The sequence below is a fragment of the Panthera uncia genome, chromosome D4 (genome assembly GCF_023721935.1).
Source record: "Panthera uncia isolate 11264 chromosome D4, Puncia_PCG_1.0, whole genome shotgun sequence".
NCBI classification, from domain to species: Eukaryota; Metazoa; Chordata; class Mammalia; order Carnivora; family Felidae; genus Panthera; species Panthera uncia.
This window is the reverse complement of record NC_064807.1, coordinates 1980532-2034044: the sequence shown is the minus strand read 5'-3', so window position 1 is coordinate 2034044 and position 53513 is coordinate 1980532. Positions and strand designations below refer to the sequence as shown.

At 39.6% G+C, this 53513-nt stretch overlaps 1 long non-coding RNA gene across 1 annotated transcript; it reads right to left on the bottom strand.

Moving 5' to 3' along the window:
* Window positions 1-5789: 5789 nt before the first annotated feature.
* Window positions 5790-39178, bottom strand: LOC125928617 (uncharacterized). Its single transcript, XR_007459727.1, has 4 exons — window positions 38745-39178; window positions 38450-38645; window positions 12510-12756; window positions 5790-9347 (listed from the first exon to the last, which is right to left on the bottom strand). It is a non-coding gene; the product is annotated as an uncharacterized LOC125928617 (long non-coding RNA).
* Between the last annotated feature and the right edge of the window lie 14335 nt (window positions 39179-53513).

The window sequence follows — 53513 nt, the reverse complement described above, 5'->3', positions numbered from 1 at the left end:
CTCTTATGCTTTGGCTCTCTTCCACTCTAACCTCTTTTTTTTTTTCCTTCCCCTCCCCCATGGGTTTCTGTTAAGTTTCTCAGGATCCACATAAGAGTGAAACCATATGGTATCTGTCTTTCTCTGTATGGTTATTTCACTTAGCATCACACTCTCCAGTTCCATCCACGTTGCTACAAAAGGCCATATTTCATTCTTTCTCATTGCCACGTAGTATTCCATTGTGTATATAAACCACAATTTCTTTATCCATTCATCAGTTGATGGACATTTAGGCTCTTTCCATAATTTGGCTATTGTTGAGAGTGCTGCTATAAACATTGGGGTACAAGTGCCCCTATGCATCAGTACTCCTGTATCCCTTGGGTAAATTCCTAACAGTGCTATTGCTGGGTCATAGGGTAGGTCTATTTTTAATTTTCTGAGGAACCTCCACACTGCTTTCCAGAGCGGCTGCACCAATTTGCATTCCCACCAACAATGCAAGAGGGTTCCCATTTCTCCACATCCTCTCCAGCATCTATAGTCTCCTGATTTGTTCATTTTGGCCACTCTGACTGGCGTGAGGTGATATCTGAGTGTGGTCCCTGATAAGGAGAGACGTTGAACATCTCTTCATGTGCCTGTTGGCCATCCGGATGTCTTCTTTAGAGAAGTGTCTACTCATGTTTTCTGCCCACTTCTTCACTGGGTTATTTGTTTATCGGGTGTGGAGTTTGGTGAGCTCTTTATAGATTTTGGATACTAGCCCTTTGTCCGATATGTCATTTGCAAATATCTTTTCCCATTCCGTTGGTTGCCTTTTAGTTTTGTTGGTTGTTTCCTTTGCTGTGCAGAAGCTTTTTATCTTCCTTCATAAGGTCTCAGTAATCCATTTTTGCTTTTAATTCCCTTGCCTTTGGGGATGTGTCGAGTAAGAGATTGCTACGGCTGAGGTCAGAGAGGTCTTTTCCTGCTTTCTCCTCTAGGGTTTTGATGGTTTCCTGTCTCACATTCAGGTCCTTTATCCATTTTGAGTTTATATTTGTGAATGGTGTGAGAAAGTGGTCTAGTTTCAACCTTCTGCATGTTGCTGTCCAGTTCTCCGAGCACCATTTGTTAAAGAGACTGTCTTTTTTCCATTGGATGTTCTTTCCTGCTTTGTCAAAGATGAGTTGGCCATACGTTTGTGGGTCTAGTTCTGGGGTTTCTATTCTATTCCATTGGTCTATGTGTCTGTTTTTATGCCAATACCATGCTGTCTTGATGATTACAGCTTTGTAGTAGAGGCTAAAGTCTGGGATTGTGATGCCTCCTGCTTTGGTCTTCTTCTTCAAAATTACTTTGGCTATTCGGGGCCTTTTGTGGTTCCATATGAATTTTAGGATTGCTTGTTCTAGTTTCGAGAAGAATGCTGGTGCAATTTTGATTGGGATTGCATTGAATGTGTAGATAGCTTTGGGTGTTCTCTGTATTTAAGAGTCTCCTATGGTTTACTTCCCTCTCTGTTTGAAACTATTTTCCCCTTTCCCTTCCCCCATGGTCTTCTAAGTTTCTCAAATTCCATGTATGAGTGAAAATATATGATATGTCTCTCTGACTGACTTATTTCACTTACCATAATACCCTCCAGTTCCATCCATGTTGTTGCTAATGGCAAGACTGCATTCTTTCTCATTGTCAAGTAGTATTCCGTTGTACATATAAATCACATCTTCTTAGCCATTCTTCAGTTGATGGACATTTGGGCTCTTTCCATACTTTGATTATCGTTGATAGTGCTGCTATAAACAATGGAGTACATGTGCCCCTATGAATCAGCACTCCTGCATCCTTTGAATAAATTCCTAGTAGTGCTATTGCTGGGTCATAGGATAATTCTATTGTTAATTTTTGAAGAACCTCCATACTGTTTCCAGAGTGGCTGCACCAGTTTGCATTCCCACCAACAGTGCAAGAGGGTTCCCATTTCTCCACATCCTCGCATCTGTTCATTCCTGAGTTGTTAATTTTAGCCATTCTGACAGATATGAGGTGGTATCTCATGCTGGTTTTGATTTGTATTTCCCTGATGATGTGATGTTGAGCATCTTTTCGTGGCCATCTGGATGTCTTCTTTGGAAAAGTGTCTATTCATGTCTTCTGCCCATTTCTTCACTGCATTATTTGTTTTTCAGGTGTTGAATTTGGTAAGTTCTCTATAGATTTTGATGTCATTTGCAAGTATCTTTTCCCATTCTGTCAGTTGCCTTTTAGTTTTGTTGATTGTTTCCTTTGCTGTGCAGAAGATTTTTGTCTTGATGATGTCCCAATAGTTCATTTTTGCTTTTAATTCCCTTGCCTTTGGAGATGTGTCAAGCAAGAAATTGCTGTGGCTGAGGTCAAAGAGGTTGTTTCCTGGGGTTTTGATGGCTTCCTGGCTCACATTTAGGTCTTTCATCCATTTTGAGTTTTTGTGTACGGTGTAAGAAAGTGGTCCAGTATCATTATTCTGTATGTTGCTATCCAGTTCTCCCAGCACCATTTGCTAAAGAGACTATTTTCCAATGGATACTCTTTCCTGCTTTGTGAAAGATTAGTTGGCCAGACATTTGTGGGTCCAATTCTTGGTTCTCTATTCTATTCCATTGGTCTATGTGTCTGTTTTTGTGCCAATATCATACTATCTTGATGATTACAGTTTGTAGTAGAGGCTAGTCTGGGATTGTGATGCCTCCCACTTTGGTTTTCTCTTTCAATATTACTCTGGCTATTTGGGGTCTTTTGTGTTTCCATACAAATTTTAAGATTGTTTGTTCTAGCTTTGAGAAGATAGCTGGTGCAATTGGCATTGCAGTGAATGTGTAGAGTGCTTTGGTTAGTATTGACATTTTAACAATATTTGTTCTTCCAATCCATGAGCATGGAATGTTTTTCCATTTCTTTGTGTCTTCTTCAATTTTCTCGCAAGTTTTCTATAGTTTTCAGCATACAGATCTTTTACATCTTTCGTTAGGTTTATTATTTGGCTGGTTAGGTTTGCTTTCTCTTTCTGTTGCTTCATTATGGGTGCATAGAAACACAACCGGTATCTGTACATTGATTTTGTATGCTAGGGTTTTGCTGAATTCATGGATCAGTTCTAGCAGCTTTTTGGTGGAGTCAGGTTTTCCATGTATTTTGTCATCTGCGAAAAGTTAAAGTTTGACTTCTTTGTTGATTTTGATACCTTTGATTTCATTTTGTTGTCTGAATGCTAATGCTAGGACTTCTAACACTGTTAAACAACACTGGTGAGAGTGGACATGCCGGTCGTGTTCCTGATCTCAGGAGGAAAGCTCTTAGTTTTTCTCCATTGAGGAGATAATAGCTGTGGACTTTTCATATATGGCTTTTTTGATGTTAAGGTATGTTCCTTCTATACTGACTTTCTTGAGGGCTTTTATTAAGAAATGATGCTGTATTTTATCAAATGATTTTTCTGCATCTATTGACAGGTTCATATGTTTCTTATCCTTTCTTCTATTAACGTGATATATCACACTGATTGACTTGCAAATGTTGAACCAGCTCTGCAGCCCAGGAATGAATCTCACTTGATCATGGTTAGTAATTCTTTTTATATGCTGTTGAATTCGATTTGCTAGTATGTCACTGGGAATTTTCACATCCATGTTCATCAGGGATATTGGCCTGCAATTCTCCTTTTTAGTGCTGTCTCTGGTTTGGGAATTAAAGTAACGCTGGCTTCATAGAATCCAGAAGCTTTCCTTCCATTTCTATTTTTTGGAACAGCTTGAGAAGGATAGGTATTAACTCTGCAGTAAATGTCTGGTAGAATTCCCCAGGGAAGCCATCTGGTCCTGGACTCTTATTTGTTGGGAGATTTTTGAGAACTGATTTAATTTCTTCACTGGCAATGGTCTGTTCAAATTTTCTATTTCTTCCCATTTGAGTTTTAGTAGTGTGTGAGTGTCTAGGAATTTTTCCATTTCTTCCAAGTTGTCCAGTTGGTTGGCATATAATTTTTCATAGTATTCTCTGACAATTGTTTGTATTTCTCACGGGTTCATTGTGATATGTCCAATTTCATTCATCATTTTATCTATTTGGTTCCTCTTTCTTTTTTTTTTTTTTTTTGAGAAGTTTGGTTAGGGGGTCATCAATTTTATTTTTTTAAAAAACTGAGCTCTTGGTTTCATTGATGTGTTCTACTGGTTTTTTTAATTCTATATTATTTCTGCTCTAATCTTTATTATTTCTCTCCTTCTCTGGCCTTTGGGTTTCTTTGCTGTTCTGCTTCTTACACAGGTTAATGATTACTATCTGTTTTCTTCACATTCACGCAGTAAGATCTTGAGAGATCAGTAAATATGGGGGTGAAACCCCTGTTTGGGGCTCTTGTCTCCTCCCAGACATTAGCTTCTCTTGTATTCAATTCTGCATCCTCTGGGTCCTCTGGGACCTCTGCCTATGGGAGAGGCCATACAGCCTCTACAAAATGCCCTTCTAGCATGGGAACTGCTCCCCATGTGGCTTGTGGACCCCTCAGACCTCGCTGCCTGCTCCTGGAGGATTCATCCTTCCCACCAGAGCACCGCCAGGTATTGAGCTGCAGAATTTCTGACTCTGCCTTCCCCTGTTTATAGAGTCCTAATGGTATTGAAACCCTCTCCTATCTCCCTTTCTTGTTCACTTGTGGGTGTTTCCACTCTTTCTCTCCACCTACTTTCCCTGGGAATGCTTTTCCTGTACTCTACCCCTTTTCTCTGTCCTCTCTCTGCAAAAACACGTCCCTACCCTCTGTGGCTTCTTTCTCCTCCACTTCACCTCTGTTCCATGTACCTGTCAAGTTATGCAGATAATCCTCAGACCAATTTTATAGGTGTGCACAATGGTTTGGTGCTGACCTAGTTGTATTTCAGAGACAAGAGAGGCAGAGAACTTCCATGCTGTTCTGCCTTCCTAGCCTCCCAAGATTTTTGTTTCTTGAGGTAGGCCTGTATCACTCTAAACTTTCCTCTTATAACTACTTTTGCTATGTGCCAAAGATTTTGGACCATCGTGTTTTGATTTTCAAGTGTTTCCATGTATATTGAAATTTGCTCTTTGGTTTCTTCACTGACCCATTAGTTGTTTGGTAGCATGTTGTTTAGTCTCCATGTGTTTGTGTTTTTCCTATTTTTTTTTCCTTATGATTGAATTGCAGTTTCATATCATTGTGGTCTGAAAAGATGCTTCCTGATACAATGCTAACCTTAAATTTGAGACTTGTTTTGAGGCTTAACATGATCTATCCTGGATAAGGTTTCATATGCACTTGAATGTATATTTTGTTTTGGGGGGATGGAATGTGTATATGTATTATCTGTTAAGCCCCTCTGTTCTAATATGTAACTTGTGGCCACTGTTTCCTTATTTTCTGTCTGATCTATCCATTCGTGTTAAATTTTCCTACTATTATTTTACTGTCAATTTCTCTATGTCTGTTAGTATTTTATGTATTTAGATGCTCCTATTTTGGGTGGATAAGTATTTATAATTGTTGTATCATTTAGTTTGACCTCTATCATTACGTGGTTAATTCCCTTCTCTGTTTCTTGCTACCATCTTTGTTATAAAGTCTACCTTGTCTGATAAATAAGCATTGCTACCATGGGTTTTTCCCCCACTTCCATGGAATCTTTTTTCCATCCTTTTGCTTTCGGTATGTGTCTTTACATCTGTAGTGACTCTTTTAGGTAGCATGTAGATGAGTCTTTTCTATCCATTTAGTCACTGTAAGTCTTTTTTTTTTTTTAACGTTTATTTTTGAGACAGAGAGAGGCAGAGCATGAACAGGGGAGGATCAGAGAGAGGGAGACACAGAATCCGAAACAGGCTCCAGGCTCTGAGCTGTCAGCACAGAGCCCAACGCGGGGCTCGAACTCACGGACCGTGAGATCATGACCTGAGCTGAAGTCGGCCGCTTAACCCACTGAGCCACCCAGGCGCCCCTAGTCACTTTAAGTCTTGATTGGAGCATGTGGCATGTAATCCATTTCCATTTAATTATTGATAGGTATGTACTTACTGCCATCGGAATTGTGTGTGTGTGTGTTGTAGTTCTCTGTTCCTTTCTTCTGCTTTCCTGCTTTTAGCATTATGCTTGGATTTGTCTTTATTGGGCATCTAGTATAGATTTAGATTTGTGGTTACCATGGGGTTCATATATATCCTATATGATTAGCAGTCTAGATTAAGTTGATGATCACTTAAGCTTAAATACATTTTAAAAGCACTGAAGTTTTACTCCCTGTTTTATGTGTATGTTTTATATCTTTTTAATGTATCCTTTGACTAGTTTTTGTAGATGTTAATTGATTTTTTTTACTACATTTTTACTACTTTTGTTTTAATCTCCATACCAGCTGTTATAATGTAAACCAATGATTTTTTGATTTTATGATTCTATTTCACATTTGGCAGAAAACAGCCTTAGACTGATGTTTTAGTCCACTTACAGTAATTGTAACTACTCACAACATAGGATTTCTGCCATATTTCTGTGTTTCCTCCATATTCTATTGCCTTTTTATCTATCTTTTAAGTATTTTGAAATACATATTTTAATTATCTCATGCTGTAGACTCTAAGTCTAAAGTTCTCTCTTGGCCAGCAAGAAAGCAGATGCAGGATTAAAAGCGAGAGACGGCTAATGTCTGGGAAAAGACAAGACCCCCAAGTAAGGGTCCTTACCCCATATTTATTAAAATCAGAAGGCTTACAAATGTGATGGGAGTGCACAAAGAGACAATGAATTGGTAAACATGAACTCATGGGCATGAGGGAAAGGGGGTTTTGAGGATATACGGTTGGGGTTTGGGTCAATATAAAACAATCCTGGCACCAGGCAGATGGTTGTTAACAGCAGACAGGAGGTGCCGTGTCTGTTTATCTTAGCTAGCCTAGGGGATAAGATAGAGCAAGTAACCTCAGGGTTAACAACACACCTTTTCTTTTGCTAATCAGCTCTGCTCTGCAGTTTCATCTGCAGTGCAGTGGTCTACAGCCCTATTTACCTGTTTGCCTAATTTGGTCCGTCCTTCCTGTGAAAGCAGCTTTCTGCTATAGTACTAAATTGGGGGGCACTTTTGCCCTGAATACCTAAGCTTGCTTACCTCATATACCTTTGTATTGGGGGCCTTTGCGCCCCCTCCTCTATTCTGGGGGCAATCCTGTTTCCCAAGCGTGGATGTGAGCATCCTATGGCTTTGTAATTCTTTATGCCTTGTTAACCCATCAGTGCAGACTCAGGGAATTCCTAAGCTTATTCTCCACAGTGCCCCCTTTTTGTTTTTCTTGGTTCTTTTAGTTTTGTGTTTGAGGACCATCATGACAAGCTCCTGGTCCTTCTTTTGCTTTTGGATGGCTTGGAGGGTGATTCTGCAAAGACATAAAAAGAGACACGGTAAAAGCATTCCACTTTCCAGAGTTATCCAGAATTTGAGATGGGTGCTAGCTGTGAGAAAGGATTTACATTGTGCCACATTTCCCAGGAATCAGCCCATTTTTAAGCTGATCTTCTACATATTGTAGCTGTTGGCACAATGTCATATCTAAATTTTCTGTATTGTCAGAGAGTTAGGAAGAAAAGACACTGCAAAGGTGTGCCTGGACAGCATCCCAAGCCTAGGGGTGATTATAAGGAATGCCAGTCATGCAGATATGCTGGTAGTTAGGGTCACAGGGCAGTTTAGAGTGGAGGAACAAGCCTTCCTGTTGCTTTCCAATAAATTCCACTGCAGCCTCAAGAGCTTCAAGGCAGGCTGAAACATGTTTATCAATGGAAGTCTGGCTTATAAATTCTTTGGTAGTGTTGACCATATTTATTAAGGACATGGGCTGTCTGGATAGTATGATGCAGGCTGACTCCAGCTACAGTGGCAGAGGCGATAACACCTACTGCTGCTAGGATGCCCATGATCAGCAGGCCAGCAAATCTTTTTTGCCTTACAGCAGAATGCCAGTGTTAAACAGGCTTGGAAAGCGCACCTAACTCCTGATAGATGTATATAGGGTTCTAGAGCTATTAACAGGAACCCAGGCTGAGACATGCTAACTACTAAGAAGGAGGAGATATTTAATTGGGTGATGTTATCAGTACTTAAGCAGGATATAAACCAACTCTGGGAGGTAGAGATATGATAATTACTTCCTAGTTGTTGGATCTGTAAAGTGGAGGTAGCAAAGAAAACATAGGGAGAAGGGACACAACTAGTGGTCCATGCAAATTGATTGTTGTGCAGGGAGGCCCAAGTTAGGTTAGTATGCTGATTTACATAAATTTCACCGTGGCTAATGGTACGAATGAAGAAGGGAAGACCTAGCTTCCAAAGGTTAACAAGACAACGTCCTTTTAATTTCCCTTTATGTGCAGAAATTATAGGTCCAGACAAACCTCCATCTTTCCAAAAAATACTCTCCCTACTAAACTGGTCAAAGGATATGGTCTTTTTTGAATATTTTGTTTCAAGATGTCCTCTAGGACCCCTGTCAATAATAGTCCAATTACCCCAGTGAAGGTTATGCTCAGTCTCTCCATTACAGGTTGTCCAAGGAATATTATTCCAGGGGTTGTCTGAATATTTGAGACTAGAGCAAGCTATAACAGGAATGTGAGATATGCCTTTTTTTTTTTTTTTTAAGTATATTGAAGCTTATGGCTGAGAAAAAAAGTAAAATTGGCCTTGTAGAGGGTTTGGGCTGTACATGCAAAAGCCAGTTGATTTTTAAGACAAGCAGATAAATTGCTGAACTTAGTAACACACATAGGAGGCGCTGAAGTAAGCCATCACTGCGGTTTTGGCATATAAAGCTAATGTTTTTGTTCCGTTTGGAAGGGCGGGTTAAGACTGGCTCCTTCCATGAACTCTGTCATTATTGCTAATAGGAATATCTCAGGCTAGGAGTGTTAAGGTATCAAATATAGATGGCTTAAGGAGATGAGCCCAATATGAATATTGAGCTTGGCCTGGACAAATGAGGGCAAGGAGAAGAATCAGGGTTACACAAATCGAATTTTTGTTAACGACAGAAATCATGGCCATCAAATGTGAATCAGGGGTATATATATAATATCACTGTGTTATAAGAGGATGCCGGCCTGGTTAGACAGGCATTTAAGGCTTCCCCATGTTATATGAGGGGCAAAGACTTGCATTTGTAGACTGGCTTCAGGATGAGGAGTCCGTGAAGAGGCTTCCTCCATCTTGAAAAAGAGGGGCGGTGGCCGCTCACTCAGTCATTCTCCGGAAGTCTTGATTCATTGGAAGATATCCTACGGGTCTCCACCATGCCATGGTAAGGCTTCACCTTACCCCGAGAGGGGATCCACAGAGGTCCAGAATCTGAAAGAACACGAGTATATCCTCGACCCCAGGTGAGAAGTTTAGTGAGCCCAGTTCGTGTGGGCCCCTTTCAGGGGTTTTGCATAGCACCTTAGGGTGACAGGGTTTATATTATTTTGAAGAATGTCACTCAGCTACAGTTAGTCCTTGAGGATTAAGATTTAAAAAGCTAAGAGTAATCATAGTATGATTAAGAAGGAGCTGAGGTTGTAATGCAGACAACCAGGGGTATCTCCCCCTTTTTGTTTTTTTTTAACATGTTTTTGAGAGTAATATATGTTTATTTTACAACTGTTTCACCTGTGGATTATAAGGAATGGGTAATTCCAACCAAGGCTTAAGTAAAACAACTTAAAAGGGTGTGTTGTCCTGTTGTTTTACCCTTTTTTGTTAAAATTATTTATTTACTTATTACCATTAACAAAAATATATCTTTCTGTGGTTGTCGTAGGATGCACTAATTTTATTTTGGCTCAGCAGTAACTTATATATTGATCATCCATCGGCCATTGGGGGAGGGGGCTAAATGACCAAAGTCAGGGTCTGTTCCCCTGCCTTTTTTAGCAATGCCCATATAAATATGTTTCAGCCATGTGGATACCCATTTGTGGCATACAATGGGCTATGTTTAGTAAAATGGCTTCCACGTATCTTAGTAAAAGCCCTTCATATATTATCCATTCTTCATACGGTAGAGGCATCCATTCCTCTGCTAAACAGGAACAACACAAATGTGGAGGATTTGGAGGCTGGCACCAAGAGTATTGCCATCATTTTCCCAGACTTTGGATCAAAGGAGGGGGAATCTTAATCTTAACCCTGTGTGTTTTTAAAATGCATTTATTTTAACCTTAGTCTGTTCTGAGCACATGTAAAATTTCTTTTTAAAGATTTTTCTTCACAAAACTTCTACAACTTTTTTTGCATTTAGATTTTGTCCCAAGGCATTTCTTTTCAAATAACCAGTCTTATTTAGGACAAAATTACTTTCTTTTACCTTCAACAAAATTATATTTCCATTTCTTATGTCTTTTTTTCATATCTACTTTTCTACATACAGAGTTGCTTTTCTTATTTTTATCAGTTTTAACTACATTTAGTAGATAAATTTTAATTCTTAGAAACTTCAATCTCCAGTGAAAACTAAGTAGTAACCAACTGTGAATTGTCTATGAGAAAATTCTTTAGGTGGTAGACTTATGAATCCATTAAGCATAAAGCATGTTTTTTTAATGGATTTATCTTTTTTTTGTTTTTTTTTTTTTTTTTTTTTTTTGACTTAAGTCAGAAACATAAACCTATGTTAAGTACAAAATGCTTCAACATTCCATTTGATTTAGAAGAGGCCTAAATGTCTGAAGAACTTAATTTATCATTTAAGCAAAACGTTCAAGTCTTAGGTTACCAAAGACCCTGAAAGCTATCTTAACAATTACCCATGAAAACAGCAAAAAGGCAAAAAAAGTTAACCATTAAGTCATCCTTTATGTTAACAAATTGGAACAGAGATAACATGAGCTTATTTGACCTTTAATAGACCTTAATAGAATAAGGATCTATAATTTAAAAGATATGCCTATCTTAACATTTCATCTGTGTCCCCTTAAAAGTTTACCATTGTTAATTTTTTTCCTGTGGAACCAGTGAGGAAATCTGAAGTTTAAGGGGGTGTTTTTTCCTTTTTGACAGTGTGGGGAAGAGGAGCTGATGCTACATGAGACACTGAAGAGCCAGATTTGAAGGCTGCACCCAAGGTAATGCAGAAACAGGAGGAATGGGAAGGGAAGGCAGAAAAAGTGAGGTGCCTCCAAGAGGCCTGAAGGCAGACAAAGGCACAGAGGGCAGAGAAAAGAGTTCACGTGGTCCTAAAGCCTGTCAGCTCAGATAGGTGAGCAGATATCAATTTTTGTTTTGTTTTGTATTATTTGTTTTGTTTTCCACTAGTGGAATTAGGCAGTCTATGTCAGGCCAGAAAAGACAGGGAAGTTCCCCGAAACAAAAGGAGTTTCGGCAGCTGCTTGGGAATATTCCTTAAAATCTCTATCCAGAGATAGACTAGCCAGAGACAATTAGCTCTAGTAATCATACTCATTAATCCAGGAAATGAATGAGGAAGAAGCCCTCACATGTAGTTAAAAGTAACTAGCGTGTATAGGGAGAAACAGTAAGAGAGTTAGAGTCTCCTATATTAGGGATAACCTGTGTAAAATACACTGCACTATTTTAGTGGACTGTTTTACTGACAATGATAGGAAGCTGGGCTTGCTGCCTTGGATGGGAATATTGCCCTGTGCCAGACAGTTGTTAAAAAGACCCCAGAACAACAGCAGCAAAGTTCTGCATAGCACGAGTCATGCAAGCACATGAAACTCTGGGGCACAGATAGCATACCGGGCTAGGGTCAGAATGATGTCCATAGGAGAGCCCCAGTCCCAGACACACATGGAATAAGCACCACAAATATTTTCTAAAATGCCAATTGTAAAAGGGCTGTGATGGTCATACAGCTGAACTGATTTTTGCAATTCTTTTACTATTGGAAAGAGCAGGCCTTCATGGATGTAGTGCCCATTTTTCCTGATAATGGGAAACAGCTGGAATTTACTGGCCTCATGGGCTTTTTAAATGTACTTTTTCATTGGGCTAAGGACTTTATCAGAGCCGGCTGGTGAGGTTTTTAGAGGCTCGATATCGCCCCACCCTTTTGGGGGAGGAGGTGTATCTTTTGGCTGTACAGGCACCAGAGGCACAGCCTGATTATAGGGGGACGGAGGTTTTTCCTCCCTTTTAGATAACTCTGTGTCTTCATATACATTGTCCAAGCTCAAGGGGAGAAAAGCAGTGTGGATGATGGACCAGGTGAGGATTACCTCAGGGGGGACATTAGCCTTTTCAGAATGCAGGCCTTCAGTGTTTTCTTTATTTGTTCCCATACTTCAAGATCTTAAGTTCCTTGTTCTGGGGACCAAGGGCAATTTTGTTGGACAGTCAGCAATAATCTAAGGAGAGCCTTATAATTTAGAGTAGTCCATGCTGTGTCTCCTAGGGACTGATGAATTCGAATATAGCACTTTTCTTTAGGGGCTAGGGAGCCTCCCATGGTAGAGCTCTCAAAACATCCTGTGGCAGCAAATCCTAATATAGTTCCACTTTATCCCTTACCTCGTCAGATAGAGACTGTATCCGGTGCGATTGTTTTCTTGGAGCCCCTTAATTGTTCTGCAGCATCATGCAGTCCTCATGTCGCACCACCTCTTGGCCATGTTGGCTCCTTGCCCACGTTGGTCCATAGTACCCCTTTCCTTCTTTCACCTCAGGGTCACCATCTGTTGTAGACTCTAAAGTCTAAAGTTCTCTCTTGGCCAGCAAGACAGCAGATGCAGGATTAAAAGTGAGAGATGGCTAATGTCTGGGGAAAGACAAGAGCCCCAAATAAGGGTCCTTACCCCGTATTTATTAAGATCAGAAGGCTTACAAACGTGATAGGAGTGCACAAAGAGACAATGAATCGGTGAACATGAACTCATGGGCATGAGGGAAAGGGGGTTTTGAAGATATACGGTGCTTGGGGTTTGGGTCAATATGAAACATGGGGTGCCTGGGTGGCTCAGTCGGTTAAGTGTCCAGCTTCAGCTCAGGTCATGATCTCACGGTCCGTGAGTTCAAGCCCCGCGTCAGGCTCTGTGCTGACAGCTCAGAGCCTGGAGCCTGTTTCAGATTCTGTGTCTCCCTCTCTCTCTGCCCCTCCCCTGTTCATGCTGTTAAAAATACAATAAAAAATAAAAATAAAATAAATAAACGTTAAAAAAATTATGAAACAAAATCCTGGCTCTGGGCAGATGGTTGTTAACAGCAGACAGGAGGTGCCCTATCTGTTTATCTTAGCCAGCCTAGGGGATAAGACACAGCAAGTAACCTCAGGGTTAACAATGCACCTTTTCTTTTGCTAATCAGCTCTGCTCTGGACAGTTTCATCTACAGTGCAGTGGTCTATAGCCCTATTTACTTGTTTGCCTAATTTGATCCTTCCTTCCTGTGAAAGTAGCTTTCTACTACAGTACTAAATTGGGGGGGGGGCACTTTTGTCCTGAATACCTAATCTTGTTTACCTCATATACCTTTGTATTGGGGGCCTTTGCCCCCCCCCCACCACCATTCTGGGGGCACTCTTGTTTCCCAAGCATGGATGTGAGCATCCTATGGCTTTGTAATTCTTTATCCCTTGTTAACCCATCAGTGCAGGCTCAGGGAATTCCTAAGCTTATTCCCCACAATCTTGTCATTTATTTCACTCTACATCTCTTAGTTGTTTTCTTTTTGGTTTCCCAGGGAATTACTAATAATATAACAACCTAGCTTGCATTAACACCAAATTCTTTTAATAGTATCCAAAATACTTGTTCATATACGGTTTTTGTTGTTGTGCCTTCCTTTGTGCTGTTACGTCACACAAAATCTCTTGTATATTTTGTGCCAACAACACAGATTGGTGCTTTATGCAGTTCTTTTAAATCAAGTAGGTTAAAAACAACAAATACATTTGTAGTGTCTTTTATATTTACCTCTCTGTAGTTAATACTTGCTGATGCTCTTTATTTCATCCATGTGAGTCAAGTTTTCTCCATGTTTTTTCATTTAGTATTAATGACCTATATTTTTTTTTAATTTGAATTTTTTTAAATTCTGTATTAAAAAAATTTTTTTGATGTTTATTTTTAGAGAGAAAGAAGAAAGAGAGAAGTGAGAAAGAGAGAAAGAAGAGAGAGAAGTGAGTGGAGGAGGGGCAGAGAGAGAGGGAGACACAGAATCTGAAGCAGGCTCCAGGCTCTGAGCTGTCAGCACAGAGCCCGACATGGGGCTCAAACCCAAGAACTGTGAGATCACGACCCGAGCTGAAGTTGGACGCCCAACCGACTGCGCCACCCAGGCGCCCCTTAAATTCTGTATTTTTGAGAGAGAACACATGCAAGCAGGGGAGGGGCACAGAGAGAGGGACATGAAGTGGGCTCTGCACAGACAGCAGCTTCAGTTCAGCGAGCCTGATGTGGGGTCTGAACTCATGAACCGTGAGATGATGACCAGAGACAAAGTCAGATGCTCAACCAACTGAGCCACTCAGGCACCCCAAGCATCCGACTCTTGATTTTGGCTCAGATCATGATCCCAGGTTTGTGGGATCAAGCCCCATGTCGGGCTCCGCACTGAGTGTGAAACCTGCTTAATATTCTCTCTCCCTCTGCCTCTCTCCTCTGCTTGTGTGAACTCTCAAAAAATAAAAGATTTAAAATATTTTTATTCAAGGGTACCTGGGTGGCTCAGTCAGTAGAGCATCCAACATTGGCTCAGGTTATGATCTCAGGTTTGTGAGTTTTTGTTTTTAATTATTTTTAATTTGCATCCAAGTTAGCATACAGTGCAACAATTATTTCAGGAGTGTATTCCTTAACTCCCCTTACCCTCCCACAACTCCTCCAGCAACCCTCTGTTTTTTCTGTATATTTAAGAGTCTCTTATGTTTTGTCCCCCTCCATGTTTTTATATTATTTTTGCTTCCCTTCCCTTATAGTCATCTGTTTTGTATCTTAAATTCCTCATGAGTGAATTCATGTGGTATTTGTCTTTCTCTAATTTTGCTTAGCATAATACCCTCTAGTTTCATCCACGTAGTTGCAAATGGCAAGATTTCATTCTTTTTGATTGCCGAGTAATACTCCATTGTGTATATGTACCACATCTTCTTTATCCATTCATCCGTTGATGGAAGTTTGGGCTCTTTCCATACTTTGGCTATTGTCAATAGCACTGCTATAAACACTGGGGTGCATGTGCCCCTTCAAAACAGCACACCTATATCCACTGGATAAATACCTAGTAGTGCAATTGCTGGGTAGTAGGGCAGTTCTATTTTTAAACTTTGAGGAACCACCATACTATTTTCCAGAGTGGCTGCACCAGTTTGCATTCCCATCAGCAGTGCAAAAGAGATCCTCTTTCTCTGCATGCTTGCCAACATCTGTTGTTGCCTGAGTTGTTAATGTTAGCCATTCTTACAGATGTGAGGTGGTATCTCATTGTGGTTTTGATTTGTATTTCACTGATGATGAGTGATGTTGAGCATTTTTTCATGTATCAGTTGGCCATCTGGATGTCTTCTTTGGAGAAGTATCCACTCATGTATTTTCCCCATTTCTTCATTGGATTATTTGTTTTTTGGGTGTTTGAGTTTGATAAATTCTTTATAGATTTTGGATACTAACCCATTTGCAAATATCTTCTTCCATTCCATCAGTTGCCTTTTAGTTTTACTGATTGTTTCTTTCACTGTGCAGAAGCTTTTTATTTTGATGAGGTCCCAATAGTTCATTTTTGCTTTTAATTCCCTTGCCTCTGGAGACATGTTGAGTAAGAAGTTGCTGCGGCCAAGGTCAAAAAGGTTTTTGCCTGCTTTCTCCTCTAGGATTTTGATGGCTTCCTGTCTTACACTGAGGTCTTTCATCCATTTTGAGTTTATTGTCTTTGATGTAAGAATGTGGTGGAGGTTCATTTTGCTGCATGTCGCTGTCCCGTTTCCCCAGCACCATTTGCTGAAGATACTGTCTTTATTCCATTGGATATTCTTTCCTGCTTTGTCAAAGATTAGTTGGCCATACGTTTGTGAGTCTATTTCTGGGTTCTCTATTCTGTTCCATTGATCTGAGTGTCTGTTTTTGTGCTAGTACCATACTGTCTTGATGACTACAGCTTTGTAATACATCTTGAAGTATGGGATTGTGATGCCTCCAGCTTTGGTTTTCTTCTTCAAGATTGCTTTGGCTACTCAAGGTCTTTTCTGATTCCATACAAATTTTAGGATTGTTTATTCTAGCTCTGTGAAGAATGCTGGTGTTATTTTGGTAGGGATTGCATTGAATATGTAGATTGGTTTTGGTAGTATCGACATTTAACAATATTTGCTCTTCCAATCCAGGAGCATCAAATAGTTTTCTTTTCTGTTTATCTTCAATTTATTTCATAAGTTTTCTATAGTTTTCAGTATATAGGTTTTTCACCTCTTTAGTTAGATTTATTCCTAGATATTTTATGGGTTTTGGTTCAATTGTAAATGGGATCAATTCCTCGATTTCTTTTTCTGTTGCTTCATCATTGGTGTATAGGAATGCAACAATTTTCTGTGCATTGATTTTATATCCTGCAACTTTGCTGATTTCATGGATCAGTTCCTGCAGTTTTTTGGTGGAATCATTGGGTTTTCCATATAGAGTATCAGGTCGTCTGCAGAGAGTGAAAGTTTGACTTCCTCCTGGCCTATTTGTATGCCTTTTTTCCTTAGTGCTTCCTGACTGCTGAGGCTAAAACTTCCAATACTATGATGAATAACAGTGGTGAGAGTGGACATCCCTGTCGTGTTCCTGACCTCAGGGGGAAAGCTCTCAGTTTTTCCCCATTGAGGATATTAGTGGTGGGTCTTTCATACATAGCTTTTATGATCTCGAGGTATGATCCTTCTATCCCTACTTTCTAAAGCGTTTTTACCAAGAAAGGATGCTGTATTTGTCAAATGTTTTCTCTGAATCTATTGAGAGGATGATGTAGTTCTTGTCCTTTCTTTTACTGATATGATGTATCACATTGATTGTTTTGCAGATATTGAACCAGCCCTGCATCTCAGGTGTAAGTCCCACTTGGTCATGGTGAAGAATTCTTTTAATGTATGGTTGGATCCAGCAGGCTAGTGTCTTGTTGAGGATTCTTGCATCCATGTTCATCAGGGTAATTGGTCTGTAGTTCTCCTTTTTGGTGGGGTCTTTGGTTTTGGAATCAAGGTAATGCTGGCTTCATACAATGAGTTTGGAAGTTTTCTTTCCATTTCTATTTTTTGGAACAGCTTCAAAAGAACAGCTGTTAACTTCTCTTTAAATGTTTGGTAGAATTCCCCTGGAAATCCATCCAGCCCTGGACTCTTGTTTTGGGGGAGATTTTTTATTACTAATTTCTTTACTGGTTATGGGCCTGTTCAAATTTTCTATTTCTTCCTGTTTCAGTTTCAGTAGTTTATATGTTTCTAGGAATTTCCCATTTCTTCCAGATTGCCCATTTTATTGGTGTACAGTTGCTCATAATATTCTATTATTGTATTTCTGCTGTGTGGTTGTGATCTCTCCTCCTTCATTCTTGATTTTATTTATTTTGGTTCTTTCCTTTTTCTTTTTGATCAAACGGTCTAGGGAGTTTATCAGTTTTGTTAATTCTTTCAAAGAACCAGCTCCTGGTTTCATTCATCTGGTCTACTGTTCTTTTGTTGTTGCTGTTTGTGGTTTTGCTTTTTGTTTCCAGAACACTGATTTCTGCTCTAATATTTATTATTTCCTGTCTTCTGCTGATTTGGGTTTTATTTACTGTTCTTTTTCCAGCTCTTTAAGGTGTAAGGTTAGATTGTATATCTGAGATCTTTCTTCCTTCTTTAGGAAGGCCTGGATTGCTATTTACTTCCCTCTTATGATCACCTTTGCTGTTTCCCAGAGGTTTTGGGTTGTGGTATTATCATTTTCATTGGCTTCTATGTACTTTTTAATTTCCTCTTTAACTTCTTGGTTAGCCCATTCATTCTTTAGCAGGATGCTCTTTAATCTCCAAGTATTTATCTTTCCAAAGTTTTTCTTGTGGTTTATTTTGAGTTTGATAGCATTGTGGTCTGAAAATATGTGGTATGATCATGATCTTTTATGTACCTGTTGAGGGATGATTTGTGTTCCAGTATGTGATCTATTCTGGAGAATGTTCCATGTGCACTGGAGAAGAACGTGTACTCCGCTGCTTTAGAATGAAATGTTCTGTATATATGTTAAGTCCATACGGTCCAGTGTGTCATTCAAAGCCATTGTTTCCTTGATGATTTTCTGTTTAGATGATCTGTCCATTGCTGTAAGTGGGGTGTTGAAGTCCCCTACTATCATGGTATTATCAATGAGTTTATGTTTGTGATTGATTTATATATTTGAATGCTTCCACATTTGGAGCATAAATGTTTACAACTGTTAAAACTTCTTGGTGGATAGACCCCCTTAATTATGATATAATGCCCTTCTTCATCTCTGGTTACAGTCTGTATTTTAAAATCTAGACTGTCTGATATAAATATGGCTACTCTGGCTTTCTTTTGGCAACCATTAGCATGATAGATGGTTCCCCATCCCTTTACTTTCCATCTAAAGGTGTCTTCAGGTCTAAAATGGGTTTCTTATAAACAGCATATAGATGAATGTTGTTTTCTTATCCATTCTGTTACCATATATCTTTTGATTGGTACATTTACTCCATTCACATTTAGAGTGAGTACTGGAAGATACGAATTTAGTGCCATTATGTTTCTTGTAGAGTTGGAGTTTCTGGTGGTCTCTGGTCCTTGCTATTCTTTGTTTCTTTTTGTCTTTTTAGTGTTTTGTTTGTTTTCGACTTTTCTCCCCTCAGTACACCTTAAAATTTCCTGCAGGGCTGGTTTAGTGGTCACAAACTCGTTTAATTTTTGTTTGGGAGACTTTTAATCTCTCCTTCTATTTTGAATGACAGCCTTGCTGTATAAAGAATTCTTGGCTGCATATTTTTCCAATTCACCACATTGAATGTATCCTGCTACTCCTTTCTGGTCTGCCAAGTTTCTGTGGATAGTTCTGCTGCAAACCTGATCTGTCTTCTCTTGTAGGTTAAGGACTTTTTTTTCCCCTGCTGCTTTCATGACTCTTTCCTTGCCTGAGTATTTTGTGAATTTGACTATGATATGCCTTGTTGATGGTCAGCTTTTGTTGAATCTAATGGGAGTTCTCTGTGTTTCTTGGATTTTGATATCTGTGTCATTCCCCAGGTTAGGAAAGTTTTCCAGTATGATTTGTTCACATAAACCTTCTACTCCTTTCTCTCTCTCTCCATCTTCTGGGACCCCTATGATTCTGATGTTATTCCTTTTTAATGAGTCACTGAGTTCTCTAATTCTTACACCATACTCTTTTGCCTTTTTTTTCTGCTTCATTATTCTCTGTAAGTTTGTCCTCTATATCGCTGATTCACTGCTCTTGCTTCATCCATCCTTGCTGCCGTGGCATCCTTCAAGATCGCAGCTCAGTTGTAGCATTTTTTATTTCATCCTGACTAGCTTTTACTTATCTCTGCAGAAAGGGATTCTAATCTTTTTTCAACTCCAGATAGTATTATTATCTTGACTCTAAATTCTGGTTCAGACCTCTTGCCTGTATGTGTGTTGATTCTTACTCTTGTTCCATTCTGGTGATCATTACATGCAGTCAGTTTCAAAACTCTTATTGCACTTTTCATTTTGGCCTGATTTATTTTTAGGTCTTTTATCTCTCTGGTAAGGGTCTCTCTGATGTGTTCTATGGTTTCTCAAGTGTAAGGGTCTCTCTGCTGTGTTCTATGGTTTCTCAAGCCCAGCTAGTATCCTTATGATTGTTGCCTTAAATTCTGGATCAGCCATATTACTTTTATTTGTTTTTATTAGATGCCTGGCTGTGACCTTTTGTTGTTCTTTCTTTTGGGATGAATTCCCCCATCTTGGCATTTTGTCTAGGTCTGTCTGCTTCTGTGTTAAGAAAGCCTGTTAATTTCCAGCTTCTGAGAGTAATGGCTTTACAAAGAAGAGGTCATAAAATGTCCAGAGCCTTGTGCTCCAGGAAGTGTCCTGCATACACTCTGCTGCTGTGTTTTGGTGCTGTATCCCTCAGGTAAGTTGCCCACAGAGTTTCTTCTTACCTGAAGTGGGCAGTATTTGGACCTTGGCCAGAGTGTGGCAAGTTTTAACTAGGTGTGCTCTGCTCTGCTCGTTAAGAGAGACCTGATGCTACTTACACTAGAATTGAAGCTTTGAAGGACTATGGTCTGTAAACATGTACAGGGGTGTGTGCTGGTATTCTGGGGGAGGGGTCTGCTACACTGTTCTTTAGGCACACTTGCCTGAGAAAGTACCAGAAGAGTGCAGGGGGGGTGGGACTTGGTGTAAGCAGGTCAGGCAGCCAGTATTGGTGCTGTGCTCTTTGCTGAAGTTGGTTTATGCTTAGGGATGTGGGAGGGAAATGGCACCAGCCAGCTTCTCTCTGGAGAGAGGAGTACATGCTGGCTGCTCTCAGGGAGGCAGTTTCAGAGGAATTAATAAATTCCCCTTGTACATTTTTCAGATCCCTAATTTCAGTCTCTGGGCTGCTTGCCTTCCTGGAGCAGCTCAGTGCACCGTGGGCTCTATCCCAGCCAGGCCAGCTGACTTTTAAAATTCCAGATTTCCAGGACCTAGTATGGTGGGTATCTATACTGATCCTCTGGTAAAGGGTCTCACCATGCTGGGACTGATGCAGGTTTGACCCAGAAGGGCAACTGTGCCAGAGCACAGTGGCATGCAATATGGAGCAGAGCAAGTGTCTGGGTTGGCTGCCCTCAGCAGGTGTCTGTGCACCTATGCTGAGGGCCAGGGTAGGGAAATGGCACCCACCAGTTCTTTTGTCCCCAGAGAGGTAATGCTACCTCTCATAGCTGTGCTCTAAAGAGAATGAACAGGCTCTCCCTCTGCCACTTAGGTGTTCCTTAGATTGCACAGTGTGCCCTGGAGGTGTTTACCTGCCTCTGTCTCTTGAGTAAGGCAATGTCCTCAGGGTTCTATCCCAGCCAAGCTAGGGAAACTCTGATACTCTAATCTTTGAGCCCTGCTGCTTGCAAAAACTCATGAAAATCAGCCCTTGTCATTTTCCCAGCCAATGGCTTTAGGGGAAGTGCTCTCCTTGTGCTTATCCTTGTGCTCTCTACTCTCTCTCGCCTTTCTCTGTGACCAGAGCTCCCTCCTCTCTGCAGCACCATGATCCATTTCTTCCCCAAACCATGTCTCTGCATTTCCTGTCTTCCTCAAAGCGGCCTCTTCTCTCCCTTTAGTTGTGAAGTTTGTTCTATCCAACTCAGGTTGATTTGTTGAGTAGTCAAAATGATTTGATAGTTATCTAGCTGTGTTTGAGGGATGAGGCAAGCCTAGGGTCCTCCTGTTATGCTGCCATCTTAGCTTCCTTCTGATTATAGTGATTTTTTATTTATCTGTGTAGTTATCTTTATCAGTGTTATTTCTTCATATGGCTTTGAGTTACTGTCTAGTGTCCTTTCATGTAAACCTGAAGGACACCCTTAAGAATTTATTTTGAGGGAGAGAGGGTTTGAGTGGAAGAGGGGCACAGTGGGAGAGAGAATCCTAAGAAGGCTCTGCTCAGTGCTACCCCAGCTGATGCAGGGCTCAACTCTATGAACTTTGAGATCATGACCTGAGCCAAAATCAAGAGTCAGATACTTAACCAATGGAGCCACACAGGTGCCCCTAAACATTTCTTACAGGGCATATCCAACAGCCACACTCTCCCTTAGTTTTTGTTTATCTTGTGATGCCTTAATTTTTCCTTTACTTTTGAGACAGTTTCACCAGATACAAAATTATTTGTTGACAGGTTTTTTTTTTCTTTCAGCAATTATTAAATATATTATCATCCTACCTCTTGCTAAAGCAATCTTCTGAGAAAATGGCTTAATTTTATTGAAGATCCCTTTTATATGATGTTACTCTGACTGCTTTCAATATTCTTTTTGTTTTTAGCTTTTGATGCTTTATGTTTTGGTGCAGGACCCTGAGGTTTACACACTTGGGAGTTAACTGAGCTTTTTAGATTTAAAGATGCATGATTTTTTTTTTTTATCACTTTGGGGAAGTTTTGGCCATGATTTATTCATAGATTCTTCCTGCCCCTTTCTTGCTCTTATTTCTGGGAGTCCTATGATGCATATGTTTGTATTCCTTTTTTTAAAGTTTATTTTATATTTTATTTTAAACTTTATTTGAGAGGGGGAGAGAGAAAATCCCAAGTAGGCTCCATGCTGTTGGCGTGGAGCCCAAACTAGGGCTTGATCCCATGAACCACGAGGTCATGAACTGGGCCAAAATCAAGAATCGGCCACTTAACTGGCCACCAAGGCACCCCCATATGTTTGTATTCTTGATGGTATTCTACAGGTCTCTTCTCTGTTCACTTTTCTTTTTTCTTTCTGCTCCTCAGACTTGATCATTTCAGTTGTCTTACCAAGTTTATTGACTCTTCTGTTCAAATCATCTTTAAAAACTCTAGCGAATTTTTCATTTGTTATTGTATTTTTCAGTTCTAGAATGTTATAATTTCTTTATATAATCCTTTATGTTGAGAAACTTTTTCCTGGTTTTGTTTAGCTCTTTTGAGCATATTAAAGATAGCTGATTTAAAGTTTTTGTATAGCAAGCTCAATTTCTGTGCTTCTGGAGCTCAGTTTCTCTTAATTTTTCCTCTTTGTGAGCTATATTTTCTTGTTCCTTTGCATGCTTTGTCATTTTTCTTGTTGAGAACTGTATGTTTTAAATACTATAATTTGGTAACTCTGGACCCCAGATTCTTCCCCCTCTTTAAAGTTTGCTTTTGTTACTTAGTGTTGGTTGTAGTAGTTTGTTTAGTGACTTGGGTAAAGTTTCCATTTGTGGGATAGTCTCTAAAGTCTCTGTTTCTTTAATGTATGGTCAGTTGAATTCCTAAGGAAGGAAGCAAAGGAAAGGAGGAACGAAGGAAGGAGGGGCAAACACAAAAGGAAAGGAGGAGGGAAAGGAAATGAAGGAAGGAAACAAAGAGGAAAGGAAGGAATAAAAGAGGAAAAAAATACTTCTTCAGTCTTTTACAGATTGGCTCTGTGTTGGAGCACTCACTCATCGTTTATTAGGCTTTTATAACACAGAACATGGAACAAGAATTTAAGGAAACCAGGAGAATAGTGTCCTAACAAATATACAGTATCAATAAAGAGAAATTATGAAAAAGAATGTAAATTCTAGATTTTAAAAATATAACTGAAGTGAAAAATTCTATGCAGAAGTTCAATAATAAGCTTAAGCTGGCAGAAGAATGAATCAAAAAATTTGAAGATATGTCAACTGAGATTATTCAGTTTGAGAAACTGATTGAAAAAAAAAACTAACAAGAACATAGCCTGAGCTACCTGTGGAATGCCATCAAGCATGCCAAAATGTACATAAATAGATATACAGAAGGACAGGACAGATATAAAGAGGCAGAAACAGCATTTGAAGAAATAGTGATTGCAAACTTCTCAAATTTGATTAAAAACATTAAAAAGTGGGGGAGAAAGGGAAATGGCAGAGTAGTAAGGTCCTGAGCTTACTTCATCCCACGGACACACCGAGGGAACAACAAAGATGTATTGTATTTCACTCTGAAAATGACCTGAAAACTGACAGATCTTCCACAGCGACTCACAGAGGGAAGGCGACATCAGAAATGGCAGGAGGGGCAGAGAAGTGGTTGGGAACCAGGTCCCCAGGGTGAATGACTGCAACAAAAGGGACATCACAAGCTTGGAGTGAGGGAATCAGATCCCACAATGGGCACCACTACCCTTAGGACATGAACTGGGAAGATGAGTCCTCATATGTCTAGTTTTGAAAATCAGTCTGGCTTAACTCTAAAAGTGTCTGAAAACTACAGGAAATCTAGCTTCCACCATGTTTAGCCAGCATGCTAAACAACTATGCCAAGACAACCACAGAAGCAGCAGTTTCAAAAGTGCCTCAAGTACATGGGGTAGAAGGGAAGGGATCTCCAGACTTCTCCAGGAACAAAAGTATTGGCAGGTACCATTTTTCTTACCCTTCCCCAGCCTAGATAACTGGACCTTGTAGGAGCTAGTTCTAACATTCTCCATCTACATTGCTAGCACCACATGCCCTGCCCATGTGTTCCTCTGATGACCAACCCCACCCAACTCATCCCAGCACATGCCCCTCCAAAGCAGTTACTATCCTGCCACATCCAGCAGGCAACCCCACTGGTACCAACACCCCTGCAAAACAACTCTTGCCCTGAGTATGTAGGTAGCTAACCCCATACACTAACATGGCTGTAGCTCCTGCAGGTAGGGCTCTTACCTGGGTGTGCAGTGAGCCAGCCCTGCCTTTTGTTGCCCCTGGTGTCATAGCAGGTAACTGCAGACAACCAGACTAAGCGCTGGTCATGCCCAAGAGCAAGCTTATGGTGGATGCAGCCAGTCCTCTCAGAAGCACAGGGAGAAACTCTTCCCACCAGTGAGCCTGCAGCAGCTGCACTGGACCTCTCAGCCACTAGTGTATGGAGTAAAACCTGTCCACAATGCACCTTCAGCATCCAGAGGAGATCATTACAGCCAGTTCTTCCCACCAGTATGCCCACAGCAATTAACAATTAAGGCTCAATGTCAGCAAAATATTAGCAACCCAAATTCAACACTACAGAAAAGGATCGTTCACCATAATCAAGTGGAATGTATTCCAGGAATGCAAAGATAGTTCAATATTCACAAATCAATCCGTGCAATACATCACATTAACAAGAGGAAGGATAAAAACCGTACAGTCATCTCAATAGATGGGAGAAAGAGCATTTGACAAAATACAACACTGGTTCATGCTAATAACTCTCAACAAAGTGCATTCAGAGGGAGCATATCACAACATAATAAAGCCCATATACAAAAATCCCACAGCTAACATCAGACTCAATAGTGAAAAACTGAAAGCTTTTTCTCTAAGATCAGGAATAAGATAAAGTGTCTACTTACCACTTTTACTCAATACATTACTAGAAGTTCTAGCTATAGCAATCAGACAAGAAAAAGAAGGAAATGGCATCTGAATTGGTAAAGAAGAAATTAAATTGTCAGTATTTGCATATGACATGATACTACAACTTGAAAGGCTCCACAAACATTATTAGCACTAACAAACTCATTAATGTTGCAGGATACATAGTTAATATACAGAAATTTTGTGTTCCTATATGCTATGAATAGTGTAGGAGAAAGAAATTAAAACTGCCATTTGTAAATGCACCAAGAAGAATAAAATTCCCTAGAATAAATTTAACCAAGGAGGTGAAAGACCTACACTCTACAGGACACTGATGAAAGAAACTGAATATAAACAAATGGAAAGATATACCACGCTCAAGGACTGGGAAAATTAATATTGTTAAAATGTGCATACTACCCAAAGCAATCTTCAGATTGAATGCACTTCCTATCAAAATACAAATGGTGTTTTTTTAGAACTAGAAAATAAGCCTAAAATTTATACAGAGACACAAAAGACCCCAAACAGCCAAAGCAATCTTGAGAAAGAACAAAGAAGGTATCACAATACCAGATTTCAAGAGATACTACAAATCTGTAGTAATCAAAAACAGTGTGGTACTGGCACACAAAGAGACATATACTTCAGTAAAATATACAGAACAGAAATAACAAGTTTATATGGTCAATTAATCTCCAACAAAGGAGGCAAAAACACACAACGGTTAACAGGCACTCTCCTCAGTACATGGTGCTGAGAAAATCAGCTGATGCAGAAGAGTAAAATTGGATCACTTTCTTACACTATACACAAAAATAAATTAAAAATGGCTGACTTCTGGGGAAAATGGTAGAGTAGGAGGATACTAGGATCACCTTATCCCATGGATACACCTAGAGAACACCTGGCAGAACAGACTCCCTAAAGCTAAATGTAGAGAAGAAGCCACATCAAAGAGGGTTGGAAGGGTAGAAACAGAGTCCAGAGTTAAATAGACCCATGGGACTATCCCTAGTAGGGAGGAACACCTTATACATGAAGAGGGAAGAGAAACAGACTCTCACACCAAGCACCCCAGGCATGGGGGGACCTGCATAAGACGAGTCTGTGTAATATTTGGCTGTGAAAACCAGAGGAGCCTAATATTTTGAGTTTGTATAATTTGTGGGGCTTAACACTGGAAGTTTAAAAATCAGTGGGCTCCACTCTGGAAGAGTGGCTATCTGATGGGCAATAGGAAAATGAGTCCCTGCCCTTAAAGAGACAGAAAAAATGGCACCATGGTGATACAGCATAGAAGCAGCAATTTGAAAACCATTAGGGGTGTACAGGAGGGACATTTGTTTACTAATCTCATGTGTGTGCTGGAGGGGCAGGGATCTCTGGGGGGCTTCTCCAGGAACAAAGAAGCTGCCAGATGCCATTTCCCTCCCCTGCCCCCCCCCAAGCCTTGACACACGGACCCCCTCTGGGAACCAGTGCAGTGCAAACACTTTTGGCCTAGCGTGTTAACAGCACCCACACCCTGTGTTCTCTTGTGGACCCAGCCCTCCAATATACCCTAGGCCCAAGCCCATGCAAAGTGGTGCCACAAACCTGGCAGTGTGCAAGCAGCCTTGACAGGAGGCAGCACCACTCCAAAGTGTCTCCTGTCCACGGTAGAGGGGGAAGATGACCACACACAACAGTCCAAATGTGAACCCAGCTGTGCACTAGGGTCAGACATCTGTGGGAATGGCCAGGCCCACCAACAAAAGCTTCTCAGGGGACAACACAGAGAAATCACCCTGCAGTTTGGTGCTACTGTATCTCTGGCAAATACCTGGTCTGACTCAACTCAAGCTCACAGTGGCCCAACACTGGCCCACTAACAACAACAGGGACCAAACCCTGCCCGTGACAAAGAAAGCCACTGCAGATGACTGAAGACAAAAGTGGCTCAGCCATAACAAGAGGGCTCACACAACACATATAGACACCCCTGAAGCACCAGTCTCTGGTGAGTGGGAGACTTTGCACAGGAAGATCCAACAGAGCCTATTCTTCATAAGGCCACAACTTTCAAGAGTGGGAGATATAGCTGACCTTTCTAATACATAGAAACAGATACAGAGAAGTAGACAAAATGAGGATACAGAGGAATATGTCCCAAAGAAAGAACAAGACAAAATCACAGCAAGAGAGCTAAACAAAATGGTCATAAGTAATATGCCCGCTAGAGAATTTAAAGTAATGATCATAAAGGTATTCACTGGATTTGAAAAAAAGAGTACAGGACCTCAGTGAGACTCTTAATAGACTGAAAACATAAAGAACCTATCAGAGATGAAAAACTGAAATTTAAAATACAGTAAAGAAAATAAATAGACCAAAGGAAGCAGAAGAATTGGTTGAGTGATCTGGAGGAGACAGGAATGAAAGCAAGCTGAACAGAAGAGTGAAAAATAATAACAAATGAGAGTTAGGGAACTCAGAAATACTATAAAGAGTAATAACAGCTGCATTATAGGGATCCCAGAACAAGAAAAGAGAGGAAGGAGGCAGAAAATGCACTTGAAGAAATAATAGCTGAAAACTTCCAGAATTTGGGGAAGGAAACCAATCAGGATCCAGGAGACACTGAAAGCCTCCAACAAAAATCAACCCAAGGAGGTCTACACCAAGACACCTGGTAATTAAAATAACAAAAAATACTGATAGACACAGAAATGTAAAGGTTGCAAGAGACAAAGATTACATACAAAGGAAACCCCAAAAGGCTATCAGGTGATTTTTCAACAGAAACTCTGTAAGGCAGAAGGGAGTGGCACGATGTATTTATTCCAAGTGCTGAAAGGGAAAAATCTCCAGCCAAGAATATTATATCTAGCAAGGCTATATCATTCAGAATAGGAGAGATCCAAAGTTTCCAAGACAAAAGTTAAAAGAATTTGTGACCACCAAACTAGCCCTACAAGAAATTTTAAGGGGGACTCTGAGTGTAAAACAAAAACCATGAGTAAGAAAAGTAGGAAGCACAAAAGCAAAATAAATAAATTATATCTGTAAAAATCAGTCAAGAAAAGCACAAAATAAAGACATAAAATATGATACTGAATATCTGAATAGTGGTGGGGAATAAAGAATGAGTTCAAAATTAAGCAACCATCAGTTTAATATAAACTGCTACATGCAGATGTTACATATACATCTAATGGTAATCATAAATAAAAAGATACGCAAAATATAAGAGTAAGAAATCCTTCACTAAAGAAAACCTGAAAACCATGAAAGATTGAAAGTATCAGAGAAAAATTACAAAACCCACAGGGCCAGTAACAAAATAGTAGTAAGTGCATAATTATCAATAACTACTTTGAATGTAAATAAAGTTCCAGGTTTTTTTTTTCACAGACTGAAAAAAAAATACATAGATTGACAGAATGGATTAAAAAAAAATAAAAACCAAGATCCATCTATATGCTGCCTACAAGAAAATCATATCAGACCTAAAGACACATGCAGGTTGAGAGTGAGAGGATGGAAATGGGGAGCCAAGGAGGCTCAGTCAGTTAAGCATCTGACTTTGGCTCAAACCATGATCTCATGATTTGTGAGTTCAAGTCCTGCATCAGGTTCTGTGCTGACAGCTCAGAGCCTGGAGCCTGCTTCAGATTCTGTGTCTCCTCCTCTCTCTGCTCCTCGTCCACCCCCCCTCAAAAATAAACAAATATTTAAAAAAATTAGAAAGTAAAGTAAGGGGATGGAGAAACATTTACCACAGAAATGGATGTCAAAAGAAAGCAAGGGCGGCAAAACTGATATCAAAATAGATTTTAAAATAATGACTGTAAAAAGAAACACACTATATAAAAATAAAGGGGACAAACAATGAGATACAGCAAGTATAAAAATACATGTACCCAACATGGAAGCACCCAAATAAAAGCAGCTAATAATAAATATAAAGGAAGTATCTGACAATAATACAATAATAATAGAGAACATTAATGTCCCACTTACATCAATGGACAGGTTATCTAAACAGAAAATAAATAAGGAAACGGTGGCTTTGAATGACACACTGGAGCAGATGGATGTAACAGATATATTCAGAACATTCCATTCTAAAACAGAATATGCATTGTTTTCAAGTGCACATGGAACTTTCTCCAGAATAAATCACTTGTTAGGTCACAAAACAAGTCTCAACAAATTAAAAAAGATCGAAGTCATACCATGCATCTTTTCTGACTACAACACTATGAAATTAGAAATCAACCACAAGAAAAAATCTGGGAAGAATGCAAATCATGGAGGTTAAATAACATGCTACTAAACAATAAGTGGGTCAACCAAGAAATCAAAGAAATAAAAAAGTACATGGAAACAAATGAAAATGAAAACCTACCTACCTCAAGAAGAAAATCTCAAAAAAACCTAACTTTACACCTAAAGGAGCTAGAAAAAAGAGCAACAAGCAAAACCCAAAACCAACATAAGGAAGGAAATAATAAAGATTCGAGCATATATATATGTATGCATATATATAGAAACAAAATGCATGTATATGTATATATGCATAATATAGAAACAAAAATAAACATCAATAGATCAAGAAAACCAGTTGATTCTTTGAAAAGATCAACAAAGTTGATAACCTCTATCCAGACTCATCAAAAAGGAAGGAAGGAAGGAAGAAAAAGGACCCAAACCAAATCACCAGTAAAAGAGGAGAAATAACAAACACCACCACAGAAATACAAACTATAAGAAAATATGAAAAACTATATGCCAACAAATTTGACAACCTGGAAAAAATGCATAAATCTCTGGAAACATATATATTAACCAAAATTTAAACATGACAAAATAGAAAACTTGAACAGACCAATAAGCAGCTCAGAAATTTAATCAGTAATCAACAAGTAATCAACTCCCAACAAATAAAAGTCCAAGATCAGATGGCTTCAACAGGCAAATTCTACCAAACATTTAAGGAGTTAATACCTATTCTTCTCAAACTATTCCAAAAAATAAAAAAGGAAGGAAGACTTTCAAATTAATTTTCTGAGGCCAGCATTACCCTGTGATACCAAAACCAGATAAAGACTCCACTAAAAAAGAAAACTGAGTCAACATCCCTGATGAACATGGATGCAAAAATTCTCAATAAAATATTGGGAAATCGAATTCAATACATTTAAAAAATCATCACCACTATCAAATGGGATTTATTCCTCCTAGGCTGTGGGGGTGGTTCAATATTCACAAATCAAGTGATACACATTAAAATAGAACCATATGATCGTTTCAATAGACACAGAAAAAGCATTTGAAAAGTACACCATCCATTCATGATAGAATCCTCAACAAAGTAGGGAGAGAGGGAACATACCTTGACCTAATAAAGGCCATATATGAAGACCCTACAACAAACATTATATTCATTTGGGGAAAACTGTAAGCTTTCCTCCTAAGGTCAGGAACAAGACAACATGTCCACTCTATTATTCAACATAGTACTGGAAGTCCTAGCTACTGCAATCATATAAGAAAAAAAAAGGTATCCAAACTGGTAAAGAAGTAAATCTTTTAACTATTTGCAGATGATATAATACTACATAGATAAAACCCTAAAAACTCCACCAAAAAAAAAAACTACTAAAAGTGATAAACTCCAGAATGTCACAGGATATAAATTCAATGTACAGAAGTCTGTTGCATTTCTATACATGAAAAATGAACTAGAAGAAAGAGAGATTAAGAAAATTCCATTTACAACTGCTCAGAAAATAATAAAATTAGGAATAAAATTAACCAAGGAGGTGAAAAATCTGTACTCTGAACACTGTCAAAAACTGATGAACAAACTGAAAATGACACAAAGAAATGGAAAGACATTCCATGCTCACGGATTAGAAAAACAAATACTGTTAGTATATCTATACTACTCAAATCCATCTACAGATTTAATGCAATGCCTATCAAAATACCAATAGCATTTTTCACAGAGCTAGAACAAACAATCCTAAAATTTGTATGGAACCACAAAAGATCCCGAATAGCCAAAGCAACTTTGAAAAAGAAAAGAAAAGCTGGAGGCATCACAATTCCAGACTTCAAATTATATTATAAAACTGTAGTAATCAAAACAGTATGGTACTGGCACAGAAAGAGACACACAGATCAATGGAATAGAATAGAGAACCCAGAAATGGACCTACAAATATATGGCCAAAGCAGGAAAGAATATCTAACAAATGGTGTTGGGAAAACTGGACAGCAACATGCAAAATGAAACTGGACCACTTTCTTACACCATACACAAAAATAAATTCAAAATTCATGAAAGATCTAAATGCAAGACAGGAAACCATCAAAGTCATAGAGGAGAACACAGGCAGGAACTTCCTTGACATCAGTCATAACAATTTCTTTCTAGATATTTCTCCTGAAGCAAGGGAAACAAAAGCAAAAATAAACTACTATGGCTACATCAAAATAAAAAGCTTCTTTCTGTCACAGTGAAAGAAATAATCAACAAGACTGAAAAGGCAACCTACTGAATAGGAGAAGACATTTGCAAATAACATATCTGATAAAGGGTTAGTATCCAAAATATATAAAGAACCGATATAACTCTACATTCAAAAAATAAATAACCCAATTTAAAAAATGGGCAGAAGACATGAACAGACATTTCCCCAGAGGACATCCATATGGCCAACAGACACATAAAACGATGCTCAACATCACTCATTACCAGAAAAATGCATATAAAAACTACAATAAGATATCATCTCACACTTTCCAGAATGGCTAAAATCAACAACATAAGAAGGGATCAAGTGTTGGCAAGGATGTAGAAAAAAAGGAACCTTTTGGATTGTGGGTGGGAATGCAAACTGGTGCAGCCACTGTGGAAAACAGTAGGGAGGTTCCTCAAAAACATAAAAATAGCACTACTCTACAATCCAATAATTGCACTACTGGGTATTTACCAAAACACACACACACACACACACACCCCAATTCAAAGGGATACATGCACCCCTATGTTTATAGCAGCATTATTTACAATATCCAAAGTATGGAAGCACCCCTACCATCCATCAATAGATAAATGGATAAAGAAGATGTGGTACACACACACACACACACACACACACACACACACACCACACACACACACTGGGTTATTATTCATCTATAAAAAAGAACAAAATTTTGCCATTTACAACAACATGAATGGAGCTAGAGAGCATAATCCTAAGTGAAATAAGAGAAAGAGAAACACCATATGATTTAAGAAACAAACAAACAAAAATGAACAGAAAAACCAAGAAAGAGACTCTTTTTTTTTTTTTTTAATTTTTTTTCAACATTTTTTATTTATTTTTGGGACAGAGAGAGACAGAGCATGAATGGGGGAGGGGCAGAGAGAGAGGGAGACACAGAATCGGAAACAGGCTCCAGGCTCCGAGCCATCAGCCCAGAGCCTGACGCGGGGCTCGAACTCACGGACCGCGAGATCGTGACCTGGCTGAAGTCGGACGCTTAACCGACTGCGCCACCCAGGCGCCCCAAGAGACTCTTAACTATAGAGAACAAGCTGATGGTTACCAGAGGGGAGGTGGGTGAGGGTATGGGAGAAAGAGGTGATGGGGATTAAGGAATGCACTTGTCTGATAAGCACAGGGTGATATATGGAACACCTGAAGCTAACATAACACTGTATGTTAACTATATTGGAATTTAAAATTAAATTAGGAGCACCTGGGTGGCTCAGCTGGCTAAGCACTGACTTCAGCTCAGGTCATGATCTCACAATTCATGAGTTCAAGCCCCACATCGGGCTCTGTGCTGATGGCTCAGAGCCTGGAGCCTGCTTTGGATTCTGTCTTCCTCTCTCTCTGACCCTCCCCCACTAATGTTCTCTCTCCCTCAAAAATAAATATAATAAAAATGTTTAAGGGGCACCCGGGTGGCTCAGTTGGTTGAGTGTCTGACTTCAGCTCAGGTCATGATCTCATGGTTCATGAGTTCAAGCTCCACGTCAGGCTCTGTGCTGACAGCTCAGAGACTGGAGCCTGCTTTGGATTCTGTCTCCCTCTCTCTCTGACCCTCCCCCACTAATGTTCTCTCTACCTCTCAAAAATAAACATAATAAAAATTTTTAAGGGGCACCCGGGTGGCTCAGTTGGTTCAGGTCATGATCTCATGGTTTGTGAGTTTGAGCCTGGCATTGGGCTTTGTGCTGACAGCTCAGAGCCTGGAGCCTGCTTCGGATTCTGTGTCTCCCTCTCTCTCTGCCCCTACCCCCTTCGTTTGTTCTCTCTCTCTCTCTCTCTCTCTCTCTCTCAAAAATAAACATTAAAAACAATTTAAAAAAATTTTTAAAGAAACTAAAGACACAAATAAATTGAAAGAAATTCCATGCTCCTAGCTAAGAATTACTATGTTTAAATATTCACACTACAAGCAATCTACAGATTAAGTGCCACCTATATCAAAATTCCAATGGCCTTTTCACAGAAATAGAACAAACAATCCTAAAATTTATATGGAACCACAAAATACCCCAAATAACCAAAGCACTTTTGAGAAAGAACAACAAATGATTTCAAATGATCTTACAAAGCTGTAGTAATTAAAACAGTATGGTATTGGTATAAAAACAGACACATAGATCAATGGAGCAGAACAAAGGGCCCAGAAATAAACTCATGCACATACTGTCAATTAATTTATGACAAGAGAACCAAGAATATTCAACAGGGAAAGGACACTCTCTTCAATAAATGGTTTTGGGAAAACTGGATAACTATTCCATACACAAAAATTAACTTAAAATGGATTAAAGATATAAGACCTGAAATCCTAAAAAGTCCTACAAGAAAACATAGGGTGTAAGCTCCCCGACATCAATCTTTGTGATGCTTTTTTGGATTTGAACCAAAAACAAAGACAACAAAAGCAAAAATAACCAAATGGAACTGCATAAAACTAAAAAGCTTATGAACAGTAAAGGAAATCATCAAGAAGATGAAAAGGCAACTACAGAATGAGAGAAGATATTTGCAAATCATATATCTGATGAGGGGCTAACATCCAAAGTTTATAAAAACTCATAACTCAATAGCAAAACCAAACAATCCAATGGAAAAATGGGCAGAGGATCTGAATAGACATGTTTCCAAAGAAGACATACAGATGGCCAACAGATACATGAAAAGAAGCTCAACATTATTAATCAGCAGGAATTGTAGATCAAAACTATAATGAGACATCACCTCACAGCAGTTAGAATGGCTATTACCAGGAAGACTAAGTAAGTGGTGGCAAAGGGTATGCTTGCATCCTCTTGATAGGAATGTACATTGGTGCAGTCACTATGGAAAACAGTATGGAGATTGCTCAAAAAATTAGAAATATAACTACCATATAATTCAGCAATCCCATTTCTTGTTATTTATCTGAAGGAAATGAACTCACTATCTCAAATAGATATAAGCACTACCACGTTCATTACAGCACTATTTACAACAGTCAAGATATGGAAACAACCTAAGGATGCATTGTTAATATAAATGGATAACTATGTTGTCAGATATATATAGATACATGCATACATATACACATAATGGAATATTATGCACCCATAAAAAGAAGAAAGTTCAGGTATTTGTGACAACATGGAACAGACTCTTAACTATAGAGAACAGATAGTTACTATACGGGAGGTGGGTGGAGGGATGGGTGAGTTAGGTGAAGGGGGATTAAGAGTACACATATCTTGGGGCGCCTGGGTGGCTCAGTCGGTTAAGCGTCCGACTTCGGCTCAGGTCATGATCTCATGGTCCGTGAGTTTGAGCCCCGCGTCGGGCTCTGTGCTGACAGCTCAGAGCCTGGAGCCTGTTTCAGATTCTGTGTCTCCCTCTCTCTGACCCTCCCCCGTTCATGCTCTGTCTCTCTCTGTCTCAAAAATAAATAAACGTTAAAAAAAAAAAATTTAAAAAAAAGAGTACACATATCTTAATGAGCACTGAGTAACACATGGAATTGTTGAACCACTGTATTGTACACCTGAAACTAATATAACACTGCATGTTAACTATGTTAGAATTATTTTTTTAAGGCACAAACTTCCAGTTATAAGATAAATAAGTTCTGGGAACGTAACGTGTGGCATGGTGACTACAGGTAACAATAGTGTACATTTGAAAGTTACTAAGAAAGTAGATCTTAAAAATTCTCATCTCAAGAAAAAAGAATAAAATCGTACCTGTGAGATGATGGATGTTAACTAAACTTATTTTGGTAATCATTTTACAATATATACATATATTAAATCATTATGCTGTTTACCTAAAGCTAATATTACATGTCAATTATATCTCAATTATAAAAACCGTACATATCCCACCTTACAGAAGATAGAAACAATAATGAAAAAACAGCAAGGAAGATAAGCTGGGAGGAAATTTCTTGGTGTGATCACACCACCACTTCCCAAGGTACCACCCCTGAAGCTACAAAAGCTGTACAAACATCTGCCCTAGATGGAGACAAGTGGAGCATGTGGTCCTACAGTGAAACACAGCAACATTCTCATAAATGGGCAAAAATGGGATGAATGTGTATACAACTGATGTCTATTTTTGAAATAACTTGGCCCACCTGTGAGGATCCCATGTGTGAGTACCCCATGATGAGGCTCTAATTTGGTACACAGCTAAAGTAACCTTTTTTCAAACCACCAAGAGCACCTGTGAAACTCATTCCACACTCATGGAAGCACACTGATGCTCCTTACTACTGACAATCAGGGGGAAGCTCAATCCCTAAGGCACAATAATCTGAGCAAAAAGGAATATACAACCGCTCACCAAACCAAACCTGTGTACAGCCTTAGCCACAGCAATATATACCTAAACAGACCTACTCGCATGCTGGACTTCATTCTGACAACTTGATTTTGGTGCACATAGGAATAACAGCTCTCCCATTGCCAAAGTCTCCTTTAAACTTCACTCATCAACGTGAACCTACTCCCCTCAACGAGAGCATTGAAATCCAATGAATCTGCGTGAGGCTAGCCACAGAAATGTGTGGGCAATGGTGGGCTAAGCACAAAACCCATTTAGTTGACCCGGGTGCTGAGTGTGAAGTTAACATCCATGACCATTAGACCATAATTATATGCTCCTATTCACACCACTTGGAATCTCACTGAGCCACACAAACTCACCCCTCTCAGGAACATATAGCATACAGGGAGCAGAGGGAGTCTGGTGGACCTAAAAGAGTCAAACAGCCTCCCCATCATAAGCTTTCCCCCATCCAACACTGCAAAGTACTTTCTGTACTTGGATATGGCTTAAAATCCCATTAGATTTTTACTCAGCAAGGGAACCCCAAGTACTTGTGTTTACAAACCATGCCAGCCAAAATTCTCCAATGCCACAAATGAGTTCTCCCACCAGTCCCCTGGTGCTAACCACTCTAGAATCACCAATTCTGGGCACCAATTCTGAGGACACCAGGCGTGCAGGGCACCTCACAACAGGTAAAAGAAACAAACAGCTGTGTCCAAGGAATTATCCACAGAAACTAAATGGCCCAGGGACAGGAACTCTTGGCTGAATGTCCATGTACTTTAGGACCATAGTGTTACACAACTGCAAAGGCTTAGTTAGATTTCTTACAAGCTATTAAAGAGGGGTGGGATCGTGCACTTGCTCACACATCTTGCTGTATGTGGGTTGGTAATATTCATCAAGCTTTACAGATAGCCAGGGACATGTATCAATGGGACTAGAATGTCACTCTACTGACTAAACAGATCAAACAAGTCAAACTCTTCATTTCTGATCTATTCTCTGGGCTTTCCCTGCAGCTGGCTGTAAATGGGCTTTGAAATCTTGCTTTTGTAGGATAGGGGGTCCTTAGAATGCTTTGTCACTGGCTCCAAACTTGGGCATTATAAAATAACACACAATTTCAACTGTAAAACGAACACGGAGCCAACAGATGGAGTGTTAAGTGAACCAAAGACGCCCCATATATTGGCTCCTATGCTGTTTATTTCTTCACAGCAGGCTGAGACCTCCAGTTCATAACATACTATTATCAAACTCAAATTTTTACATTTATGCTTTAAATATAGTCCAAATAAGCCCATTTACAGCCCACCTGCTTTGCATACCTTGTGAAACCGCACCTAACATCTGCTAGCTACAGATAAAGCAAACCTTGGGGCCAAGAAAGACCCTACTATGCGGCTGCTCTTCAGAACATACGAATGTACCCAAATTCATATGCTGTCATCTTAACCCCCAGTACCACAGAATGGGATTTTATTAGCAGATAGGATCCTTAAGAACTAATTAAAGTAAAATAAAGTCATCAGGGTGGGCCCTAATCCGACCTGTGTCCTTATAAGAAGAGGAGATCAGGACACAGACACACACGTGGACGACCCTGTGAGGACTCCCTAGAAGATAGTCACCTGCAAGCCAAGGAGAGACCTCCAGAAAAACTTTCACTGCCGATACCTTGACCCCAGATCTCCAGCCTCCAGAAATGAGAATAAATTTGTGTGTAAGCCATTTAATTTGTGGCACCTTGCTACAGCAGCCCAAGCAAACCAATGCACTTCCCATCCTGTTGCTGAAGAACACTGCCTAGACACCTAAGTCCCCGTCCAATACCCCTCTTTCCCAGGAGTTCCTTTGCCTTGTTCCCCCTTCTGGGCGGTAGTCCTGAGCCACTGCCTCTGGAAGGTTTTCTGTGAGGGACTCTGCCTCTCATGTAACCTATGAAAGCACCACCCTAATAAAGCTTACTGTGTGCTACTGCTGTCTGTGGTCATGTCTTTTCCTTGATCAGCCTTGGAATCCTCAAACTCACTACATTCTACCTTTAGATCTTTCTCATCTTTTTTGAATACACATATACACATTTCTGTTGCGTGTGCCTGTGATCTAGCTAAGCAGGTCATCTTATCTGAGCTTCAAGAGTAATGATACAGTCCATAATGTCATTTCTTAGCTCAGAAGCTCCAGTTGTTGCCTATTCCTAGAAATTCCATGTATTGAAAGCCTACGATGCGTTAGACGTTGTGCTAACATCTATCTATATATACAGTATCACAGGAAGACATCACAACTATCTTCCAACTGAAGTATGGTTATTCCCATTGTACAGTTGAAAACCGAGACAACTTAAGGTACACAGAGGGTATTCAAGTGTTAGCTAATTTACCTAGTATCAAATAGCAATATCTGGCAGAATCCATGTCTGTTTGACTGCAGAGGCTAAACAGGTAATAAAGACATGCAACTCAATCCCAAAGGCTTTCAAGAAGTAGGTTGCATTTGCTCGGCAGTCACCCAGAAAATACATCACAAGAGGCTGCTAAGAATATACATACTTGAATAACATTTACCTTTAAACGTGTGAGGGGCACCTGGGTGGCTCAGTTGGGTAAGAGTCCAACTTCAGCTCAGGTCATGATCTACAGTTCATGAGTTCGAGCCCTGCATCAGGCTCTGTGCTGACAGCTTGGCGCCTGGAGCCTGCTTTGGATTCTGTGTCTCCGTCTCTCTCTGTCCCTCCTCTGCTCATGCTCTGTCTCTGTCTCTCTAAAAAAAAAAAAAAAGATAAACATTGAAAAAAAATTTAAAACATGTGATTGGTAAGTCATGGATGAACAGAAAATGTATCCAAGCCTCTAAAGTCACCTAGGTATGCATTCTGATTGCTGGATCCTTTCTCTGTGCTGTAGACACCTTCTGAAGTAGTGCTAAGTAGCTGACAGGTGGAAGAGGCTTTGGAGATGGTCCAGTCCAGTTCTCACATTACAACCTTGCAAAACCTAAGGCCTGAGGATGGAAACAGACTTGCCTAGAAACCTAGGATGTTAGTAAAAGAACTAGGAATAAAACCAGAGCTCTATTACACAGGAATAATTAAAACAGAATCAATTACAATACTAGCTATTACTATGTTGAGGGTGTCTGCAATATGCCCTGTATATACAGTATCTTATTTAACCCTTAAAGCAATCTTTTAATGGAGGTGTTATTTCCATCTTGAATGAGAGAAAGGAGTTTCTAAGTCCAGAATCACACAATACATGGCAAAGAAATTTGAATCAAGTTCTTTTATAGATTCAAGATTTTATGCTTTTCCTAATTTTTGCCTCAACTTTTATTCATGCTATTAAACTACAGGAAAATAATTAACAGTTGTATCAATGAGAAAAGAACAAAAGGCAAATATATGATGCATTCCACAATCAATATAAGAAAGATCTCTACAATAGCTAAGCTTTATTCTTGTCTCAAGGAAAGTTTGAATGGAAACAGCATATGCACTGCATGTTACCACTTCCAGTTGTAAAGTTATGGGAATTGTAGGATCATCTAGAAACAAGAAGGCCTTATTCTCTTTTTTGTAGGTGATATCTGTTGACTCCCTTATAGACATTCCACTTGGATCTTCCACTGTATAGTCTTTTTTCTCCACCTTGTCTCAGTGGTTCCTTGTACTGCTTTCTTGGGTCACACAGAGATAACATGGGACACAGATGTGTTTTGTATTGAGCCTTTTCCATAAGCTTTTCACCTATAGTGGCACTGGTCACCAGAAGGGCAGTCAAGGAAAATAGCCAGTTGTCTTGTGAAGCTTTCCCAAAAACTTCCTCAGGGCTGCTTTTTCTTTATCAATCTCCCTGAACCGGATATTTAAAGCCTTTTGGAGTTTCTGAATGTGGAGTCTAGTCCTCTTCTCCTCTCCAAGGTTGTTCACAAGGGCCTTCCTCAGGTACATGGGATCTCCTATTTTCAAGGTGCTCTTCTTTACTGGGTAGCCCATTCCACCCATTGTGAAACTTTGGCAGAGGAAGGTCAAGACAGGAGAGTGAGGCTTCCTGTAAATGTCTCAGTAAAATGAGTCTCCTACAGTTTGGAATATTAGAACCATGACACCATGGGAACAAGAGTCACAGAATCTTGGCGATGAGTGGCATCAGAGATCCATCTGCTTAACCTGAACTTTTGTGTCTGCCTATCAGAGGAAGTTTCTAAGTTTACATACACTCTTAGTTTAGAAACAGAGATGAGTGTTTCAACACACCAGAGTGGCATCAGGATGGCTACTGCTGTTTTGTGGTTACACGTAGGTTGAATGGTAAGTGCCTTTGGGCACCCATATGCAGGACAAGAATGTTTACAGATAAAGAAAAATAGAAAGTAGAGTCCATAATTCAGATTAGTTTTAGAAGCTTCATTCCTTATGTGTTCCCCCGAAGGTGCTAAATGTTTAGATTCTCTCATTTGTCTAGGTATTGGATTAGACTTAAAAGGCAAAAACTTCCTCATGAAGTATCTACTTTTCATACAAGAAGGAATAGGAAACAAGAAAATATACATGTTATCTATCACATGTGCAAAAAAAAACCCTAAAGAAAATACAAACTAAAAACGAATGAGATGATAGAGCTGGGAAGGGACACGGGGTTAAGACGAGGAAATGGAAATAGGGTTGAAGGAACAGAGAGAGGAGCACTTGGGTATATCTTTTGTCAGTTAAGTGTCTGACTCTCCATTTCAGCTCAGGTCATGATCTCGCTGTTCATGAGATCGAACCCCGCGTTGGGCTCTGTGCTAACAGTGCAGAGGCTGCTTGGGATTCTCTCTCTCTCTCTCTCTCTCTCTCTCTCTTTCTCTCTCCTGCTCTCTCTCTCTCTCTCCGCCTCTCCCCACACATGTGCTTGCACTGTCAAAACAAACAAACAAACAAACAAACAAACAAACATTAAAAAAAGAAACTACAAACAAAGCAAAGGAGGAAGGCTATAATGTACTCTGCTGCTGGAGTGGAATTGAAGATATCAGTAGGACATGGTTCTAGGAGTCCATGTGGATTCATGGTTCTATGAATCAGTACAAATTCATAGTTATATGAATCAGATTAATCTACAGTTCTATAAATCAGTATGAATTCTTGTGAAGAGTGGACCATTAGAAACTCTGGTCTTCAAAGATGACTTAAAGACTTTGTAACTCTCCCCAACATGGTTTGGGCTCCATTTATTCCTGAACTCAAAATTCCTTCTGGAAAGGACAGATAACAGGTTTTATGGCTCTGTTTTTAGATTTTAGCTAGGACTTTATTAATTTATTTTAAAGTTAGCTAACATACAGCATACCTGGCATCAGGAGTAGAACCCAGGATTCATCTCTCACATATGACACCCAATGCTCAACCCGAAAAGTGCCCTCCTTAATGCCATTGTCCATTTAATCCACCCTCCCGTTAAGTTTCTTAGATTCCACATGAGTGAAGTCATATGGTATCTGTCTTTCTCTGACTTATTTCACTTAGCATAATATCCTCCAGTTCCATCCACGTTGTTGCAAATTAAAAGATTTCATTCTTTTTTCAGCGCCAAGTAGTATTCCATTGTATATATAAACCACATCTTCTTTATCCATTCATCAGTTGATGGACATTTGGGCTTTATTTCCATAATTTGGCTATTGTTGACAGAGCTGCTATAAACAAAATCTTTGATGATATTACTTTATTCCTTTTAGCCTCATTAAGAGCAGATACATGTATATTTGTTCTAGTCCTCTTTAATAACGGGCAGGAAAACTGAGCAATGTGGAATGCTTCTAATTAACAGGAAAGCACGTTTTTCTTCTAACAAGAGAACTTTACTAATTTTCAACTTTCAACTGTAGCCTTTGGAAATCATCAAAAGGTTTAGCAGAACTTGTTTGTATTATCAACTAACTACTAATGAGTACAAATACTGATAGCCCAATCAGACCACACTTTAAGGGAGTCTGATGGGCCCACACTTTTGGAAGCAAGGAGCAAAGGGATCTTTACAAACATGACATACCAGAAGAGATTATCAGATTGGCAAGAAGCGTAGAAGTGATCTTTTGGTGGAGAAGATTTGGACAAGACACTGCTTTCCAATAACTCAAGGACTATCATAAAAACTGCATGTATGCTGACAGGAAAACTAGTGTTAGCTGGTAGAGATGGACGATTACAGCTCAGGATAATGAGCAACTCTCCCAGCATCTGGAGGTGACCATTAATAACATATTTGCCACTAGAGATGTTCAGGAAAAATCATTATAAGGGTGTCATACACAGCAATCACTCACATTGTATTTTGGAATATATCTCTAAGATGTCTTCTATATCTGAAATAAGGATGATAATGATCAGCACAGCATCATTTACAACAACCCAGCATCAGGAAAGGATTACTGTTGCTATTTTACATGTGAGGAAACTGAAGCTCAGAGAGTTGAACTCTGTCCAAAATGGACCTCTAACCCTACGTGACTCCCTGCAGCCATTATCCCATCTGCAGAGCCAGCAGCATACATAGAGATGTGAACTCAAGAAGGCACTTCTGGGTACACAGATGCAAGCAGCACATGAACCAATGCATACATTCATGAACTAGGACACGTAAAAACACATGGGTGCACAAACACACAGTCTAGGGCAGGGCTGTCCTGTAGAAGTTTCTGTAATAACGAAAATGTTCTATATCTGTGCTGTCCAATACAGCAGCCACTACCATATATGGATTGAACACTTTGAAATGTGGCTGGTGTGACCGAGGAACTAAATTTTAAATTTTAATTTTAATTAAACTTAAATTCAAATAGCCCCATGTGACTTGTGGTTATCGTACTGGACAACACAGGTCCAGACTTACAGGTGATGAAACGTGCATGTCCTTAGGTCTGTGACATGCTGGAGACAAGCATTTATACAGAGTCCCTTGTGCCTTCATGCAGTCACAACCAAACAGACATACTGCACTCTTCCACCCCTCAATCCCTCAGGTGTGCATGCACAGAAACACGCGTGCACCCATGTAACACATGGGCAGACAGCAGCATCATTCCTTCACTGGAAGCCACCCCCTCCACTCCACTGAGGGTGGAGGATGCAGGCCATCCTAGGACATGCATTCCTGCAGGACTGTCTTGGACTAGAAGAGAGGCGTGAAAGTGCTTACAGAGCGAACGTGTGCTTTAGAAGCTGTTCCGTGCAAGTTAAAGGGAGAGGATGGCTAATGCTTTAACAACTGTGTGCTGTCACTTGTGTCGAGCTGGCATTTTCTGTAGTCCTCACAGGCTCCTCAAACCCAGTAATATCTCCCTTGTAATGTGTGTTCATTAAGCAGGACCTAAACTATACAGGTTTTACTACCGCCAACAGTGAATGGGTACTGTACCCCCAGCATGTCCCAGTGCCTCTCTGGACTGTGCATGGTCCTGCATCTCTTCTGACCACTAAACCCTTCTGTGTCTGCTTGTGCTCACCCTACCCCTACTCATCCCACATTCCACAGTCCCTGCAGCCTGACCACCAAGCCCTCTGTCAGTCAAAGCTGCTATGATAGAGGTCAAAGTCCAGCTTTTGGAGAATGGGGGGAGTTCATACAAAGTTTCAGAAGTCGCCATAAGGTCTGGTAAGAAGGAACATCAGAAGTGTGTGTATGATCCCAGCCTGTCCTTGACCAGGGCTAAACAGACCTCACATGATTCTTGCTGGAGGCAGGCCAGGGTGATCAGACACCACCTGGGGGATGGTGGAGGATGAGGAATCTAACCAGATACCAAGGGTGGGGACTCCAGCTGAACTGACTTAGCAGGACTCTTGCTAAAACTGAACAGTGCAGAGAACTCAGAAGAAGCTGGTTGGAAAAGTTCATAAAAGCCTGAGTAGAATCTTCCCAGGACAGAATCTCTGTCAAGGGGAAGGAGCACTTCATTCTCATCCCCTCAAGATACCTGAGGACGTTTCTCAGCTGACTTAAGATCACAAATCTCCTGGTCAATGTGTCTGGGCACTCCTAAATGCCAGAGCCCATTAGCATACTATGAGTCTGCTCAAAAGCCCCTCAAAAGCACTGTTGCAAAATCAGGATGCTGCCATCACTGTTCTCCTGGATGCTGACCCCAGCCCACCTGACGCTGACTGCAATGCCTGAGAAAGGGTGGTTAGCACTCAGAGCAGGGGCCACTCAGGAGCTAATAGGTGAACACCCAAAGAAAGAAAAAGCGGGGGTGGGGGGGACAATTGGGGACAGACAGGTAAAAATGAAAGAAAAACAAAAGAAAAATCCTACACACCTAAAGTTATAAGTCATTCTAAAAGATTTTGTTTATAAAAATAAAAATGAATGTTAGAAAAACCTACCACATGCCTATGCTCAGCTGGGTCCCTCTGGGGTTTGGACTTGAATCCGTGAATGATATGGCAGGGCATCACTGCACGGTCAGTCTCAGGAGTGACTGAGATAATTAAGGCACCCAAGGCATAGCTCTGCCAGAAGTCCTAAGACCTCTTGGATCTGAAAGGCTCTCTGGTCCATCAGTTATGAGAGAGGATTTTTACATTAAAATGGCATTCTGTTTATGCTGAGGCTATTCATACAATGTTACAATTCTCTATTCTCTAAAACTACTCAATTGGCAGATAAGTGGAAAAACCAAAACTGATTATTTTCTTTGTCCAAAATTGTCTTCAAGTTTTAAATCTGTATAATTTTCAGAACACTTATAATTATTCTACAGAACATGAAACAAGAAAACTAATTTTTTTATTGCCTTGATATTTGTATTATCAGGTATCTAAGACCCAAACAAAAATGTAGGCCAGATATACAAATCTGTGAAATTTTAAGTGATATTTAGGGAGCTGCAGTTAGAAATGCACATTCCACTTCATAAAGTCTAGCTGATCTAATGAACCTTTCTTGGGTCTCAGGGATGTACAGGCCTATATTTTTATGATAGTTAGGCCTGCTGTATTATTTTATAAGATTTCTCTCTTGCCACTTTTAAATGTTTACAAAGTATGATCACGTTTCCCAGGTGGGATCCTTGCAACTTTCCTGTAGGTGAGTTACAAGACATGTTCACATTATCCCCATGCCACCTGCCAGCAGCTGAGTGGTGGTGAGAGTGGGAGTGTGCCACCTCCGTACTGCTTTCCACAGTGGCTTCACGAATTTACAATCCTACTAACAGTGCATAAGGGTCCTCTCTTCTCCGCATCCTTACCAGCACTTGTTATTTCTCAGACAAAATAGAGTTTAAATAAACAGTTACAAGAGATAGTGAAGAACATAATACATTAATAAACAGTTCAACACAGCAAAATAAAACAATTGTAAACATCTATGCACCTAATAAGAGACCATCAGAGTATATGAAGCAAAAACTGACAGAACTGAAGGGAGAAATAGTCCTACAATAATAGTTGGAGACATCAACATCCCTCTGACAATAATGCATGAAACCACCAGATGGAACATAAGGAATCAGAAGACTTAAACAACATAATAAACCAACTGAATCTAACATATACAGAGCACTCTACCCAACAACAAATGCATACACATTTTTCCTCAAGTGTTCACGGGGCATATTCTAGGATAGGCCCTATGTTAGGAACAAAACTAAGTCTTGAGATTTAAAGAAATAGACATCATACAATGTATCTACTCTAACCACAGTGGGAAGAAGACAGAAATCAGTAACATAAAAAATGAAAACTTCACAAAATTGTGTAAATTAAACAGTTTTCAACAACCAGTGGATAAAGAAGAAATCACAAGAGAAATTAGATAATACTTAGCTGTGAATGAAAATGAAGATACAACACACCAAAACTTACGGCATACAATGAAAACAGTGCTTAAGGGGTAAATCTCTAACTATGAACACATTAAAAAACAAAAGAGATCTCAAACCAACAACCTAAATTTACAACTTAAGGAACTAGAAAAAGAAAAGAGGGGTGCCAAGATGGCTCAGTCAATTAAGCATCTGACTCTTGGTTTTGGCTAAAGTCATGATCTCACGGTTCATGAATTCAAGCCCCACGTTGTACTCTGTGCTCACAGCGCACAGCCTGCTTGGGATTCTCTCTCTCCCTCACTCTCTACCCTCCTAAGTACATAAACAAACATCAAAAAAAAGAACAAACTAAACCCAAGCTATCAGAAGGAAGGAAATGATAAAGAAAAGAGATAAATGAAATAGAGAATAAAAAAATAATGAAACTGAAAACTAGTTCTTTGAAAAAATCAACAAAATTGACAAACATTTAGCTAGGTGGACTAAGAAAAAAAGAGAACACTCAAATAATCAGAAATAATATTCAGAAATGAAAGTGGGGACAATAATACCGACCTTACAGAAATAAAAAGGATTGTAAGAGAATAAAAGGAACAATTGTACACAAAAAATTTGGATAAGTCATGTGAAATGCACAAATTCTTAGAAACACAAGACATATCAAAACAAAATCATGAAGAAACAATCTGAATAGATCTATAACTAGTAAGGATATTTAATTACTAATAAAAAAATACCCAATAAAGGAAACCCTGGACCTGATGGCTTCAATTGTGAATTTCACTAGACATTTAAAGAATAATCAATCCTTCTCAAACTTTTCCAAATAATTGAAGAGGAGGGAATACTTCCTAACTCATTCTGTAAGGTCAACATAACCCTGATACCAAAGCCAGAAAAGCCACCAGAAGAAAATTGAGACTAATATCTTTCATAAACACTTAATAATCTCAACATAATAGCAAACAGAATTCAACAGGGTATTGAAAGGATTATACAGCATGACTAAGTGGGATTTATTCCTGTAATGCAAGGATGGTTCAACATAGAAAATTCAATCAACACACCACATTAACAAAATGAAGAAACCAACATGATCATCTGAATTGATGCAGGAAACACATTTTACCAAATTCAACACTTTTTCATGATATAAACACTTAACAAGATAGGAATAGAAGGAAATTATCTCTACATAATAAAAGCCATAAAGGAAAAACCCAAAGCAAACATAATCCTCAAATGTGAGAGACTGAAAACTTTTCCTTTAAGATCAGAAACAACGCAAAGATGCTTTTCACAACTTCTATTCAACATGGCACTGGAAGTCCTTGCCAGAGAAATCAGGCAATAAAAAGAAATAAAATTATCTCTGTTTGCAGAGAACATATTATATGTAGAAAACCTTAAAGAAAGATACCACAAAAATCGTTAGAATAAATGAATTCAGCAATGTATCAGGATATAGAGTCAACACACAAAAACCAGTTGCATTTCTGCATGCAAAAATGAACAATCTGAAAAGGAAATTACAAAAACAAGTGCATTTACAATAGCACCAGAAAAGAATACTTAGGGATTGACTTAATCAAGGAGACAATGAAAGCTAATGAAAATTCCAAGATGTTGCTGAAAGAAATTAAGAAGATATAAATAGAAACACATCCCATGCTCATGGATTAGAAGATTAAGTGTTGTTAAAATGTCAATATTACCCAAAGTAATCTACAGATTCAATGCAATACCTACCAAAGTATCAATGATATCTTTTCTGAAATAGGAAAACCTATCCTAAAATTCATATGGAATCTCAAGAGACCCTGAATAGCCAAAACAATCTCAAGAACAAAACTCACACTTCCTGATTTCAAAATCTACTACAAAGCTACAGGAGTCAAAACAGTGTGGTACTGGCATAAAGAAACCACAATATGGACCAATGGAATCAAATATAGAGCCCAGAAGTAAACCCTTGCATATGAAGTCAAATGATTTTTGACAAGAGTGCCCAGACTATTCAATGGAGAAAGGACAGCCTTTTCAACAAAACTGGATATTCACATGCAAAATAATGAAGCTGGACTCTTACCTAACACAATATACTAAAATTAACTCAAAATGGATAAAGAGCTCAAATGTAAGACCTAAAATAATAAAGCTCTTAGAAGAAAACATATGACTAAAGCTTCATGACACTGGCTTTGGCAGTGATTTTTTGGATAGGATAACCAAAGGCATAGGGAACAACAAAAAATAGACGAACTTGGGGCACTAAGAAAATTTAAACATTTTGACATCAAGAGGCACTATCCACAAAATAAAAACACAACATATAGAATGGGAGAAAACATGTAAATCATGCATCTGATAAGGTATCACTATCCAAAATATGTAGAAATTTCCTAAAACTTGATAGAAAACAAAACTGATTCAACAATGGGCAAACAACTTGAATAGAATTTCTCTAAAAAAGATAAACAAATGACCAATAAGCATGTGAAAAGATGCTCAACATCACTTATCATTAGGGAAATGCTAATCAAAACTCCAATGAGATACTACCTTACACCTATCAGGATGGCTACTGGAAAAAAACGAGAGGATTTGGCAAGGATTTGGAGAAATTGGAACTCTTTTGCACTATTGGGAATATAAAATGATATGGTCACTGTGGAAAACAGTAAGAAGGTTCCTCAATAAATTAAAAATAAAAGTATGATAGGACCCAGCAACTGCATTTCTGGGAATACACCCAAAAGAAACGAAAGCAAGGTTTTCAAGAGATATTTATACATTCATGTTCAGAGCAGAATTAGTCACATTATGTGGGATGTAACCCATTGTCCAACCAATAAACACATAGGCAAATGTGCTATATACATAAAACAAAATGTTATTTAGCATTTAAAAGCAATGAAATTCTCTAATGTATTACAACATGGATAAAACTTGAGGACCTTAGGCTAAATTCAATAAGCCACTCACAAAAATACAAATACTTTAAGATTCCATTTATATGATGTATATAGAGTAGTCAAATTCACAAAGAGAAAAAATAATGGTTGCCAGGTGTGGGGTAGAGAGGAGAATGGAAAGTTAATAGGTATAGATTTTCAGATTTAAACTGTGAAAAGATCTTCAATAAATGGTGTTTGGAAAACTGGACAGCTACATGTAAAAGAATGAAACCAGACCATTTTCTTATAACATGCACAGAATAAACTCAAAATGGACTAAAAACCTAAATGTGAGACCTGAAACCATAAAAATCCTAGAGAAGATCATAGGTAGTAATGTCTCTGATATTGGCTATAACAACTTCTTTCTAGATATATCTCCTGAGGCAAAGGAAACAAAAGAAAATTAACTATTAGGAGTATATCAAAATAAAAATCTTCAACATAGCAAAGGAAACAAAAATAAAAGACAATCTACAAATGGCATCTCTGATAACATACAAACCCAACACCAAAAATACAAATAATCCAATTTAAAAATGGGCAAAAGACATGAACAGACATTTCTCCAAAGTCATACAGATGGCTGACACATGAAAATGTGCTCAACATCACTCATTATCAAATACAAATCAAAACCACAATGAATTATCAACTCAAACCTGTCAGAATGGCTAAAATCAAAAACACAAGTGTTGGTAAGGTTGTGGAGATAAAGGAACCTTCATGCACTGTTGGAGGGAAAGCAAACTGGTGTAGCCACTGTGGAAGACAGTAGGGAGGTTCCTTAAACAATTAAAAATAGAACTACCCTAGATTTCTACTGTGTCTATTCTCACTCCAGCAGAAGTCTGGGATTTTATTCTCTGGAGAGGTTTCTGTACTGCATGCACATACCCTAATCCTAAACCCAACCCTAACCATCTGGAGAGGTCTGAGCGGCAAAATACAAGACATATACCCTAACCCTAACCCTAATCCCTAAAAGCTAACTCTAACCATAACCGACTCTGATTTCAGCTCAAGTCATGATGCCAGGCATGGAGCCTGCTTGGGATTCTCTCTCTCTCTCTCTCTCTCTCTCTCTCTCTCTCTCCCTCTCTCCCTCTCTCCCTCTCTCCCTCTCTCCCTCTCTCCCTCTCTCCCTCCCTTTGCCCCTCTCCCCCATGCTCTCTCTCTCTCTCTCTTGCTCTTGCTTCACACTCATGCTCTCTCTCTTTCTTGCTTCGCACGCACCACACCCCCATACACCAGTGGTTAAATTCTGGTAAATGTTTAATAAAATGATCTTTAGGGGTAGGTGGTAAAGCGTTAATCTGTGGCATTTAACAATTTGCCTGGTGTTCATATTCTCAGCATGACTAATTCCACCTGATGTCACAGAACTGGGAAGAGATATGCACCATTAACTATTCCAAGCTAGTACAAGCCAGTTCCAGTGCACCCTATCCTCATTCGCAAAAACATGTGCACATAATTCACTTGTATCCCAAGTAATACCCTAAACTTTTACCCAAATATACAAAATAAAAATGTTGCATATCTCCAAAATATACAACCTTTCATATACCTAAATACATACATACAATTTCTACCTGCACCCTGAATATACTACAAACCACCCCTTACTAACCAGATTTTTACAGACAAAACCTGATTCACCTCAAATACTCACATGCCACACCTACAAGTATATACACACACACAACTGGTGCCCAAATACAAACATGAACAATGAACACGCTACCCAAAAGTTTACAGTGAATACCCTGAAAAGACACATAGGCTCTCAAAAACTACCAAGTACCCAGTTGTTTCATGAACCACCCCAAAATATTCCCATAATATCACAGCTCTAAAATGCACATACTCTACCATTCCGGAACACAAACACAACCTACTCAGACTGTTTCAAAATATATACACTGAACCTCCCACATCTTGTAGCATACACACCCCATAAGCTACCATGAACCCAAATACACACACAGCCACAAAAAAAAAAAAACCTAATTTACCAAATCCATAGAAGACTACCCCATAAATGCTGAAACCATGCATATAAGCCAACTAGCCAAATTCTGCAACCATTACATTCCAGAAGTGACACAAGCAAATCCCTGAACCCATGAACACACATACTCACAAACTAGCCATGAATATAAATATACATAGAACCCTCACAGATACACACAAAACACCAACAATCATTGCACTCTACATTCACACTTCCACACATGAACACAAAACACACACCCACACACACACACTCCAAATCTCTAAATACATCACCCAAAACGCTATGCATCATCTTCACATTTCCAGAATACAACATTACCACCACACTTCCCAAACAATCCCCAAAATGTATAAAAACCCTAGCATTCTCCAAAGGAGATAACTTTGACTATTCCAGACAACCCCAAACCCTATGAATAAACTTACAAAATTCACATGTGTGCTGGTAAATGTACATACAAACTAGTATACACTCCTACAACAAGGAAACACCTCTGGCACATCATATATAAAACACACATAAAACCCTTTGAAGTCCCCAATGAAAGATCTCAAATTGCCACATTCCTAAGTACTCACAAAGCCATATTATGCACCCTCAGTACATACAAATACAATTCTCCAACTCCCCTGTATAAACACATAACTCCATTACTCTGTCAATACAAAAATATTCCCAGATACATACTAATAAGCCCCTAATGAAAAATGCAAACACTCACCATAAAAAATATTCATCCAATCTGCCATGCTCCTTGAATACAAAGACAACACACATTTCTCACAAGCCCCAAATATATCCCAAATTACCCAGCACACTACAAATGTGAAAACAAACCACCTTATACCTCCCAATACACATAAAGCTTCACATAACCCACATACACATAATCAGACTCTCATATACTCAATAACTCCACCATCTTCCAGAATACAGATTAAGCCCACACCATACAATCCATTCATCTGCACATATCTGACACACCGCCAGTTATACCTATGAAATAGTCACATACTGTCCTCACCCCCCAGATATGTGCTCACAACTCCTGGAAATCACAAAAGAAACACATGTAACAATACAGCATGTCCTGAGCGCACAAAGGACCCATCCACTTTTCAAAACGTCCACCTTAAAAATAGCCAGCCATTTTACCAGCAAAATTACTTTATTCAGGAATAGCAGAGGAAATGCAATTTGGAACACGCAAACTATGGCAAACCATAGGCAAGCCTAGAGAACAAAAAGAGATGCTTGTTTTTATAAAAGGAGTAAGTTGGGAGGAGTGGTTTTGAATCAAAGTTCGTTGGAGAAGGTCAAGAGTTTGATGTGGTGGCAGTTTTCCATTGGCTGGGCTGTTGTTGGGCAAGGAGAAAATCTTCTACTGCTGGAGTAGTCAGGTATGCTTTTTCCTACTGGGTCTACATATGGGAGTGACTGGTAGTGCCTGAGAGCTCTTTACTTATTTTCATAGAAAATATGCAGAGACCCTACACCAAAAGTAATAAACACACTCTCTCCAATATTGCCAGTAGGCACAAGCAGCTAACCCTTCCAAACCTGACACTACAAACTGCCAACATTCAGGGGAATAACATACATACACAAACAATCCCAAAGTCCTAAATTACAAACACATAACCCAAACACCTGGACTACATCTGAATTACAACTCAAACCCGCTAAATAAACTTAACCCCACCCTGAAGAAACACACTCGTGTCTCCCACTTAACCCCAAACATCCACATAGACATCACCAACACACAGATGCGGATATACTAGTCACATTCCCATCAACTCTATAAAAAGACAAACCTCAACTAAGAATCCATGTAAACATATTTCCAAGAGACTCTTTAATATGACAGGTACAAAGCCACCACTGCCCATGAAATCCTACAATCTGTAGGAGACCCACAAACACACACACACCACACCACATTTCCAGATACAACCGCCGACAACGTCCCAATCTCCAACCAAACACAAAACTTATCCTCAGATAAACACTGAATCTCAACAACCCACGAACACGTATACATACACTCTGCACTACAAACTCACCCACACAGTCTCCTCACTCCCACAGAACACAAGCATAAACCACCTTAAATCCCAAAGGAACAGGCAGCAGCGTGTGCTGGCAATGGCTTCAGAATCCGAACCAGCTGCACCGGACCCAAATACACACACACGTATTTCACTTCCATGATACCATGGATGTGCAAATAATTTACGATTAAACAGAAAACAATACTCTTCCTTGTAAATTCCACCTACTCAATGGAATCTTACCTACTGATGTTGGTCTTTCCTTCGCTCCCGCATCAGTGCCAGACGCCAACCACGACGTCTCCTCGCCACCCGCCCATTCCACACACCTGACCCCAGACCCACGGCCGCCGGACCCTGCCGCCACTGACTCCCAAGAACCGGCCGCAGCCCCGCACGGTCCACACCCGCACACCGCAAACCGCCCAGATAAACTCGCACATCAGCTCACCATCGCGGCGGTGGTGGCCGAGCGTACTTACTTCCGGCTACCACACAAGTCGGACGAACACAAACAACGGTGCTAACACTGATGACCACGGCCTCGCCTGAGCAACTAACACCCCGCGAAACTTTAACCTAGAGTTTAAGTCACTACATGTAGCACAAGGCCACCTCCCACGGCACCGCCCACAGCAGGGAGGGCCGTTGGGCCCCGCCCACACCTACAACCAGCAGGACTGCAGCCCCGCCCCCCTGGGCGTGTGCCTGCAGGAGGACGGGGGATATGCTGGAACCAACCTGGAGGTCCCTGCGGGGTGGGACCCCAGGGGACCCTCTCGCGCTG